The 64892-nt window shown below is 47.9% G+C and overlaps 1 protein-coding gene and 2 non-coding genes across 3 annotated transcripts; all 3 read right to left on the minus strand.

Annotated features, from left to right (window-relative positions):
* Positions 1-20796: 20796 nt before the first annotated feature.
* LOC119349672 (galactoside 2-alpha-L-fucosyltransferase-like) lies at positions 20797-23365 on the minus strand. The gene is made up of 2 exons (XM_037617756.1): positions 23044-23365; positions 20797-22427 (listed from the first exon to the last, which is right to left on the minus strand). Exons 1-2 carry the CDS (start codon positions 23243-23245, stop codon positions 20944-20946), a joined length of 1686 nt encoding a protein of 561 aa, XP_037473653.1. The 5' UTR covers positions 23246-23365; the 3' UTR covers positions 20797-20943.
* Positions 23366-61249: 37884 nt separating this feature from the next.
* On the minus strand, positions 61250-61320 carry TRNAG-GCC. Its single transcript has one exon. It is a non-coding gene; the product is annotated as a tRNA-Gly (tRNA).
* A 1567-nt stretch (positions 61321-62887) lies between these two features.
* Positions 62888-63007, minus strand: LOC119351493. The gene has a single exon (XR_005169981.1). It is a non-coding gene; the product is annotated as a U5 spliceosomal RNA (small nuclear RNA).
* Between the last annotated feature and the right edge of the window lie 1885 nt (positions 63008-64892).

The raw sequence follows: 64892 nt of genomic DNA on the forward strand, positions 1-64892 counted from the left end.
AGCTGCCCCAAGCCCCCTGGGCCGCCGCGACCAACCCTTGGATGGGGGTGGTCCATGGGTACATGATGCCCGTGCCGCGGGCCCCCGTCCCGGCTGGGATTCTCGGCCCCCGCCCCGGTTCGCATCAGGCGCTCCTTGCCGCCCCGGGCGGCTACCGCGTCGCGGCTCCTCCGTACGCCGCGCCTGGCGGCTACGCCGCTCCGGGTGGCTATGCTACCCCGGGTGGCTACGCCGCCCCTCCAGCCGCGGCCGTCGCACTCCCTCCGGCCCCATGGGACCCGGCCGGCCCTCCTTGAGGCGCTCCACTCTGCCCCTACACCCAACGCGTACACCAGAGGCGGCGACTAGTATATGGATTCCGAGGCTACCACCCACATGACTTCCAACCCCGGTAACCTTAACTCCGTATTTCCAGTTTGCACCGCATGTCGTATTACTGTTGGGGACGGGTCTTCCCTCCCTATTACTCATGTCGGTCATGCCTCTTTTCCGTATAACTCTACACCTATTCATATGTCTAATGTCTTAGTTTCACCTGAGTTAGTCACTAATCTTTGTTCCGTTCATTCTCTTACATGTGAAAATCCTATAACTGTTGAATTTGATGAAGTGGGTTTTTCTGTTAAGGACGCTCGTACCCAGATGGTGCTCCACCGATGTGACAGCCTGGATGGTCTCTACCCGGTGAACTCCACCGCCACTTCCACATCCGCTCCGGTCGCTCTCTCCGCCACGGTGTACCTTTGGCATGCTCGGCTGGGACATCCGAACCCATCCACTCTTCGTCATATTCTTAGGACTTTTTCATTCACGTGTAATAAAACCGATGATCATACTTGTCATGCTTGTCGTCTTGGCAAGCACGTCCTTCCTCCGTTTAGCACGTCCTCATCGCTGGCGTCGTTGAAGGAAATATGCCCTAGAGGCAATAATAAAGTTATTATTTATTTCCTCATATCATGATAAATGTTTATTATTCATGCTAGAATTGTATTAACCGGGAACATGATACATGTGTGAATACATAGACAAACATATAGTCACTAGTATGCCTCTACTTGACTAGCTCATTAATCAAAGATGGTTATGTTTCCTAACCATAGACATGTGTTGTCATTTGATTAATGGGATCACATCATTAGGAGAATGATGTGATTGACATGACCCATTCCGTTAGCCTAGCACTTGATCGTTTAGTATATTGCTATTGCTTTCTTCATGACTTATACATGTTCCTGTAACTATGAGAATTATGCAACTCCCGTTTACCGGAGGAACACTTTGGGTACTACCAAACGTCACAACGTAACTGGGTGATTATAAAGGAGTACTACAGGTGTCTCCGAAGGTACATGTTGAGCTGGCGTATTTCGAGATTAGGTTTTGTCACTCCGATTGTCGGAGAGGTATCTCTGGGCCCTCTCGGTAATGCACATCATTATAAGCCTTGCAAGCAAAGTGACCAAATGAGTTGGTTACGGGATGATGCATTACGGAACGAGTAAAGAGACTTGCCGGTAACGAGATTGAACTAGGTATTTGATACCGACGATCAAATCTCGGGCAAGTAACATACCGATGACAAAGGGAACAACGTATGTTGTTATGCGGTTTGACCGATAAAGATCTTCGTAGAATATGTAGGAACCAATATGGGCATCCAGGTTCCGCTATTGGTTATTGACCGAGAATAGTTCTAGGTCATGTCTACATAGTTCTCGAACCCGTAGGGTCCGCACGCTTAACGTTACGATGACAGTTTTATTATGAGTTTATAAGTTTTGATGTACCGAAGTTTGTTCGGAGTCCCGGATGTGATCACGGACGTAACAAGGAGTCTCGAAATGGTCGAGACATAAAGACGATATATTGGAAGCCTATATTTGGACATCGGAATCGTTCCGGGTGAAATCGGCATTTTACCGGAGTACCGGGAGGTTAACGGAACCCCCCGGGTGGTTATTGGGCCTACATGGGCCTCGAGGGAGAAGAGGGAAGGAGGCAGGAGGGGGCCGCGCGCCCCTCCCCTTCCTAGTCCGAATAGGACAAGGGAAGGGGGGCGGCGCCCCCCCTTTCCTTCCCCTCTTCCTCCTCTTTCCCCCCTTCTCCTATTCAACTAGGAAAGAAGGGAGTCCTACTCCCGGTGGGAGTAGGACTCCCCCCTTGGCGCGCCCTCCTTGGCCGGCCGCCTCCTCCCCCCTGGCTCCTTTATATACGGGGGCAGGGGGCACCCCATAGACACACAAGTTGATCTACGGATCGTTCCTTAGCCGTGTGCGGTGCCCCCTCCACCATATTCCACCTCGGTCATATCATCGCGGAGTATAGGCGAAGCCCTGCACCGGTAGAGCATCATCATCGTCACCACGCCATCGTGCTCACGGAACTCATCCCCAAAGCTTTGCTGGATCGGAGCCCGGGGATCGTCATCGAGCTGAACGTGTGCTGAACTCGGAGGTGCCGTACGTTCGGTACTTGGATCGGTCGGATCGTGAAGACGTACGACTACATCAACCGCGTTATCATAACGCTTCCGCTTACGGTCTACGAGGGTACGTGGACAATACTCTCCCCTCTCGTAGCTATGCCATCACCATGATCTTGCGTGTGCGTAGGAAAATTTTGAAATTACTACGTTCCCCAACAGTGGCATCCGAGCCAGGTTTTATGCGTAGATGTCATATGCACGAGTAGAACACAAGTGAGTTGTGGGAGATACAAGTCATACTGCTTACCAGCATGTCATATTTGGTTCGGCGGTATTGTGAGATGAAGCGGCCCGAACCGACATTACACGTACGCTTACGCGAGACTGGTTTCACCGTTACGAGCACTCGTTGTCGGTGTCAAAACCGGCGGATCTCGGGTAGGGGGTCCCGAACTGTGCGTCTAGGCGGATGGTAACGGGAGACGAGGGACATGATGTTTTTACCCAGGTTCGGGCCCTCTTGATGGAGGTAAAACCCTACGTCCTATTTGATTAATATTGATGATGTGGGTTACAAGAGTAGATCTACCACGAGATCAAGGAGGCTAAACCCTAGAAGCTAGCCTATGGTATGATTGTTCTTCGTCCTATGGACTAAAGCCATCCGGTTTATATAGACACCGGAGAGGGCTAGGGTTACACAGAGTCGGTTACAATGGTAGGAGATCTACATATCCGTATCGCCAAGCTTGCCTTCCACGCCAAGGAAAGTCCCATCCGGACACGGGACGAAGTCTTCAATCTGGTATCTTCATAGTCTTGGAGTCCGGCCGATGATGGTAGTTCGGCTATCCGGACACCCCCTAGTCCGGAACTCCCTCAGTAGCCCCTGAACCAGGCTTCAATGACGACGAGTCCGGCGCGCATATTGTCTTCGGCATTGCAAGGCGGGTTCCTCCTCCGAATAATTTATAGAAGATTGTGAACACCAGGATAGTGTCCGGCTCTGCAAAATAATTTCCACATACCATCGTAGAGAGAATAATATTCACACAAGTTCAATCTGCTAACGTATTCCGTGGCGTGACATCACACCACAACCAAGCCTTTATTTGAAACGTTTTTATTTACCACTTCAGCACGTTTAGCGAAGCGGTTTCCTTGGCACGTCCTGTCGAAGCAGAGATCGTGTTTCCCTTATTCCGGGATTCCCATCAATACGGACGTGGGTAACCCAACCGCGCCCGTTGCCACGCCCCCTCCATCGAAGGCGGGTTCCAAACGGTCACGGGGACGGCTCTTGGTATTCTTCCTCTTTATAATGAGACCAAGGCCCGTTCTTTTTATTCAATCCTCTATCGAATCCGCCCCTCTCCCTGAGTTCCAACACCCAGGGCTCCGAATTCAGGTACCTTCCATCCTCGACAATGTCCGGTCCTGATCTACGAGGCCGGTGGATGCCCTCCTCCGTCACGGAGGAGGACGAGCTAAAGCTGAGAGATGCCAGGTATTTAACCTACGAGATTTCGCATAGGCTGCCTGCCCGAGGGCAAGTTATCCCAACTCTTGAGCCTGGCGAGATCATCGTGTTCATGTCTCACTTCCGTCGGGGTTTAGGCTTCCCGATGGATCCCTTCATGAGGGGGCTCATGTTTTACTATGGGCTGGAATTCCACGACCTGGCTCCGGAGTCCATCCTCCATATCTCATCATTCATTGTCGTTTGTGAAGCCTTCCTCCGCACTACCCCTCACTTCGGCTTATGGCTCAAAACCTTCAACGTGGAGCCAAAGATGATTGAGGGGCGTCAGGCAGAGTGCGGCGGGGCGGTTATAAGCAAGAGGGCCGAAGCTCCATGGCCCAAGGGCTTTTTCCAAGAGGAGCTCGGCTTGTGGCAACAGGAGTGGTTTTATATCACCGCTCCCCGGGGCAGCAGGCAGAAGCCGCCGCCCGTCTTTCGCTCGGGCCCTCCACAGCAGCTGACGTCATGGGTCAATAAGGGGCGTGACTGGGGGCCGCCCAAAGACGTCCCCCTGTTGCAGGAGCGGATTTGAGTCCTCCAAGAAAGGGAGATCAATCTGGTCGCAGTGGTGCAGGTCATGTGGATCCGGCGCCTACTGCCCTGCAAACGTCGCCCCCTCTGCCTGTGGGAATTTAATCCGGAGGGGCCGCGAGCTCTTCAACACTTCATGGGTTTGACTCCCATGGAGATGTATAAACTGTTCTTCGGATCGCAAGAGACGCATCCGGAATTGACCAAGGACGTTGGCCTAAGCTGCAATCGCCCGGATACTCAAGTAAGTAGCCCTGTGTGCGGACACACCATTCATTTATTTATCGTGAGCTTGCCTTTTAACCAGCTATCCCTGGACAGGAGTGGATAGTGCAAGCAAAACTGATACGGTGTCCGGCCCCCCTCCCCGAGACCACGCAGGATCCCGTGTTAATCAAAATGTTGGAGGTTGCACCTTCAAATGAGGGCGAAGGGGGGCACGGGGAAACTGTCACCTCTGCCAAGGAGGCATTTAGTAAGGGAGGAATCGAGAGTCCCACCTTCCAGGGGGAGAAGCGAACGCTTCCGAAGACCCGGAGGCCAAGGCCTCAAAGCGGGGAAAGAAATCTGTACCGGAAGGTCCTGCGCTAGAAAGCGCCCGGCCGTACTGTCTCCTCGGAGGAATCAGCCCTCTAACGAGCCGTAAGTAAAAAGGGGGATTTTATAATTATTAGACACCCCTGCTTAATGTCTAAAGGTAACCGAAGTTTTTACCTTGTAGTTCGGATCTCAGCCCATCTCAGCACAGCTCATCTTCGGGAGACCTTCGTCCGGAGATGATGGAGAGCGAAATGCCTCCATCTGCCGCCCCATCGCACGGGGCGGACGACCCTGAGGTGTCGTCGCGGAGGGTCTCCCCGAGTCCGGCGGGGCCGGAGAGTTCGGCACCCATTGGAGTACGGCCGGTGGAGCTGCAGGATTTGCTTAAGAGGGCGTCCATCTCAGAAGATCACCGCACATTAATGGGTAATGTGATTGAGAGGATCTCGTCCGTCGAAAGCGGGTTGTATGAGGCCATCGGAAGTTTACTGATGGGATTTGAGGTACGCAAGAAATGACATACCTGTTGACAGTTTTGCACATGAAGTGCGCCCTATATAGTAGCCCCTGAGACTTGGTATGCTGTCGAAAACGGCAGCGTGCCTAGGATCATAATCTCAGTTATTAACTGTCGCCTTTCCTATGCAGGTGGCGGAACGTTCGGTGGCCAGCCAGACGGATGGATTCGCCGAGCTGAAGAAGCAACTCGATGCTGCAGATGCGGACATCTCGCTGGTCAATAAACGACTTGATGAGTCACAAGGTATGTGATTGCGCCGCGGTCGCTTAGTAAGGGAGCTGATGCCCATTCCTTACAAGTTGTATGCTTGATGCAGATGGTGCTGCTATTGTGGAAGACCAGAACTTGCTCGGGCCAAGGAGCAAGCCAGAAAAAGCGAGGCGACTGCCTTGAAGGCAACGGAAGAGCTAGAAGCCGAGAAGGCTGCTCACTGCCGAAGCAGGGAGGAGATGGCCGGAATGGCCATGAAATTAAAAGTTGCTACCGACCGCCTGGAGGTTCTTGAAGGAGAACGCCGAGGAGCAAGAGGACCTGAAGAAGGCCGATGCTGAAGCCAAGGATGCCCGTAGTGCGATGCGGGCTATGAAGGAGGAACCGCGTCAGGTCGGAGACATTGTGGCTGGAAAGCCCTTTATGCTGCGTAGGAAGTTCACGGATCCGAAGTATGCTCAGCTGGGCCGATTGTACGGTGCGGAGGATCCTTATCTGGACTTGGCGGCGAGTGCGGCTGACACAGTCGTGCAATTTCGAAGCCAGGAGGATCATGAAATGGAAGAGCTTTTCTGGTCTCAATTCCATAGTCCGGAGCGTCCACTTCCGTTGAGTGATCGGCTGGTTGAGTGGGTTGAGCTGAATAGATTATCTGGACTGGCCATGACGGATGTGGTAACTCATCTGTGGCCGAAAAGGCCCAAGCCGAACAGTTATTTTGGCTTGTTGCAGCAATTCCTTGGGGCAGTGCCGCATATTAAGGCGATGAAGCGGTCGGCATGCATAGAAGGTGCGCGGATGGCTCTCGCCCGTGGTAAAACATACTGGGCGAAGATGGATGCCACCGGTGTTGCATCCCGGGGTTCGGACAAAAGCCGATTCCCCACCAATCATTACTTTGAGGAAGTCCTGCAGGGCGCTCGTATAATAGAGTCGCAGTGCTCGAAAGATGTTATGTTTGAATGACATGTATGATTTCTAAGATCATGTTTATAATGCAATGACTTTTTATACTTGTGTGTTCAAGTATTGAACTATCTCATGTGCGGTCGTATATGTATGTATAATCTGAAAGATGGCAGTCTTTGGCTTCAGCCCCCACGCACATGGTGCGGAGGTCTTTGCAAAAAGAAAAACGCTTTTTCACACTTAATCCAACGTCTTGGTCCTTTTAAGGAGGTGATAGCATAGCAAACTAGGCAACCGGACTATAATGCTTTATCACTTTCACCTAGCCATAGGAGCTCGAATGTGGGGCTACTATATAGCCCCTGATGGCACCGCGCTTCTCCGAACTTGGGGCGCATATGTGCCTGACCGGGAAGCGGTCCTTCGTCAAAGCGGAGGAATTCTAAACATTCCAATGGTCGATTGAGTGGTTGACCAGTTTCTCGCTATATCATGACAGTCAGTTTTCGGCTTTCTCTACTGAGGTGCTCTCCCGGCCGAACCGGGGCACAATCGCAGTAGTTCTCCTGGTGCCGCGTTAGCCGATGATACGGAACGTAAGGCAGCAAAACACAGGAGCCGGACAAACCCAACATTCGACCAAAGACAAGCTTCGGAGCTGATGCATATAAGGCCTAACTCGAGACGCCGAACACTCCCTGAGGTGTTCGGTCTTTATGATATCGGGCAGAATAAAGCCCTAAGCCCCTAGTGTCCAGGTACAGGCGGGAACTTCTGACGCGGCCGATGCCAAAACGCCAGCCTCCTCCTCGGCTCTGGTAGGAAACCGGGGGATGTGTATCAACAAGAGACAGTGAGAAAGGTTTACGCAGGGTCTTAATCTGAAAAGAATCCTTGCAACGGGTCCCTACTGCACGTCTGCGCCTATGTCTTCGTTGTGCTGTATCCTGGACGGGTGTAGCACGTGCTTCATCTGTAAAAGAGAAGGACTTAGTTTCTAAGAAATATCGTGCAAAAAGTGTATCAAGATAAAGTATAATTTGGAAGATGAACAAAGTTGAGCTTTATTGGCTTTCATCATTTATGCGCGTGGCCCCTTAAAATAAAGGGGTATGAGGCTGGGAAGCCCCTTGCCGGACTCGTCTAACCATGTTCGAGGTCTAAATGACCTGTTTTTAGGGGCTTTTTTTAGGGGCTTTGACCTGCAAGGTCGGAATAATGTGTGGCTGTCTAGGCAACCGCACATTCTCCATGGTCGAGAGACACTTGGAGTTTTAAGAATATGCCACGTGGACCGGGCATTTTTAAGTGTAAGAGACGCGTAATGTGGTATTGCATTAAAGCGCGCGAAAGCTGCACGCCCCAGTAGTGCTTAAGGGCTACTGCTAAACGGGGCGATGGAGGGTGAGCTTCGCGACGGAGGTTGTCGGATGAACCGAACACGACCCCTAGTGGTACAGAGCCAGTAAAATTGGCTAAAAAGGCCTGGCGTCACTCCTTTGAAGGAAGTGCTACTATAGCAAATTTTGGTGGGTTCTATCCCAAGTCTGCGGACGGTGTCCTGGTATAGCAGGGGCCGCGCTGCGCACGTGAAGTGAGTTCACTGTTTTGACTTCTAATGGGAAAGTCTTTTGGTTTCCGGAGTGCTGCTTTTGGGTTTCGTCACTGTCACTTGGTGTGTCGAGCCCTTTGTGTTCGGCGTTAAGTCGGCCGGACTGCTTGAAGACCCAACAATCTCTGTGGGTATGGTTTGCAGGCTTCCCGGAGGTACCATGTATTTGACACAGTCTATCCAGAATCTTGTTGAGGTTGGATAACTCGTCACTATTATCCTTTAAGGGCAGTGTTTTGTTGTTCGGCCGAGAGCTTTTGAATCCAGCATTGACCGCCGTACTATTTGGGCCATTCTCCTTGTTCCGGCGCTGATCTTTTTTGCGTCGTGATTTCCCATTTCCATCCCTGATTTCGGATGTACTCGGGTCGCTGGTGCTGCATCTAGCCAACCAGCTATCTTCCCCCGCACAAAAGCGGGTCATGAGACTTGTTAGTGCGGCCATTGTTCTTGGTTTTTCCTGGCCTAGGTGTCTGGCGAGCCATTCGTCTCGGACGTTGTGTTTGAAGGCTGCTAAGGCTTCAGCGTCCGGACAATCGACTATTTGGTTCTTTTTAGTGAGGAACCTGTTCCAGAATTTGCGTGCTGATTCTCCGGGCTGTTGAGTTATGTGACTTAAATCATCTGCATCCGGAGGCCGGACATAAGTCCCCTGAAAATTTGCTCGAAACGCATCCTCAAGCTCTTCCCAACTCCCAATCATATTTTCTGGGAGGCTTTTAAGCCAATGCCGGGCCGTCCCTTTGAGCTCGAGGGAAGGTATTTTATGGCATGGAGATCCTCTCCTCTTGCCATGTGTATGTGTAGGATATAATCCTCAATCCAGACTCCGGGGTCTGTTGTTTCGTCGTATGCCTCTATGTTTATGGGTTTAAATCCCGCTGGAAATCCATGATCCAGTACCTCGTCGGTAAAACATAGTGGGTGTGCGGCGCCCCTGTATTTGGGTGTGCCGTTGTCTTCAAATGCTCGGCTGGTTGTGTTACTTCCTGAAGTCTTCTTTTTTGGCCCATAGATAGACCTGGCCGGGTTATCCTTTTTCTGAAGATCTTTATGCTGATCATGTGCCGGCTTGTGTGTGGCGCCCCGTGTTGCTCTTGGCCTGTCATCTGGTCGTCTATCCGGCCAGGCGGCCCCTTTCTTTTTTGACTGCGGGGGCACGAAGGCCTCCTCGTCAAATTCGGGCAACAGCTTGCGCTTCGGGTAGCTCTTTGTCTGGTGACTAATGCCATATTTATCTGCGGTGTTGAGTACTTTGCTCCATCTCATTCTGAGTGTGTCTTCCACTGTTTTGAGCTTCCGCTTTTGCTTCTTCAAACTTCTTGCAGTGGCGACGAGCCTGTTATGGAGATTCCTATGCTCTGGTGATGTGAGATCATCTTCGCCGATGATGGGTTGCTTGTCCGGTTCATGTCCGGCTGGCTGCTTGTTGACATGTGCGTCATCCACTGCTTCGCCCTGCTCTAGGGCCGGGTCCATATGGGTATCGTTTTTGTCGATGCCGGTCTTCGGGCGGCGCTTGCGTCGCCGCTTTGTTTGTCTGTTGGGGGAGTTGTCCCTCGCCACGTCCCGTTTTTCCTCATTGTCGCTTCCTTGGTGTGTCCACCATGCATACGTTGTGGGATGGGGTGGCTTTCCTGCGCCCGTTAGGCGCTGGTTCTTGGTCGTCCCCGACATCGTCGTCCATACCGTTGATGTCCTCGGAGTCGTAGTCTAGCCTATCAGTTAAATCGTCGACAACGGCTACCAAGTGGGTGGTGGGTGGGCTTTGAATTTTTTCGTCGTCCGCATCCCAGCCGTCCTGACCACAATCTGGCCAGGTCTCTCCTGATAACGAGAGGTATTTTAGCGAACTCAAGATGTCGCCGAAAGGTGAGTGTTGAGAGACGTCCGCTGCGGTGAACTCCATGATCGGCGCCCAGTCGGATTCGATCGGGGCGGGCGCGGGAGGTTTGGAGTCCGGCGAGGAGTCCGGCACCTTGGAGTCACGAGCTTTATGAGGGACGAAGTCAGTGTTCGGCTCTATCGCCGTAGAGGTTGCAGCCCCCGAGGCAGTGTCTAGGCATCCATCCTCAATCCGCGGAGCTGGCTCCAAATTGAAGATCGGAGTGGTTTCGAGTGCAACCTCCAGGGTACTGTCCGGCGGCAGAGCTAAATCATGCCCGACGTGACAGTGCGGCACGCTCGGCTGTGGCTCGAATCCGTCGAAGATCAAGTCCCCGCGGATGTCAGCCGTGAAGTCCAAACTTCCAAATCTGACCTGACGGCCCGGGGCATAACTTTCGACCTGCTCTAGATGGCCAAGCGAATTGGCCCGCAGTGCAAAGCCGCCGAATATGAAGATCTGTCCGGGGAGGAAGGTCTCACCCTGGACTGCATCGTGGTTGCTGATCGAAGAAGCCATCGAGCCTGTTAGACCTTGTAATTTGTGTACATTTGTAACCTTTTCTTGTAGAGCAATAAAATTACTGTGGGGTCTATACCCTACAGTTTCAGGTCAAAAAAAAAGAAGCCATCGAGCCTATCGGTGACGACACAGAGGAACTCTCAATGAGAGCACCAATGTCGGTGTCAAAACCGGCAGATCTCGGGTAGGGGGTCCCGAACTGTGCGTCTAGGCGGATGGTAACAGGAGACGAGGGACACGATGTTTTTACCCAGGTTCGGGCCCTCTTGATGGAGGTAAACCCTACGTCCTGCTTGATTAATATTGATGATGTGGGTTACAAGAGTAGATCTACCACGAGATCAAGGAGGCTAAACCCTAGAAGCTAGCCTATGGTATGATTGTTCTTCATCCTATGGACTAAAGCCATCCGGTTTATATAGACACCGGAGAGGGCTAGGGTTACACAGAGTCGGTTACAATGGTAGGAGATCTACATATCCGTATCACCAAGCTTGCCTTCCACGCCAAGGAAAGTCCCATCCGGACATGGGACGAAGTCTTCAATCTGGTATCTTCATAGTCTTGGAGTCCGGCCGATGATGGTAGTTCGGCTATCCGGACACCCCCTAGTCCGGGACTCCCTCACTCGTGCTTAAAGGTGGCTGGTGGGTGTCTGTCTCTCTCACTTTAGCTGAATCGAGTGTGGCTACGCCCGGTCCTTGCGAAGGTTAAAAAAACACCAACTTGACGAACTATCGTTGTGGTTTTTATGCGTAGGTAAGAATGGTTCTTGCTAAAGCCCGTAGCAGCCACGTAAAATTTGCAACAACAAAGTAGAGGACGTCTAACTTGTTTTTTCAGGGCATGTTGTGATGTGATATGGTCAAGACGTGATGCTATATTTTATTGTATGAGATGATCATGTTTTGTAACCGAAGTTATCGGCAACTGGCAGGAGCCATATGGTTGTCGCTTTATTGTATGAAATGCACACGCCCTGTAATTGCTTTACTTTATCTCTAAGCGGTAGCGATAGTCGTAGAAGCAATAGATGGCGTAACGACAACGATGCTACGATGGAGATCAAGGTGTCGCGCCGGTGACAATGGTGATCACGACGGTGCTTCGAAGATGGAGATCACAAGCACAAGATGATGATGGCCATATCATATCACTTATATTGATTGCATGTGATGTTTATCCTTTATGCATCTTATCTTGCTTTGATTGACGGTAGCATTTTAAGATGATCTCTCACTAATTATCAAGAAGTGTTCTCCCTGAGTATGCACCATTGCGAAAGTTCTTCGTGCTGAGACACCACGTGATGATCGGGTGTGATAGGCTCTACGTTCAAATACAACGGGTGCAAAACAGTTGCACACGCGGAATACTCAGGTTAAACTTGACGAGTCTAGCATATACAGATATGGCCTCGGAACACGGAGACCGAAAGGTCGAGCGTGAATCATATAGTAGATATGATCGACATATTGATGTTCACCGTTGAAACTACTCCATCTCACGTGATGATCGGACATGGTGTAGTTGATATGGATCACGTAATCACTTAGAGGATTAGAGGGATGTCTTTCTAAGTGGGAGTTCTTAAGTAATATGATTAATTGAACTTTAATTTATCATGAACTTAGTCCTGGTAGTATTTTGCAAATTATGTTGTAGATCAATAGCTTGCGTTGTTGCTTTCATATGTTTATTTTGATATGTTCCTAGAGAAAATTGTGTTGAAAGATGTTAGTAGCAATGATACGGATTGGATCCGTGATATGAGGTTTATCCTCATTGCTGCACAGAAGAATTATGTCCTTGATGCACCGCTAGGTGACAAACCTATTGCAGGAGCAGATGTAGACGTTATGAACGTTTGGTTAGCTCAATATGATGACTACTTGATAGTTTAGTGCACCATGCTTAATGGCTTAGAATCGGGACTTCAAAAACGTTTTGAACGTCATGGACCATATGAGATGTTCCAGGAGTTGAAGTTAATATTTCCAGCAAATACCCGAGTTGAGAGATATGAAGTCTCCAACAAGTTCTATAGCTAAAAGATGGAAGAGAATTGCTCAACTAGTGAGCATGTGCTCAGATTGTCTGGGTACTTCAATCGCTTGAATCAAGTGGGAGTTAATCTTCCAGATAAGATAGTGATTGACAGAATTCTCTAGTCACCATCACTAAGTTACTAGAACTTCGTGATGAACTATAATATGCAAGGGATGACGAAAACAATTCCCGAGCTCTTCGTGATGTTGAAATCGACGAAGGTAGAAATCAAGAAAGAGCATCAAGTGTTGATGATTGACAAGACCACTAGTTTCAAGAAAAGGGCAAAGGGAAAGAAAGGAAAACTTCAAGTAGAATGGCAAACAAGTTGTCACTCCCGTGAAGAAGACCAAAGCTGGACCAAAGCCTGAAACTGAGTGCTTACACTGCAAAGGAAATGGTCACTGGAAACGGAAATACCCTGAATATTTGGTGGATAAGAAGGATGGCAAAGTGAACAAGGGTATATTTGATATACAAGTTATTGATGTGTACCTTACTAGTGTTTATAGTAGCCCTTGAGTATTTGATACTTGTTCGGTTGCTAAATATTAGTAACTCAAAACAGGAGTTACGGAATAAACAGAGACTAGTTGAGGGTAAAGTGATGATGTGTGTTGGAAATAGTTCCAAGATTGATATGATCATCATCACACTCTCCCTACACTTTCGAGATTTGTGTAGAACCTAAATAAATTTTATTTGGCGTTTGCGTTGAGCATGAATATGATTTGATCATGTTTATTGCAATACGGTTATTCATTTAAAATCAGAGAATAATTGTTGTTCTGTTTACATGAATAAAACCTTAAATGGTCATACACCCAATGAAAATAGTTTGTTGGATCTCGATCGTAGTGATACACATATTCATAATATTGATGCCAAAAGATGCAAAGTTAATAATGATAGTGCAACTTATTTGTGGCACTGCCGTTTGGGTCATATCGGTGTAAAGCGCATGAAGAAACTCCATAAAGATGGATTCTCGAAATCACTTGGTTATGAATCATTTGATGCTTGCGAACCGTGCCTTTTGGACAAGATGACTAAAACTCCGTTCTTCGGAACAATGAAACGAGCTACTGACTTGTTGGAAATAATACATACCGATGTATGTGATCCAATGAGTGTTGATGTTCGTGGCAAGTATCGTTATTTTCTGACCTTCACAAGATGATTTGAGCAGATATGGGTATATCTACTTGACGAAACATAAGTCTGAAATAATTGAAAGGTTCAAAGAATTTTAGAGTGAAGTGGATAAATCATCGTAACAAGAAAATAAAGTTTATACGATCTGATCGCGGAGACGAATATTTGAGTTACGAGTTTGGTCTTCAATTAAAACAATATGGAATAGTTTCATAGCTCACGCCACCTGGAACACCACAATGTTATGGTGTGTCCGAACGTCGTAACCACACTTTATTGGATATGGTGCGATCTATGATGTCTCTTACTGATTTACCGCTATCATTTTGGGGTTATGCTTTAGAGACGGCCGCATTCACGTTAAATAGGGCACCATCAAAATCCGTTGAGACGACGCCTTATGAACTGTGGTTTGGCAAGAAACCAAAGTTGTCGTTTCTTAAAGTTTGGGGCTGCGATGCTTATGTGAAGAAACTTCAACCAGATAAGCTCGAACCCAAATCGGAGAAATGCGTCTTCATAGGATACCCAAAAGAGACTATTGGGTACACCTTCTATCACAGATCTGAGGGCAAGATTTTCGTTGCTAAAATCAGATCCTTTCTAGAGAAGGAGTTTCTCTCGAAAGAAGTGAGTGGGAGGAAAGTAGAACTTGATGAGATAACTGTATCTACTCCCTTATTGGAAAGTAGTTCATCACAAGAACCGGTTCCTGTGACAACTACACCAATTAGTGAGGAAGCTAATGATATTGATCATGAAACTTCAGATCAAGTGTCTACTGAACCTCGTAGGTCTACCAGAGTAAGATCCGCACCAGAGTGGTACGGTAATCCAATTCTGGAAGTCATGTTGCTTGACCATGATGAACCTACGAACTATGAGGAAGCGATGATGAGCCCAGATTCCGCAAAATGGCTAGAGGCCATGAAATCTGAGATGGGATCCATGTATGAAAACAAAGTATGGACTTTGGTTGACTTGCCCGATGATCGGCAAGCAATTGAGAATAAATGGATCTTTAAGAAGAAGACTGACGCTGATGGTAATGTAACTGTCTATGAAGCTCGACTTGTTGCGAAAGGTTTTCGACAAGTTCAAGGAGTTGACTACGATGAGACTTTCTCACCCGTAGCGATGCTTAAGTCTGTCCGAATCATGTTAGCTATTGCTGCATTTCATGATTATGAAATTTGGCAAATGGATGTCAAAACTGCATTCTTGAATGGATTTCTGAAAGAAGAGTTATATATGATGCAGCCAGAAGGTTTTGTTAATCCAAAAGGTGCTAACAAAGTGTGCAAGCTCCAGCGTTCCATTTATGGACTGGTGCAAGCATCTCGGAGTTGGAATAAACGCTTTGATAGTGTGATCAAAGCATATGGTTTTATACAGACTTTTGGAGAAGCCTGTATTTACAAGAAAGTGAGTGGGAGCTCTGTAGCATTTCTGATATTATATGTAGATGACATATTATTAATTGGAAATGATATAGAATTTCTGGATAGCATAAAGGGATACTTGAATAAGAGTTTTTCAAAGCAAGACCTCGGTGAAGCTGCTTACACATTGAGCATCAATATCTATATAGATAGATCAAGACGCTTGATAAGATTTTTCAATGAGTACATACCTTAATAAATTTTTGAAATAGTTCAAAATGGAACAGTCAAAGAAAGAGTTCTTGCCTGTGTTGCAAAGGTATGAAATTGAGCAAGACTCAAGACCCGACCACGGCAGAAAATAGAAAGAGAATGAAAGTCATTCCCTATGCTTCAGTCATAGGTTCTATAAAAGTATGCCATGCTATGGACCAGACCTATTGTATACTCTGCCCTGGTTTGGCAAGGGAGTACAATAGTAATCTAGGAGTAGATCACTGGACAGCGGTCAGGAATATCCTTGGTGAGAACTAAGGAGATGTTTCTCGATTATGGAGGTGATAAAAGAGTTCGTTGTAAAAGTTACATCGGTGCAAACTTTTACACTAATCTAGACGACTCTAAGTCTCAATCTGGATACATATTGAAAGTGGGAGCAATTAAGCTAGAGTAGCTCCATGCAGAGCATTGAAGACATAGAATATTTGCAAAATACATACGGCTCTAAATGTGACAGACCCGTTGATTAAGCTTCTCTCACGAGCAAAACATGATCACACCTTAGTACTCTCTGGGTGTTAATCACATAGCGATGTGAACTAGATTATTGACTCTAGTAAACCCTTTGGGTGTTGATCACATGACGATGTGAACTATGGGTGTTAATCATATACAGATATGAATATTGGTGTTAAATCACATGATGATGTGAACTAGATTATTGACTCTAGTGCAAGTGGGAGACTGAAGGAAATATGCCCTAGAGGCAATAATAAAGTTATTATTTATTTGCTCATATCATGATAAATGTTTATTATTCATGCTAGAATTGTATTAACCGGGAACATGATACATGTGTGAATACATAGACAAACATATAGTCACTAGTATGCCTCTACTTAACTAGCTCATTAATCAAAGATGGTTATGTTTCCTAACCATAGACATGTGTTGTCATTTGATTAATGGGATCACATCATTAGGAGAATGATGTGATTGACATGACCCATTCCGTTAGCCTAGCACTTTATCGTTTAGTATATTGCTATTGCTTTCTTCATGACTTATACATGTTCCTGTAACTATGAGAATTATGCAACTCCCGTTTACCGGAGGAACACTTTGGGTACTACCAAACGTCACAACGTAACTGGGTGATTATAAAGGAGTACTACAGGTGTCTCCGAAGGTACATGTTGAGTTGGCGTATTTCGAGATTAGGTTTTGTCACTCTGATTATCGGAGAGGTATCTCTGGGCCCTCTCGGTAATGCACATCATCATAAGCCTTGCAAACAATGTGACCAAATGAGTTGGTTACGGGATGATGCATTACGGAACGAGTAAAGAGACTTGCCGGTAACGAGATTGAACTAGGTATTGGATACCAACGATCAAATCTCGGGCAAGTAACATACCGATGACAAAGGGAACAACGTATGTTGTTATGCGATTTGACCGATAAAGATCTTCGTAGAATATGTAGGAACCAATATGGGCATCCAGGTTCCGCTATTGGTTATTGACCCAGAATAGTTCTAGGTCATGTCTACATAGTTCTCGAACCCGTAGGGTCCGCACGCTTAACGTTACGATGACAGTTTTATTATGAGTTTATAAGTTTTGATGTACCGAAGTTTTTTCGGAGTCCCGGATGTGATCACGGACGTAATGAGGAGTCTCGAAATGGTCGATACATAAAGATCGATATATTGGAAGCCTATATTTGGACATCGGAATCGTTCCGGGTGAAATCGGCATTTTACCGGAGTACCGGGAGGTTACCGGAACCCCCCGGGGGGTTATTGGGCCTACATGGGCCTCGAGGGAGAAGAGGGAAGAAGGCAGGAGGGGGTCGCACGCCCCTCCCCTTCCTAGTCTGAATAGGACAAGGGAAGGGGGGCGGCGCCCCCCCTTTCCTTCCCCTCTTCCTCCTCTTTCCCCCCTTCTCCTATTCCAACTAGGAAAGAAGGGAGTCCTACTCCCGGTGGGAGTAGGACTCCCCCCTTGGCGCGCCCTCCTTGGCCGACCGCCTCCTCCCCCCTGGCTCCTTTATATACGGGGGCGGGGGGCACCCCATAGACACACAAGTTGATCTACGGATCGTTCCTTAGCCGTGTGCGGTGCCCCCCTCCACCATATTCCACCTCGATCATATCGTCGCGGAGTTTAGGCGAAGCCCTGCGCCGGTAGAGCATCATCATCGTCACCACGCCGTCGTGCTGACGGAACTCATCCCCGAAGCTTTGCTGGATCGGAGCCCGGGGATCGTCATCGAGCTGAACGTGTGCTGAACTCGGAGGTGCCGTACGTTCGGTACTTGGATCGGTCGGATCGTGAAGACGTACGACTACATCAACCGCGTTGTCATAACGCTTCCGCTTACGGTCTACGAGGGTAAATGGACAATACTCTCCCCTCTCGTAGCTATGCCATCACCATGATCTTGCGTGTGCGTAGGAAAATTTTGAAATTACTACATTCCCCAACAGTCGTATCCATTTGAGTTGATTCATAGTGATTTGTGGACATCTCCTGTTGCCAGTAATACGGGTTTTTTATACTATCTTGTCATACTTGATGATTTTTCGCACTATGTGTGGACCTTCCCGTTGCGGAGAAAATCCGATGCACTCTCCGTTTTTACCACCTTTTACTCCTATGTCGCTACGCAGTTTGGGCGTCCCATCCATGACTTGCAGACTGACAACGGGAAGGAGTTCGACAATGTCGGGGTTCGCACCCTCCTCACCACACACGACACGATTCTTCGTCTCACTTGCCCATATACCTCGCAACAAAATGGTCGCACCGAACGGATCCTTCGCACACTCAATGACTGTGTGCGCACCCTTCTTTTCCACGCCAATGTCCCGCCCCAGTTTTGGCCGGATGCTCTCTCCACCGCTCTCTTCTCATCAACGTCCGTCCAACTCGTGCTCGTGGAAACTATGCACCACATCATCTCCTCTTCGGTATCCCGCCCTCATATGATGATCTTCGTGTTTTTGGGTGTCTTTGTTATCCTAGCATCGCCTCCACCACTCCTCAAAAACTTGCACCTCGCTCTGTGGCATGCATTTTTCTCGAATACCCACCAAACACCAAAGGCTATCGGCTATGATCCGGTCTCCCACCGAGTCTTCACTTCACGGCACGTTTACTTTGACGAGAGGTCTTTTCCTTTTCACCAGGTACCGCCACCGGCTGAATCGTCATCATCACCCGCGCCTCCTGGCGCCTCTCGAGGAGGCCGCTCCCTCGCGCTTGGGCCCCCTCCCGGCTTCGGGCCCCATGCAGCATGCAGGCCCCCTCCTTGCTTTGGCGGCCCGGCTGCGCCTGGGCCGCGCTCTGGGTCCGCGGCGTCGGACCCGGACCTCTCGCCGGCGGCCACGGCACCCCCGACTCCCGTTCAGTCCGCAGCCCGGTCAGCGAACACATCTCCTGCGTCTGACCCGGGCTCCTCGACGGTTTCCGCCGGCCCGGCTGCTTCCTCGCCGGCGGCCATGGCGCCACCAACTCCCGTTGAGTCCGTAGCCCGGGCAGCGAGCGCTTCTCCAGCGCCCGACCCCGGCTCCTCGACGGCCTCCTCGCCGGCTTCGTTGCCGGCTCCGCCGACCCCACCGGCCCCGTCGGCCGCCCCGGAAACCCGCATGGTCAAGCGTGCTCGCGCCGGTATTCACCGGCCCAACAACAATTATCCTACGGACGAGTACCTTCTTGCTACCTCGACGTCTGCGCCATCACCTCTCCCGTCGTCCGCTCGAGCCGCCCTTCGCGGCCCGCATTGGCTCGTGGCGATGTAGGAGGAGTTCGACGCGCTAGTGCGCAACCGCACTTGGCAGCTTGTCCCGCGGCTACCCCATGCCAACGTCATCTCTGGCAAGTGGGTATTCCGGCATAAGACTCGTCCTGACGGGTCTCTCGAGCGCTATAAGGCTCGGTGGGTGGTCCGCGGATTTCGGCAACGCGCCGGAGTCGACTTCACCGACACGTTCGCCCCGATTGTCAAACTGGGCACGATTCGCGCCGTCCTTTAGCTCGTGGTCTCTCGCGCCTAGCCGGTGCATCAGATGGATGTGTCGAATGCATTCTTGCATGGCCATCTTTCGGAGCAGGTGTTCTGCCAGCAGCCAACCGGCTTCATCGACGCGGCTCAGCCTGATCATGTGTGCCTGCTTTCCCGCTCTTTGTACGGGTTGAAGCAGGCCCCTCGCGCCTGGTACCAGCAGACCGCCGGCTTCCTGCAGCAGCTTGGATTCCGAGCTACTCGCTCCGACGCCTCGCTGTTTGTCTTCCACTAGGCTCCAGCAACCGCTTACCTGCTCCTCTACGTCGATGACATCATCCTGACGGCTTCCTCGCTCGAGCTACTTCGCCAGCATACTGCTCGCCTCAATGCTGAGTTCGCCATTAAGGAGCTCGGCCCGTTGCACTACTTCCTCGGCATTGAGGTGGTATGACGCGCCGATGGGTTCTTCCTCCATCAGCAGCAGTATGCACAGGACCTTCTTGAGCGGGCGGGCATGCTTAACTGCAAGCATGTCCCCACGCCTATCGACACGAAGGCCAAGGTCTCTGCGCTCGACGGCTCCCCCGCACCAGATGCAGCGTTCTACCGCTCCATCGTCGGCGCTCTCCAGTACTTGACACTCACTCGGCCTGACCTGCAGTACGCCTTTCAGCAGGTGTGTCTCCACATGCACGCCCCTCGCGATACTCACTGGAACCTGGTGAAGCGGATTCTTCGGTACATCCGCAGCACCACGGCTCTGGGTCTCACATTGACGGCCTCGTCCCTGACTGACCTGGTCGCCTACAGTGACGCCGATTGGGCTGGCTGCCCGGACAAGCGACGCTCAACTTCAGGCTACTGCACCTGGGGCCCTCGCTCATATCGTGGTCGTCTAAACGACAACCTACGGTATCCCGCTCCAGTGCCGAGGCCGAGTATCGTGCTGTGGCAAATGCCGTTGCCGAGTGCTCGTGGCTTCGCCAGCTTCTTCAGGAGTTGCTCCTTGATGTCCAGAAGGCCACCATTGTCTACCGCGACAATGTCTCTGTAGTCTACCTCTCCGTCAACCCCGTTCATCATCGTTGCACGAAGCATATTGAGCTCGACATTCACTTCGTGCGAGAGCAGGTGGCTCTTGGGCGTGTCCGCGTTCTTCATGTTCCCACTGCTCAGCAGTTTGCCGATGTCATGACAAAGGGGTTACCGACGCCTACATTTGAGGAGTTCCGGTCAAGTCTATGTGTCATTGGTGACGCATCGACTGCGGGGGGTGTTGAACATATCTGTGCATGTATCTGTTAGGATAATCTCCTACCGGCCCCACCTCTAGTTTCCTTATATAGATGAGGCTGAGGGCTGCCCTTGTATCCATATGTACGTGCACCGTGCACCCGATCAATACATCGAGAGTTGCATTGCCTTTCACACCTACACGTTACCACTGGCTAGCTGCTTTGGTTGGCAATCTTGATCCCCCAGCTCACGTCCTCACAGTGCCGCACGTACGGCACCACCTTCCCCACATCCACGTCCCTCCTCGCCGTGCAGTCATAGTAGGACGGTGAGTGGAAGCACGGCTCGACGGACATAGCTCGCACACACGGTGGTTCCGGCACCACCTTTGTGTCGGCCGTGTCGGACTCGGACCACATGGGTGTGCTGGGCATGATCCACGGCCGTATCCCGCCGAGCCCCTGCGCGACATACCCGAACGTCGAGAAGCCGGTGGTGACGAGCACGTCGCAGGTGCTGAGCAGGTACATCTCGCTCAGCGCCCTCCTGTCGTGGGACGTGTCCCCCCGCTTCTGCCGCCCCTCGTGGCTCGGTTGGTGCACGCCGCCGGCGACCCTGCCACCGCCATACTCCTCCCTGATCCTCTCGTAGTACCACGAGCTCAGAGAAGTGACCAGGACAGCCTGGTCGGATGCGTTGATATTAGACGACGACGTGATCTCCGGGAGAAGCTTCTCCCTGCGGACGCACGAGAGGACCTGGTCCAGTACGTGTTGTAGCGGCGTCTGCTTCTTCCGGAACACCCGGATCTGTATGCCGACGCGCTGGCCAGCGCCCGCGAGGTTGGCGCTGTAGTAACTAGTGACTGCGCGCCAGACGTAGTTAACCGGGTGGAACAGGTACCGTCCGAGGTGGTAGAACGCCATGTCCTTCTCCGGGAACATCCTGCCGAACTCATCCTGGAATGACGGGACGAGTAAGAGCCCCGGGACGAGGTAGCTGTCCGTCTTCATCAGCAACCACGGCGCGCCGTGGAGGAGTCGCTGATGCTCGTCGCAGTAGAAGAGCTTGTCGTGGAAGTCGTAGCCGCCCTCGAGGTGCAGGTAGACGAACGGTGGCCGGCGATCACCGCTGTCCGACCACGACGCGTTCCCGTTGGCACCCACGGAGATGACGTTGGCTTTTAGCATGTTGCCGAGGCTCTCTTTGGAGCCGCTGCCGTAGTCCCTGAGGTGCCCTAGAGGGAAACTCCATCCAGAGGGTAGCAGCCATGTTGTCCCAGGGAAGGGCTCGCAGAAGAGGGCGTCGACGTCATGCTTGTACTGGTGGACGAGGAGGACACGGTCCGTGAGCACGGCGTAGAGGAAGGCCGAAGCCGTGGCGAGCATTCGATTGCCGAGGCCGCGGTAGCTAATGGAAACGAGGTAGCGGCAGTCCGTGGCGGCAGCGCCCTTACCGGACTTGAGCTGCCAGACCGCCGCTCTATACGGGGCTGTGCCAGGGCCGCACCGCTTCTGTAGGGCTTCATGCCTCCGGAGCTTGCCAAGTAAGTAGGGGGATGGTTTATGTGATGCGTTCTTCTTCTTCTCGTGGTAGCTGGCGAACTCGTACCGGCTCCGACACAACCGCTTGCTGAATTCTGCGGTGAGCAGGCCGTCGAGGAGCTGGTCGGCGGTGAGGTCGGATGGAGGTGCATCTAGAGATAAAGAGACATTTCATTAGCAAATCCGTGATCGAAATTTCAACATTTTATTACCACCACATGGCATAGGTGTTGCTCTACATCAGCTTTTGCTTTAATCCCTCCGATCAGAAATATTTGTCGAAGAGATGAATAAAATTAATATATCTAGAATTAAAATATTTCTAGATATACTTTCATTTCTTCGACAAGTATTTTCGGACAGAGAAAGTATGATTTTAATATATTCCCTGATAGGAGAAATTAGACTGTCCAGCCTGTTTTCTAGTTTGGGTGATAGAGAATATGGTGGACGTAGGAGTACATGCTTAATTAATTAGCTACCGAGTCTCCACTGTCCAGTGGCACATGGTAATTTGTGACTTTGGTGTGCGTCCACTACTGTCACTATAATGGAATGGTATAGGCACTCGACGAACGGAAGAGGAAAAGAAGAAATTCAGCAACTCGATGGATCTCCAATCATGGCGCTCATATTTTACGTAGTACTCCCGCCATTTCTAAATATATGTCTTTTCAGAGATAAAATATGAACTACATATAAAAGAAAATAAATAAATCTACACTCCCACAGAAATCTGTGAAAAGACTTGGGAATCGAAGGGAGTACCTTGCACGAATGACCAGGGCGAGTCGGCGGAGAAGACGACAACTGTGAGCACCGTCGCGGCCAGGACGCAGACCGCTGGCACGAAGCTCTTGGGGCGGCCTGGAAGCCGCCGCCGCGTCTTCACGGTCTTCAGGTCGGCCTGCGATGAGGACGACGACGGCGTGTCCCTTGCGGCGTCGCTGCTGCTTCTCTCGACGTCCATACTCGCTTCTGGCCTTGGTCGCCTTGCGGACTTGCGTGGATAGAATTATGAAGGGAGGGAAACAAATGTGCGGGAGCTCCACCGCGGCTGTGTGCATATTTGTGGCAAGAGGTGCAGCTGACCAGTCAATCACAAGACCTACTGGGTTTTGGACTAGGTAGGTCAATGATTCCAATCGGGCAGCCGATCGCGACCATGAGATCATGGGCAACCAGGCATGTGCGATACGGTGCCTTCGTGGGCATGCATGGACGACTTCGCCTGCGTTATCCTATTCCATCCCATCCGTGTTGTCATCCACACGTCTCCCGAGCTCCTTTTTTGACTTTTTTTTCAGGAAACAAATTGTCAAAAATGAGTCCGGGAGTTTATTACAGATGATCTTAGTATATTTTACAAGGTGCGCCAGGGCCGGTGTGAGCTACTCTCTAGTTGTGGCTCAGTCACATGAACTAAGGTTTCTCGGAAATTAGATAGGATTCGAATTCGGAGATGAGTTCCTCCCAACCACCCACACATCTATCTACACCGGCCTCAGCCGCCCAATTACTAGCCAATAGAAAAGAGGTAACGGCTACAAGTAGTAGCAGTACACCTGGTTAACGCGCCAGTGTGGGCTTGCAAGCCACTGGGGAAGTTTCTTGGGCCGTGTCGACTTGCAGTGGTGGAGCAAGCAAATATGCATTAGGGAGGTCAAGTGCTACTAAAACTGGCTGGGGAGGGCCAAACTGGTTGGGGAGGACTTTTCCCAGTCAGGCCCCGTGGCAGCAACGAAGGAGGAGGGGAGAAGGGCCGGGGGAGCTGCCGGTGGCGGATTAGGTTTTCCCCCTGGTCGCCATGTGGGGGCGATGCGGGAGGAGCTAGGGAAGGGGGGGGGTCTCCATAGGATTTTAGTGCTGAAGCATATTTTGTTTTGGGTCGCGATAACTGCCACACGTGTGGCACAATGGACACTCGCCCACACAGGCCTGTGTGGCATATCCAGCAGGCAGCCCACACAACCCTGTGTGGGCGCACATCAAAACTACGCACACGTGTGGCAGGAGAACCCCATGCACCGAACGATTCGTGCGGTAGGAGGGATCGCCAGAACAAATGTTCTCGTACTAGAAGCCCCCACGACCGAGCGGCCTCCAGGTCCCGTTTCCCTGTAAAATGAAAAAGCCCAGTAAGAAAACAAAAGAAAAGGCCCAGATTTTTTGGCGTTGACAAAAAAGCCCAGTTTTTTGCTATGCTACGAAAAAATGCAATCAACCTTATAAAGCGAGAAATTGCCATGTGTAAACACTTTTTTTGCGATAACCAAACAGGAAAAAAAAAGCCATGGCAATTTCATGACGAAAAAAATGTTTATTAAAAATGCCATTAGTGATTATATTGGCATGAATATAAAGGTTAGAAATTGCCATGGCAAATATGGTAATTTTGTCAATGAAGATGAGTATATAAAGCAGCTTGAGTAGTAAAGTCTTGTGCTATGAATGCATAAGGAGGTAAAGAGTACATATGTTGAGCTACTAAGGAAGTAATAACCCCTAAAGAAGCTAGAGCAAGACCTAACTGAAAATGAATCGAATTGTTGATTGTGTCATAAAGGCCCTTATGCCCATGCCCTAATCGACCCCCCGGAGGAGTATGCGCTTCTAAAAGATCTTTAATACTGTGCCCAATTCCGAAGTTAGTTCGATACATGTGACCGGCAATGAGAAAAATAAATGAGAGGATAGGGATAGAGGAAGAGGGAAAATTGAAATGAAATAAATAAAGAATAAAGCCAAAAAAATAAGTCGAAGATAGAAGAGCCCATATTCCAAATGAAGAAATGGAAACTCGAAAAGGATCCTTCTGATTCTCAAAGAATGAGGGGCAAGGGGATTGATAAAAGTAAATTAAAAATTGCCATGAAAAATTGAAAAGAAAAAAATTTGTAGCAAAAAATATAGGTAAAAGATGTTGCCAGGGCGTTGTAGGTAAAAAAACATCTAGAGTATGATTTGTCATGATCGATAAAAAACTACGTTCAAAAGATGTCATGGCGAAAGAACATCTAGATTAACCATGGCAACAAAACCCTTGTAATACATATGACAAAAGGCACGAAAAACAAAAGTTGCCATCATGGCAACACATGCTTTAGTTGGCCACTACAAAACATCTATAAAACTTAACATAAGTACATATGATTTTAGTTGCCATGTTCATATGTTTAATGAACAATTGGATCACAAAAAAGGGTAGACAAATTGTCATGGCAGATTCATATCAGGTATTCGCCATGGCATTTCAATAGAAAATGCCATGTTTTAATGGTGGATACAATTCTTTTGCCATGGCCCAATCCAAAACAGAATGCATTTGCTATAAGAACATGGAAACGATCATACACGTCTCTCAATATCTATAATTACAATGTAATAATGCGTAGAAGCAATGAGAAAAAGAGTTAAAGATTTTGTCATGGCAAAAATTTGAACAATTTGCCATGGCAAAAAAATAATGTACTTGCCATGAGCTAACTTAAGTGTTGGTCATGAAAACAAATAACATATTTGCCATGACATAAGAGTGAACAATTTGCCATGGGAGAATTGGAAAAAGTTTGCCATGATTGTGAAATAATATAAAAGAAGATCATGGGAGAATTTGAAAAGGTTTAACGTTGACAAAAATAATACAAAGAAAATGATCAAAAAATTGCCATGGCAAATGCATATTCAAATTTGCTGTGTTATTTTTATAAAAGATTCTAACTTTTTGAGTAATTAAATTGCCATGAATGTCAAACAACACAAAAGAAATTTAAGATGTCATGGCAAATGCATATAAAAATTTGCCGTGGAATTTTTGTCAAAATTGCCATGCTTATATATATAATTTTTTTTGCCATGATTGTGAAATAACATAAAAAAAGTGATCAAAAATTGCCATGGCAAAAGTATTTTCAAATTTTCCATGGTATTTTATCAAAACTTGACCTTTTTCTGTTATTAAATCGCCATGTATGTGAAACAACACGAAAAAGAAAATCAAAATTGCCATGGCAATATGCATATCATAATTTGCCGTGGTCTTTTTTATCAAATTTTCCATACTAATATAAAAATTTGCCAAGAATGTGAAATAATACGAAAATGAGTAATAATTGCCATGGCAAAAGCATGATCAAATTTGCCATGGTATTTTACCAAACTTGCCATATTTTGCGTGTAATTAAATTGCCATGCTTCGTAAAAAAGAAAGAGTTGCCATGCTCCAGGGAAAAAAATTGCCATGTAGTATGGCAAATCTATTCCATTTAACTGAAATTTGCCATGCTTCATAAAAAAAAGAATCGTCATGCTCTAGGGGAAAGAATTGCCATGTAGCATGGCAAATCTATTCCATTTAACAGAAATCTTGGTTTTTGGAAACAAAATTTCTATTGCCGAAGGAAAAAATGCCATGTAGTATGGCAAATCTATTCCATTTAACTGAAATTTGCCATGCTTCGTAAAAAAATGAATTGCCATGCTCTAGGGGGAAGAATTGCCATGTAGCATCCAAAAAATCTATTCCGTTTAATTGAAATTTGCCATGGTTTTTGAAAACAAAATTTTCGTTGTCCAAGGGAAAAAATTGCCATGTAGTATGGCAAATCTATTCCATTTAACTGAAATTTGCCATGCTTCATAAAAAAAAGAATCGCCATGCTCTAGGGAAAAGAATTGCCATGTAGCATGGCAAATCTATTCCATTTAACTGAAATCTTGGTTTTGAAAAGAAAAATCCATTGCCGAAGGAAAAAAATTGCCGTGTAGTATGGCAAATCTATTCCATTTAACTGAAATTTGCCATGCTTCATAAAAAACGAATTGCCATGCTCTAGGGGGAAGAATTTCCATGTAGCATCCAAAATACAAAAATGCTAGACCTACGAACAGATGTTACGTAACCTACGTAATTTGCTAAAGCGCTAATCAAACTGACCCCCCCCCCCTGATTTCCAGGGTGGGCAAGTGCCCCTAACTAATGCCGAATTAGTAACTGCCAACTCAACAATTACGTAGGATACGTAAATCTCCCTACATAGGTGTAGCATTGCTCTCCAAAAAATCTATTCCGTTTAACTGAAATTTGCCATGGTTTTTGAAAACAAAATTTCCGTTGTCCAAGGGAAAAAATTGCCATGTAGTATTGCAAATCTATTCCATTTAACTAAAATTTGTCATGCTTCATAAAAAAAAGAATTGCCATGCTCTAGGGGAAAGAATTGCATTTTGGTCATGGTAAACTAGTTCAGATACTGTCATGGGGTTGTATAGTTAATTTGCCCATGGAGTACAAATTAAATTTACCATGGGCTGCGAAATTAAAATGTCCATGTCAAGAAAGCTAATTAGCACACCCAAACATAATCAGCTAACTAAAAAGTTAAAATGAAATCAAAAGAGTTTTTTGACTAGTTTACCATGACCAGAATGCACTGGACTAGTTCTGAACTAGTTTGCCATGAACTCTGTGTACTAATGCATTAAAGTTGGGTTATCTTAGCATCATATTGAATAACTTGAAGTGAGAAAAATATAAAAATGTATAAGTTTGGTTCCATTCAGCATCACATCACAAAAAAGTGCAGAAAAAAGGAGAAATCATCCATGGGTGAACCTGATGAACTGCTACTGCTAGTTGCTGATGAAGCAAATGCGGCAAAAAAAGGGGGCACGAGATTAGGAGCCTCACAGTGCAGAAGAGGATGGATGAATCCCCGATGAGCGTGCTCGTGCTGACGCCGGGCTTGGCTGGCGAGCCTCTGTCTCTCTCCTGAACGCCACCCCTTCTCGCATCGCGTTGTTGACCTTCAGCCTGATTCCGGTCAGATTCGCCGCATGCATGACCGGCAGCCCACTGTTGCAACCGCCGGCTGCTGAGCTACTCTGCTCCGATACGCCTCAGAAGGGTGGAATGCTCCACCATCCATGGCGCCGCCACTGCTACCCGAGACATCCCTAACCGAAGGTCACCATCAGGACCACGGCATCTTCTCCGCCGCCGCCACCACAGCCGACGACATGGATCCGCGGTTGACGAAGTAGCGGCTGCTCCCAGCGACCACCTCCCCTGGCCGACAGTGCAGCTGCTGCTCCCACCGCCCCCGGAGGCGGATATGGTCGCGACACATCGATTCAGACCACATCGCGTCTCCGGCCTCCAGGCCCGAGCTCCTACTGGGAGAGGAGCTCTCGAACGACGCCCTCATCCTCACGCCTCGCCCCTCTATCCGCTCCCCCCCTACATGGAGCCGCCGAGGCCGCCGTTGGCGAGCTGCTTCACCTACGCTGCTGCCCCTTCTCCCATCGCCGGGATCTCTCTCTCTCTCTCTCTCGTTCAATGCTCTCACTCTCTCCATCGGGTCAACGGAAAGATAAGGAAAGGGGGGAAGTGAGCCAGCGAGGAGAGGATAGCGTTCGGGCGAAGTAGTCACAGCCCACACGACCGCTGCGGCTGACGTGGCAGTGCGCCTTGCTCTAAGATTGATGCAGCCCATCTAACGGCAGAGAGAGCGTTTGGGCGAAGTAGTCACAGCCCACACGTGTAGGCGTTAACATTTCCGTTTGTTTTTGCTATCTCAATATAAGCCATACCTAGTGAAAACAACCATAAATTAGCAATGCTTGCCACAAACATGGCGGGTGCATCATATTGTGATCTACAAACCCATTTCATAGAAGTTGATTAGCTATGTTGTTTTACACCCTGTTCAAGAATTTATCCGATTAACCAGTTAACTTGCCGATTAATCTCTACTCGTAGGGTCACCGAGTAGCCTATAAACCAATAAATCGTCCGATTAATTGATTAAATGACCGATTAACTTGCCGATTAGCCGATCAATCCCTTACTCACCAGCCAACCGAGCAGCTACCAGTTAACGATTTCCTCAACAATGGTTTTACATGCTAAACAAAAAGATTGCTACCCAGCAATGGATGGCTGTTTTGACTCACCAACATTTAGATCTGTACTTTTTTGGCACTTGGAAGCAAAAACAAAATTACAGTCCAGAAGCATCTTTATAGCATTATTGATGCTACAAAACTAAGAAACACTAATGTGCTAACTAAGAAACGCTAATGTGCTATCGTGGAAACATATCTAAACCTAGATGGAAGCAACCAGATTTTGAAATCAAGTCGAACACTCGTATTACCACCAATATTGGGAATTTTGAATCCTATCAGATTATTGTGATATGCACAAAAAATTAACCAAAATTTGTAGATGACACAACGCTCCATTACACATCAGATATAACATAGATACACTCAACAAAATTCATCGAAGCAAACATTACATCTAAAAGTAACACAAAAAAAAAAACAATTGATTAAAACTGAATCAAAGAAGAGATCAACCCTAGTTCGGGTGAGTACAAACCAGGGGGTGACGCCTGTGATGCGCGTGCAGCTTCTTTGCCATCTCAAAATGGTGCACCAGTGCGGGAGGGGGATGGTGATTGGTAGGGTCTGGTGGGTGACCGAGGCGGCGATGGGGGTTACTAGTCCGGTGAAAAGAGCAATGCTTGGTGCAATCAGGACTGGGTGCAATAGACAGGGGCGGGACGCAGCAGCGACGCTGGAGCAGTTGTAACCGTGGCGGAGCTAATGGGGCGGAGCAAGGTGGTGTCGGACGTAGCCGTTGTGGCGAGCTCGGCGAGCTCAGGGATGGGCTCACCTGTGCGTTGGGAGGCGGGCTGGGGTGGGCTAGGTGGGTCGGGAGGCAAGATTTACTCACGACGGACGGAGCAACAAGCGAGATTCCAATGAGTTACTAGGAAAGGATTAAGTCGTGCAGTTAATTGACAGATAGAAAACGTGTTTCTTTTTCTTTTAGCGAGAGGCACGGCCTGCCTCTCGCGCAAGCAAATCCGTGGCTCAACGAGAAGTAATTTCGTGCCTCTAGCGGAAGGAGGAAAAAAACATGTTTTTTTTCCAAGAGGCATGGTTGTGCCTCTTGCGGAAGTAAATTCGTGCCTCTCATGCTAAGAAAAAAGAAAATGCGTTTATATACTTCCTCCACTCCTAAATATAAGTCTTTTTTAAGATTTCATTATGGACTACATACAAAGCAACCTGAGTGAATCTACATTCTAAAATTCATCTATATCGTGGGGAAAAAATCCATCTGTGTACATCTGTATGTACTTCAAATTATTATTTTTGCGAGGAGTATGTACTTCAAATTAAAATTTCTAAAAGAACTTATATTTAGTAACGGAGTACATATTCCCGGTGTTTGATCTATGACGGATGCGTATACACGAGGATCTGAATTCTTCATGTGTCCAGGCAGTCCCTTTTCCGGTGTTCCAGCTCCTGAGCACCTGGGTGGCGGGAGCCCTGTCGGGGCGGATCGAGCTGCCTTCTCCGAAGGAGATTTTTTTTGAGCGAAATTTGTACCCTTTACTAAGCATTCAAAGTCATGGGGATACGGATAATATCGGGCAAAGTTGCAAGCCACACATGGCGCCCGGGAGGAAGAGATGCAGCAGCCTTAGCTAAAGAATGAGCCTCTCCATTGTGTCTCCTATTCTCGTGGATAAACTTAACATCACGAAAAGCATTCCTCTAATGCTTGATGTCTTGCAAGATTGGAAAGAACCTGCATGGGTAGTCGTCCGCAGTCCTTGTCACCACTTCTAGACGGTCTTAAGCCACACATATGGACTGGACGTGTAGATCTGTAGCGAGTGCTAGCGCCTCGCTGCAAGCCTGGGCCTCGAGAATGGCCGGGTCTAGGAGGATGTCAAAGATGATAGCAGAAGCCCCTAGGTAGTTACCATGTTTATCTCGAGAAACCACTGCAGACGCGCCCTTGTCCCCAACCTTGGAGAAACCCCCATCCGCATTTATCTTGGTGTCATGGGACTCCGGTGGTAGCCATGCAGGCTACGCTGACTGCCCCGCAGTTTCTCCGGAAATTGCATGCAGGCCCCTAGGCGTTACATGCATGCCCCTGGATGTTGCATTCAGGTCCTTGGATTGTGCATGCAACTCTTTGGTGCGCGCCCTCCTCTCTGGAATCTGATCAAGTTCCGCCATAAACTTGTTTACGAACACATGAGTACTGAGGGGGCTCTGGAACTGGTTGTCGTGAATAGCTCGGCGTCTTGCCCACCAGATAGCCCATATCGTTACGAGCACACGCGCAGGAACCACCGTGGGTAAGGTATCCACCAGCCAAAACATCCAAAACTTAGCATTGTCCATCCGGTTAGAGATGATAGTTTCAGTGAGATCTTCATCGGCGAGGGCCCAAACACAGCACGCCATATGGCAGTCAAAAAGGGAGTGGCGCCAAGTATCCACAGCCGCATGGCATATTGAACATTCAGCAGAGTCGGCCATGCTTCTATGCTTTCGAACAGCCCCTGTGGGTATGGAGGATTTGGCTAGTCTCCAAGCAAAAACTCGCACCTTTGAAGGAACCGCTGATCCCCATAGTTTGGCCCATGAACGGCTGCCGGCCTTGCCATTGGAATGACCGTCATTGTGCTCAAGCCAATCCGTACGCTGCTGCTTTGTCGAGGCGAGTAGCCTATATGCTGAACGCATTTTGAAAATCCCCTTCCATTCGTAATGCCACGACCAAAAATCCTCCTGAATCTTGCTGCTTAGAGGGATATTGAAGATTGCCTCCATGTCCATTGGATACAAATGCTCCTGAAACATTGCGCGGTTCCATGTGAGAGTGACAGGGTTTATGAGCTCTGAAACCTGTTCTGGAGGGTTCCGAGATTTTGGGCAAACCGGCCGGAGCTTGAAGTCACGGGGGATCCAGTTGCCACGCCAAATATTGGTGCCTTCTCCCGACCCGATACGCTTCACAAGACCGAGTTTGAGTGCATCCCGCCCTTCAACTATGGAGCGCCATACTTGGGATGGATTCTTGCCCACTTCTGCCTTGAGGATTGAAGAGACAGATAGTATACTGCTTTAAGTATTCGAGCACTGAGAGAGTCAGGCTGAGACAGGAGTCGCCAGGCTTGCCAGGCCTGTAGCGTCAAGATGAAGAGTTTGATATCGCGAAAGCCCATACCTCCCATGCATTTTGGTTGTGACATGACTTCACAAGAGACCCAGGTGTCGGTGTCAAAACCGGCGGATCTCGGGTAGGGGGTCCCGATCTGTGCGTCTAAGGCTAATGGTAACAGGAGGCAAGGGACACAATGTTTACCCAGGTTCGGGCCCTCTCGATGGAGGTAAAACCCTACTTCCTGCTTGATTGATATTGATGATATGAGTGTTACAAGAGTTGATCTACCACGAGATCGTAGAGGCTAAACCCTAGAAGTTAGCCTATGATGATTATGATTATGTCCCTAAAGACTAAACTCTCTGGTTTATATAGACACCGGAGAGGGCTAGGGTTTACATGGAGTCGGTTACAAAGAAGGAAATATAATATCCAGATCGCCAAGCTTGTCTTCCACGCAAAGGAGAGTCCCATCCGGACACAGGACGAAGTTTTGAGTCTTGTATCTTCACGGTCCAACAGTCCGGCCAAAGTATATAGTCTGGCTGTCCGGATACCCCCTAATCCAAGACTCCCTCAGTAGCCCCTGAACCAGGCTTCAATGACGATGAGTCCGGAACGCAGTTTGTCTTCGGCATTGCAAAGCGGGTTCCATCTCCGAATACTCCAAAGTAATTATCGAACACTTAAACCGTGTCCGGATCTGCAGGATGATCTTCACATACCACCGTAGAGAGAATGATATTTCACAAATTTAGTCTGCTAACAACTTTAGACAACGTGACACGGCACTACGGCCGGGTCTTTATTCGAACCGTTTTCCCACAACCAGCCATAGCGCATATTGCGAGGCGATTTCCTCGGCACGTCTTGTCAAAGCAGAGATCATGTCCCCTTATCACGAGATTCCCATCAATACAGGTATGGGTAACCCAACCGCGCCATCAATCGTGGATCTTGGGAAATAAGCGACCCTCAACGGGCAAGTGGGGAGGCGTATCGCTTTCGTCGCCTCTATAAAGGGATAATGATTCCCCATTTTCACCCACGCCTTCTTCCTCCTTTGCTTATCCATTCTTGCCTTCGAGCTCCAGCGCCCTAGTCCATGCCTTCTCCGCACAGCCAAACATGTCCGGAGCAGGAGGCAAGTGGGTGGCCTCCACCATGAAGGAGGACCATATTGCAAAGCTCCGGGCGGCCGGATACTTGGCCGCAGACATCTCGCACCGGCTACCGGACGCAGGGCAGATTCCAACTCCGGAACCCCACTTCGTCCGTGGAATAGGATTTCCACTTCATCCCTTCGTCCGTGGGCTCATGTTCTACTACGGGCTAGATTTCCATGATCTAGCCCCAAATTTCGTCCTCAACATCTCGGCGTTTATCGTCGTGTGTGAGGCCTTCCTCCGCATCAAGCCTCACTTCGGCTTGTGGCTATGAATCTTCTAGGTGAAGCCGAAGATCGTGAACGGCCAGCAAGCGGAGTGCGGAGGCGCCATGGTGCGCAAGATGCCCAACGTCACCTGGCTTGACGGCTCCTTCGCGGAGACCGTGAAAGGGTGGCAATCGGGGTGGTTCTACATCACCGAGCCGCGTGACGCCAACTGGGTGGTGGCCCCCGAATTCTGATCCGGAATTCCCATGCGGCTCACCTCCTGGGAAAAGAAGGGTCTGGCCTGGGGCGTGCCTGCGGAGCTGAACGGATTTCAGAACTGCATCAAGAATATGAAGGACAAGAAAATCAAGCTTATCAACGTGGTCCAGGTCATGCTTGTCCGCCGGATTCTTCCGTGCCAAAGACGGGCATTTAATCTGTGGGAGTTTGTCCCGGCCAAACAACAGACACTTCGAGAGCTCTACGGCATGAGACTCAAGGACGCATGGAAGGTGCTGTTCAAGGGCTCCGAAACACCTCCTCCCACGTCCGAGGACCGCGGACTCCACGCCGCGCGCCCCCCCTGTCCGGTGAGTTTTCTAACTGACGGTGTCCTGGACTAGGGGGTACTCACCACGTCGTCTCCCGATCAGGTGGATTGGGCCGAGGATCCCCATGACCGTATACTCATGGGCCAGTCCGGATAGTTGCCGCATACAAGGAAGATTCCACAAGACTTGGCGATCAAGACAAGGACTCCTCTCCCACCGGCGTATTCGGCTAGGACTCATGTTATCCTAGGCCTCTGGTGCATTATATAAACCGAGGCCAGGCTAGTCGATAGAGATAGACAACAACAATCATACCATAGGCTAGCTTCTAGGGTTTAGCCTCCTTGATCTCGTGGTAGATCTACTCTTGTAATACCCACATCATCAATATTAATCAAGCAGGACGTAGGGTTTTACCTCCATCAAGAGGGCCCGAACCTGGGTAAAACATCGTGTCCATTGTCTCCTGTTTCCATTGATCCTAAGACACACTGTTTGGGACCCCCTACCCGAGATCCGCCGGTTTTGACACCGACATTGTTGCTTTCATTGAGAGTTCCGCTGTGTGATCGGTGAAAGGATCAATGGCTCGACTGCAGGTCAACTGCGACGTCGGCTTCTTTGTCACCAGCTCGACTGGTCACCTTGGCTTGACCGAGGACTGCGCCCTACCTCCGATCGTCATGTTCGGATGAAGGCCTTCATTAAACACGAACTCCGATCTCTATCAAGATCCTGGAGGAGTCATCCATGGAGCTCGGGGGCTCAACGTCAACATTGCCCTCAGGCAACCGTGCTGTTTTTCTGGACAGCAAACTTATATCCGCCGCCACCGCCTCCTCGAGTGTCGCTTAAACGATTACTTCGGTGGAATTATGCAGAATTAAGTCTACAACAACCCTGCAAAAATTTCGTCGAGTTCCGATGGAGGAATCTCCGGCAGTCTCTGATATACCGGAGCCCTGTTGAATCTGGACGAGAATCCAGACGAGTTTAGGGCGTGGTATCCAGCATCTAGCTCGGATGTCCTTTGGAAGATCCAACCGTTGATTTGCTGCGGAATTACCATATATACCACCTGCCCAAACTTCAGCTCGATCCGACCGTCCAAACTCTGGGAAACTTCGGATTAGTGCATCACTTTTTGGATCTACTTTCTGCGCGAGAACGAATCTGACCCGAATTCATCTTCTTTATGAACGGGATCTCGGACATCCTTTTTGAAGGAAGTTTTCGTATGGGGTGTTGTGTTCTATTCTCAAACACATCCCAGTAGTATTAAATGTATTCTTGCAATACGAACTTCACTGTCGCGCCGGTGTCAAACCAGCCCGACAACATCACTCCACGGCGGCCAACCTGCGTTAGACACGTCGTTGCTTTGTTGAGCCGAGCTCAATTTCTTCGGATCATCATCTCGGCCAGCCGAACAATAGTTCGGCATCGCGAAGGATAAATCATCACCAACATCGTCGCCCCACAGATTACACGGAGCGGGCACACCTGCATCGCCACACGGTCACTTCATCAAGCCGGCATCGACCACGTCACGACCTGCATCGCTGGACCGGGGGCTTCATCATCTCTTCATCAACCTACTCCGGAGACTTCGGCGTCGCTGGCCGACCAGCTCCGTCACGTTAGCTGGACCGAGGGCTTTGCCTCGGCGAGCCAACCTTTGCCAGCATCGCCATGCTGTTGCTTTATCGCCCATCAGGCGATAGGTGTGCGAATCGAGTCCCAAATTTGGGAATCACCTTTCTTCGGATTGCTACAACAAATAAGCTAGGTGCTATTAATCCTAGTTTTTTTTGCTTGTTAGGGTTCATTTTTCCCAATAAATTATTACTCTGGTTTGTCCGTCATATGTACCCAGGTCTATCAAATAGTGGCCGCATTAACGACGGTCGCATGGTGGTTCGGTCAATTTCTGTACATAGTCCGGCAAACGCCGCATCCGGAACTTGAACCGACCTGTGAATTCAGGCCTTGCCATGCCTTTACCGCATCACGCCGCCGCCCTGCATCAACATAGACTTCGGCGCCAGGCCATATTTCTTTTATTACTCACTTTGCATAAATTATTTGTTATGCAACGAATTTTTATTATTATTATTACTATTATCTCCGGTTTGCACTATTTTCTGTGCATAGGAAAATGATCCAGCCGGACTATATCCTTTGGCGTCATCTCGGCTGGACGGGGGGCTTCGTCAACACTTCATTACCCCATGCCGGGGATTTCTGCATCACCCTGCCGTCCTGCATTGACCGTGCTATGTCACCACTTCGGAGTGCCGAGCTCTTTGCTCCGCCACCTCGGGATCGGCTCGGGGATAGAACCTTGTCCCGCGTCAAGCTCGGACCGCGTCATCAATACCGAACACATTAACCAGCTAAGTTGTCTTCATGCTCAAAGTTTTAAATTTTTAACTTGTGTTCTTCTTGACCAAGCATTATACTTTTTCGGAAAAAAGTTGCTTGTAAAAATTTCCTTGTCCAAACTTTTTTTGTGACGCGCAAATTCAAATACCCCGTTTACTTGGCGGCTTCCTTCATGAAGCTTTTTCCTCTTGCATATGATTATACTTGTACAGCTTTGTTCCTTGTTCGTGTATTACGCCACAATATGCACCATATTGACTTAAGCGATTTGCAAGCTGGGTTGCCTGGCTCCTGTGCTTACCCCTACGTTCCTGATTGTTCGGCTAGGGCGTAATGGGAGCACCTCTGCGATTGTCACGATCGGGTCAACCGAGCCGGACCTCAGACTGGGTGAAGCCGTAAGCTAGCGTTATTATTGTTTTCAATCATGGTCGGCACACAACGGAACTCATGAGTACAAAAAAATCTATTGCACAAGTCTCATAATAACAATGAGCACCGAAGAAAGGTATCGGTGGGGGTACTATTTTCTTCGAAGATGCTTCTTACTCTTTGCAGTAATATAGCATAAGTTCCCTGAGCGCGCTTGTTCTGTTACAGCCTTATGGCCTGATTGCCTGGTTATTGGAAACACCGTCGATATTCTTGACAGACGGAGTACATAACACTTTTCGGTCCTTGACCGAAGAGGGAGAAGCCGACGGTCGGTTAAGACGCGATTAAAGTTCGGTTGAACATAGATATGATATAAGTACTTCGGTACATGCAATCATTCTTTTACCCAAGTCACTTGGGGGCTCTTAAATTTATATGAGCCGTTTTATGATAAGTGTTTTTCTTCTTAGTCGTTGCAAAGTTTTTATTATTATTTATCACTCCTTTGACACAAGTGTGCGGTCACTAGCCGGGGAGCCTAATTTGTCTCTCAAAGAAGCCGTAGGCTGACCCGCTTGAAGTTTTGAGATAGGATGTGTCATGTTAAAGCACGGCAGAAGCACCTTTTTTTTCTAAAGTCCAATTTTTGGATTGGCACCGAACACTTGATCTAGTTCGGACATTAACCTTTTGAATAAGTTTTTTGGCTTTTCAAGCCCATGGCACTTTTAAACTATTTGTGTGTTTTTAGCACAAGTCTCGTAGTGCAACGCCGGACACCTTTAGAGATTCGGCAAAAACATTCTCGGATATTGCTATATATGCATCGGTTTCGAATTGTGTCTTCGGTCAATAGTTGGGTTGCCCGACTCCTGCGCTTGCCTCCTATGTTCCGCTTTGTTCGGCTAGGTGTGCAAAGGGAGAACCACTGCGATTGTGCTTCCAGCTCACATGGTTAAGCACCTCAGTGGAGAAAGCCGAAAACTGACTGTCACAATAAGCGTAAATTGGTCGGCGATCCGATGACGGCGTTAAACGACGGGCCATTCATAACAATGCCCGAAGTCTTTATGGCTTGACCTCGACTGTCGCCGAATGCTACCGGGGGCTATTAACTGGCCTCCCAAACTAAATCCTCGATATTTTGCTCTTACATTGGAGCTGAGGTTTCATGATCATGCTTAGCATGACAACCCAAAGAAAGGAACCGATAGTGGGACTATTTTCTTTGGAAGACATTTTTTCTGTTAAACCGTAATATAACATGTCTCTCCGCGTACCTTTGTTTATAAAACCGTATGGCCAGATTGCCTTGTTTGTTGTAAATCTTTGCCCTCATAAAGGCTTTATAAAGTAGGACAAACACTCCTTGGCTATTGGCCGAGGAGGTGGAAGCCGATGGTCGGCCAACAAAGTTTTGTACAATGCGGATCCGAGCATTAATGACGTAAAGTACTTGGATACATAGAGTCATTACACATAATTTGTGATTTTACTATGGATATCGATACTTAATTCGGCCTCCCGTGCCCGCATTAAGGCTCGGGGGCTACTGGGCTTCGGGCTTATTATTTACAAATATTAAAGGGGCACATCAATCCCCTGATCTGGTGTCGCCACCCGACCAATGTCTCGGGGGCTACTGCATTGCCTATCCAATGCAGAAAATTTTAAGTGCAATACAGTTTCCGAGGAGATTTTGATCCTCAGGTTGGTCGGCCGCACCCAACCTAAGTCTCGAGGACTGAGCACGCCGCTTTTTGTGTCCCGAAGTATTCTGCCGAGCTAGGACTTGATTCTTAGACCGATTTTGCAAGTCAACTTGAGTCTCAGCAGCTACGGGGATCAGCGGTCTTATGTCATCCTTTATGGGCATCTCGGGTTTTAGACCGATACCCACCTTGAGGGCTACTGGCTATGTATCTCGGCAGAGAATAAATTGCACCAGTCAAAAAATATTGACAAAAATCGACCCACATTCGGGGTGGTGCACCACCTTGGAAGAAGTCCGGCACAAAGCTCGGACGCTAGTGGCTGGCCCCATAGAGGCCATTTCCGGCATTAAGCTTGGCTAAACTCCTTCAAACTTCTTTGAACCAAGGTGATTTACGACACCTCAGATACAGTCCGGCGTTGGAGCTCGGATACATAGTCCGGTGTTGGAGCTCGGATACCGTCCGGCGTTGGAGCTCGGATACATAGTTCGGCGATAGAGCTGGGAAGCAGTCTGGCGTTGGTGCTCGGCTGCAAAAGATACCTCGAATGCAGTCCGGCGTTAGAGCTCGGACGCAAGAGGACACTGCCTCCTGGGAATAACTTCAAACCCGAGGCATGGCATAAAAATAACAAGGCATTGATAAAGGCCGGAAACTTAAAGGGGCTCCTCGGATACCCGACGTGTGAACTCGTCGAATGCATTTTGGCGATCCTCAAGATAGAAGATGAGAAGATTTGTTGAACCAGTTTTCAAGACCGACAACCGAAGATGAAGAACAGTTCGAAAGAATCGAGGAGCGTCCCTAACTTGAAGACCGGTTCAGGGGGCTACTGACGGTGTCCTGGACTAGGGGGTACTCACCACGTAGTCTCCTGATCAGGTGGATTGGGCCGAGGATCCCCATGGCCGTATACTCATGGGCCAGTCCGGACAGTTGCCGCATACAAGGAAGATTCCACAAGACTTGGTGATCAAGACAAGGACTCCTCCCCCACCGGCGTATTCGGCTAGGACTCATGTTATCCTAGGCCTCTGGTGCATTATATAAACCGAGGCCAGGCTAGTCGATAGAGATAGACAACAACAATCATACCATAGGCTAGCTTCTAGGGTTTAGCCTCCTTGATCTCGTGGTAGATCTACTCTTGTAATACCCACATCATCAATATTAATCAAGCAGGACGTAGGGTTTTACCTCCATCAAGAGGGCCCGAACCTGGGTAAAACATCGTGTCCCTTGCCTCCTGTTACCATTGATCCTAAGACGCACTGTTTGGGACCCCCTACCCGAGATCCGCTGGTTTTGACACCGACACTAACCATTACCATATGTAGTTTTTGTTGGGGAACGTAGGAGAAATTCAAAATTTTCCTACGAATCACCAAGATCTATCTATGGAGATACTAGCAACGAGAGAGAGGGGAGTGCATCTACATACCCTTGTAGATCGCTAAGTGGAAGCGTACTCGTCGTGATCCAAATCACCGGAGATCCTAGTGCCGAACGGATGACACCTCCGCGTTCAACACACTTACAGCCCGGTGACGTCTCCCATGCCTTGATCCAGCAAGGAGAGACGGAGAGGTTGAGGAAGACTCCGTCCAGCAGCAGCACAACAGCGTGGTGGTGATGGAGGAGCGTGGCAATCCAGCAGGGCTTCGCCAAGCACTGCGAGAGACGAGGAGAAAGAGAGGTAGGGCTGCGCCAGGGAGAGGTGAAACTCTTATGTATGGCAGCCCCAAAACCTCAAGTATATATAGGGGAGAGGGAGGGGGCTGCGGCCCCTCTAGGGTTCCCACCCAAGGGGTGCGGCAGCCCCTAGATCCCATCTAGGGTGCGGCCAGGGGGGGAGAGGGGGAAATTTGCCCCCCAAGTAAGGTGGAGGCGCCCCCTTCCCAAACCCTAGGCGCCTTGGGCCCTGGTGGGGGGGGGCGCACCAGCCCACATGGGGCTGGTCCCCTCCCACACCTTGCCCATGCAGCCCTCTGGGGCCGGTGGCCCCACTTGGTGGACCCCCGGGACCCTCCCGGTGGTCCCGGTACGTTACCGATAGCACCCGAAACTTTTTCGGCGACCAAAACAGGACTTCCCATATATAAATCTTTACCTCCGGACCATTCCGGAACTCCTCGTGACGTCCGGGATCTCATCCGGGACTCCGAACAACATTCGGTAACCACGTATATCTATTCCCTATAACCCTAGCGTCATCGAACCTTAAGTGTGTAGACCCTACGGGTTCGGGAACCATGCAGACATGACCAAGACGTTCTCCGTTCAATAACCAACAGCGGGATCTGGATGCCCATGTTGGCTCCCACATGTTCCACGATGATCTCATCGGATGAACCACGATGTCGAGGATTTAATCAATCCCGTATACAATTCCCTTTGTCTAGCGGTATTGTACTTGCCCGAGATTCGATCGTCGGTATGCCGATACCTTGTTCAATCTCGTTACCGGCAAGTCTCTTTACTCGTCCCGTAACACATCATCCCGTGATGAACCCCTTGGTCACATTGTGCACATTATGATGATGTCCTACCGAGTGGGCCCAGAGATACCTCTCCGTCACACGGAGTGACAAATCTCAGTCTCGATTTGTGCCAACCCAATAGACACTTTCGGAGATACCCGTAGTGCACCTTTATAGCCACCCAGTTATGTTGTGACGTTTGGTACACCCAAAGCATTCCTACGGTATCCGGGAGTTGCACAATCTCATGGTCTAAGGAAATGATACTTGACATTAGAAAAGCTTTAGCATACGAACTACGCGATCTTTGTGCTAGGCTTAGGATTGGGTCTTGTCCATCACATCATTCTCCTAATGATGTGATCCCGTTATCAACGACATCCAATGTCCATGGTCAGGAAACCGTAACCATCTATTGATCAACGAGCTAGTCAATTAGAGACTTACTAGGGACATCGTGTTGTCTATGTACCCACACATGTATCCGAGTTTCCTATCAATACAATTATAGCATGGATAATAAACGATTATCATGAACAAGGAAATATAATAATAATAACTAATTTATTATTTCCTCTAGGGCATATTTCCAACTGTTTTCCCAGCATACTCATGGGAGGATCTCAAGTCATCGTGTGTACTTAATCAGGAGTACATAGAGATGGCGGAGCGGATCGGCTGTCCGGCTCCATTGCCAGAAGGTCCGATGACCACTCTCCTGACGGAGATGCTAGTCCCGGCGCCCTATAAGGTGCCAGAGAAGAATGCTGAAAAGAAGGCCCCGGGGACCAGGAAGGGTCTCCGGTGCAAGGCCGTACAGGACGCCTCGTCCGAAGACGACGAGGCACACTCCTCCAATGAAGGGGAGGAGGAGAAGGAGAAAGAGAGGGCCGCCCCATTCGGGGAGGCCGAAGGAAAGGTCCCCGGCGCAAGGTCGTCATAGGCTCGTCGTCCAAGGACGACGAGGTGGATTCCCGGCGCAAGGTCGTCATAGGCTCGCCGTCCAAGGACGACGAGGTGGATTCCTCCCGCGGAGGCGGGGAGGATCATGAAGAAATGCCACCTCCCCGCAGTGGGGAGGAGAAGAAAAGGAAAGCCGCCCCGGAGGGGGAGGCTAGGACACCCAAGAAGGGAAAGGTGTCCCTTCCGGATTATTCCACCACGACCGCCTATAGTGAGGAGGAGTGGCTGCCCAGGGGGATGCCCCTAGTAAGATCGTAAGTATCCGTACTTCCATTGTACTTTAGTGGGACTTTGCTTCATAGCCTGTTATAACGCCGAACATGCATATGCAGTACGGCCAGGGCCCATCCCTAGGTATCTTCTTCGAATGGATCTTTGAGCGATTTGGCAATGAATTCGCTCCCAACGGCCACTTCCCCTCGGCCTGCAGATGACACAGAGGTGTTGTCCCAAAGGCTCCCTGAGCAAGGGGAGGTGACTCTAGAGACACCCCAAGGCAAAATTCTAGACGCCGGGCACACGGGGCGCCAGATCCCCGTGGATTGTGCCAACGGGAGCCACAGCAAGTCGGGCTCCCAGCCGGACACTATACCGGAACCTCCAAAGGTTTCGGATTTGGGCAGGCAGCCCCTCGCTAAGGAGGGCGGGCCGTCTGTGCCAATGACTTCCGTTATGCCAGAGGCGTCAGATAGTTTGCTGGAAGCGCTTCGCGGCGCTTTCATGGATGAAGAGCACCGTACTCTTATGAGTGCGGTGATTCAGAAGGTTCTGTCCGCCAAGAGCGGACTAACCGAAGCCTGCACCAGCCTCCTAACAGGCTTTGAGGTAAGTAATCAAAAATGTGTGAAATTATCACCCGATAGGTAGTAGCCCCTGATACTCTGTTTGGTGTTCAGAACGAAAAGCCAAACGGAGGGTCAATTATAATCCGCAGGAGTTTAATAGTAGGTGTGCATGTGAATAAGTAGGCAGTGCTGGTTGCCGCTGCTGCCCGCACGGCCGAGGTTGCCAGACTCGAATGGGACCTGGAGCAGGCCCAGGGAGAGCTTGGCCTCACGAAGAGGCAGCTCGAAGTGAATAAAGGTGAGTGATACCCCATTCATATATCATAAAGAATAGACAAAATTGGTGATTCTAACGACAAAGCGTCGTGACTTTGCAATAGGGGCCACAACCAAAGTGGCGTCCGTGAAGAAAGCGTTGTTCGAGGCCGAAGACAAGGCGGCCATGGAGCGTATTGAGCGCGAAAAGCAGAATGCTAGGGTGGGAGAGGTACAGCAAGAGCTCTAGGAGCTCGGCAAAAAGTTCGAGTCCTTGGAGCCTGACCTCAAGACGAAGGAGTCTGAGCTTGTGAAGGCCCTTGCGAGTATGAAAGACGCCAAAGCCGAAGCCGAAAAGGCCCAGCAGGAAATCCAGGCGGCCAAGAAGATAGCGGCGGGTAAGACATTCTTTATGCAAATCAAGCATGTGGAGGAGACGTTTCTTTTACTTACCCGGACTCGGAGCTCTCCAGGGGCATTCGCAGATCTGCCATGCATCGTATCTGATGCTGCGGAGTTCTACCGTGCCGAGGAGGGGAGCTCGACGGAGAAGCTGTTCTGGTCCCAGTATGCTGGAGCCGAACACTCGACGCCTCTGAGTGACGAGTTAAAGCAACTGGTTGAACTCCACAAGGCGGCCGAAGTGGCTATGAAGGATTTCATAGTCCGGATGTGGCCTGGTGAGCCCTTGCCCGCCAGCTACTTCAGCCTGGTAAAGCGGATGGTGAATGCCTGTCCGCGGCTGGAAGTGATCAAGCGGTCCGTTTGCATTGAGGGTGCCTGCCGAGCCTTTGCCCGTGCGAAAGTGCATTGGGGCAAGCTAGATGCGGAGAAGCTGGTGAAGGATGGACCGCCGGAGGGCAAGGCGCATCGCTATCCCGAGAAATATTATGATGGCGTTATGAAAGGCGCTCGCCTCGTGGCCGATGAATATACAAAGGACACTATCTTGGAGTGAATGTACTTCTGTCATTTTTGTAATATGAAGACGAAGTTACTTGCGCTATATAGCGCTTTTTGATTTAAAATATTACCTTCTGTGCGGCTATTTATAAAATTCTGAAAGTAGGCTAGTCGTCGGCTTCCGCCCCCATATAACTAGTATCGGGGTGTTCGTGGAAAAAAATCCAGACACTCTTTATCCAAATTTTTGGTCCCTGAAGGAGGTGTTTGGTGCAGCGAACAAGGCAATCAGACTATGCGGCTTTATAACTTTCACTTAGCCATAGAAGTCTACAATTTTAAATTTTGGCGAAGCCCCTAGAATTCGGAAAGCCGAATTGGGGCGCTATATACGCCTAAATCGGATGAGGCCGATTCATCGCCTAATGCGGAAAAAATCTATAAGGATTTTAAGACCTCTCGAACAGTGACCAGCTCTCGCCGCATCATGCCGGTCAGTTTTCGGCTTTCTCTACTGAGGTGCTCATCCGGAAGAACCGGGACACAATCGCAGTAGTTCTCCCTACACTACCTTAGCCGATATAACGGAACGTAAGGTACCAAAATAAGGGAGCCGGGAAAACCCAACTATTGACCCAAGACATGATTCGGAGCTAATGCATATAATGCTATAAGTTCGGGGTGCCGAACTATTGAAAGTGCTCGGACTTGTCTTGCCGTATTACCGGGCGCCATAAGAAGCCCCTGGCAAACTAAACGTACCAAAGTGTACAGATGCAATAGTAAATAAACATTTATAGAAAAAAAATGTGCAGATAGGAATAATAAGCTAACGCTGTATATTATCTCCCATTGATGAATAATATGACTAAGCGTATGTACAATGAATGCATAAAGCAGAAGTAAATAGGACTATTTGACATGTCCTATCCAAGGGCGGGCCACATGTAGGTATATAAAACAGGTATAACGATCGTGAATAGATTCCACCCGGGTATTCCCTTTGTGCGCAACGCATTTAGCCTCCTTGGATTTCTCTCCTGTGAAAGTCCGATTATCCGGCTCTTCTGAAGAGGCTGCCCCGAAGCAGGGTCCTGAAAGATAGAGAGGGTTATTAAAGTATGTTGCAGCTGAGCCGCATTGTTGCGCCTCCGCCTATGCCCATGGTATTTTGAGTGCGTAATTGTGTACGCGCGGCACGAGTGCTGCCTTAATGGGGCTGGGGCGGAGGCCGGATTGCTAGTCGCGCTCTTGGCGTGCCTGGCGATCCTGTTGCGGGGTACTTCGGACTCGCTTGACGGTGCTCGGAGTTGCTGTTGCCGGATTGGTGGCTTGCCGGAGAAAGCTACTTTGTACTTCTGCCGCGAGGGATGCAGTATGTTCTTCTGTATGGAGACAGCGGTCCATGGTTCCGTTGACTGTTATGACCCCGCGAGGTCCTGGCATCTTGAGCTTGAGATATGCATAGTGTGGCACCGCATTGAATCGAGCGAATGCGGTTCGTCCAAGCAGTGCGTGATAACCACTGCGGAAAGGGACGATATCGAAGATTAACTCTTTGCTTCGGAAGTTATCCGGAGATCCGAAGACCACTTCCAATGTTATAGAGCCCGTGCAATGGGCCTCTACTCCTAGGATTACACCTTTGAAGGTGGTTTTGGTGGGTTTGATCCTCGAAGGGTCGATGCCAATTTTGCGCAGTGTATCCTGATAAAGTAGGTTCAGGCTGCTGCCGCCATCCATAAGGACTCGCGTAAGGTGGAGTCCATCGATGATTGGGTCTAGGACCAATGCGGCTGAACTGCCGTGACGGATGCTGGCAGGGTGATCCCTACGATCAAAGGTGATCGGACAGGCTGACCATGGGTTAAATTTTGGGGCGACTGGCTCCATCGCATAGACGTCCCGTAGTGCTCGCTTCCGTTCCTGTTTGGGGATGTGGGTGGCGTAGATCATATTGACCGTTTTCACATGTGGAGGAAAATTCTTCTGTCCCCCCGTGTTCGGACGCCGGGGCTCTTCGTCATCGTCGCTGTGCAGCCCCTTGTCCTTGTTCTCGGCATTTATCTTGCTGGCCTGCTTGAACACCCAGCAGTCTCTACTAGTGTGATTTGCTGGCTTATCTGGGGTGCCATGAATTTGGCATGAGCGATCAAGTATGCGGTCCAGACTGGACGGTCCCTGATTGTTTCTTTTGAACGACTTTTTCCACTGACCGGATTTTGAGCCACTGAATCCAGCGTTGACTGTCGTGTCTTCAGTACTGTCGCCATTGTTCCGACGCTTATATCTGTTGCACCGTGGCTTGCCGTTATTATCGCGGACGTCTGAAGTGCCGGAGTTTACTGGCATGGTGCTGCTACGAGCCAACCAGCTGTCCTCGCCTGCGCAAAAGCGTGTCATGAGTGTCATGAGGGCCGCCATGGATTTTCGTTTTTCCTGGCCGAGGTGCCAGGCGAGCCACTCGTCACGGATATTATGCTTAAAGGCTGCCAGGGCTTCGGCATCCGGACAGTCGACAATTTGGTTCTTTTTAGTTAGGAGCCGAGTCCAGAATTTTCTGGCTGACTCTCGGGGTTGTTGGGTAATGTGGCTCAAGTCATCAGCATTTGGTGGTCGCATGTATGTGCCCTGGAAGTTGTCGAGGAAAGCGTCCTCTAGGTTTTCCCAACTGCCAACGGAATTTGCCGGCAGGCTATTTAGCCAGTGCCGGGCTGGTCCTTTGAGCTTAAGGGGAAGATACTTTATGGCGTGTAGATCATCACCACGGGCCATGTGAATGTGGAGAAGGAAATCTTCGATCCATACTGCGGGGTCTCTTGTGCCATCGTATGATTCAATGTGTACGGGTTTAAACTCTTCTGGAAATTCATGATCCATCACTTCGTCAGTGAAGCAGAGGGGGTGTGCGGCGCCTCTATGCCGGGCTATGTCGGGACGCAGTCCGACTAAGTCTGGTCGGTTGTGTTCGGCCCGGCCGGATTTATTGTTAGTGTATCCGGCATGACGGTCATGGTCATGTGCCGTGGCGCGCCCCCGTGATCCGTAGATCGATCTTGGTTGTCCTGCGTTGTTTTCCAATATATCTCGCAGGTCCTGCGTATTACCCTGGGCCATAGTGAACTGGCGTGGGGGTTCGGGCTAGTATTCGGACTGATATGTCGTTTTATCCCGGTCATGAGGTGGCCGGTCAACTGTGTGGCGCTCGAGTCCATATTCCTCGGCTGCCAGGACTTCTGTCCATCTGTCTGTGAGCAGGTCGTGATCAGCTTGGAGCTGCTACTGCTTCTTTTTAGGCTCCTCGCAGTGGCCATAAGCCGGCGCTTGAAGCGCTCCTGCTCTACGGGGTCCTCAAGCATGCCGAACTCGTCGTCGCTGAGGCTAATCTCGTCTTCGGAGGGGGGCATGTAGTTGTCCTCCTCCGGATATCCGTCCGTCGCCTGTTCGTCTGGGCTGACCTGCCCGTCTTCCTGTTCGGCCTGCTCGAAAGCAGGCTAGTCGGGGTTGTATTCATCTTTGGCACCATCCGGATTGTTTTTGTCTCCAGTGTCGGTACTGTTGTGGCGGGGCTTGGAACGGCACCGACGACGCCCATGCTTTGCTTTCTTCCCTGAGGGGTTATCCTCCATTGCCTCATCGACATTGGTTTCCTTTGGAGTGTCCACCATATATATGGCTTGAAAATTAAGATCAAGATGACACGTTTCATGGTTATCATTATTCTTTAAAGCATACGTGTCATCACAATAATCATCATAGATAGGAGGCATGCTTTCATCATAGTAAATTTGCTCATCAAAGCTTGGGGGACAAAAAATATCATCTCCATCAAACATAGCTTCCCCAAGCTTGTGGCTTTGCATATCATTAGCATCATGGATATTCAAGGAATTCATACTAACAACATTGCAATCATGCTCATCATTCACATATTTTATGCCAAGAATTCTATGTAATTCTTCTTCTAGTACTTGAGCATAATTTTCCTTTCCATCATACTCACGAAAGATATTAAAAAGGTGAAGCGTATGAGACCAACTTAACTCAATTTTTTTGTAGTTTTCTTTTATAAAATAAACTAGTGCTAAAACAAGAAACAAAAAGATTCAATTGCAAGATCTAAAGATATACCTTCAAGCACTCACCTTGCCAGAAAAGAGCTTAGTGACGAAGTGTGAGTACCCTATACCTAGCCTCCCCGACAATGGCGCCAGAAAAGAGCTTGATGTCTACTACACAACCTTCTTCTTGTAGACATTGTTGGGCCTGCAAGTGCACATGTTTGTAGGACAGTAGCAAATTTCCCTCAAGTGGATGACCTAAGGTTTATCAATCCGTAGGAGGCGTAAGGTGAAGATGGTCTCTCTCAAACAACCCTGCAACCAAATAACAAAGAGTCTCTTGTGTCGCCAACACATCCAATACAATGGTAAATTGTATAGGTGCACTAGTTCGGCAAAGAGATGAAGATACAAGTGCAAAATAGATAGTAGATATAGGTTTTTGTAATCCGAAATAATAAAAACAGCAAGGTAGCGGGCGGTAAAAGTGAGCGTAAACGGTATTGCAATGATAGGAAACAAGGCCTAGGGTTCATACTTTCACTAGTGCAAGTTCTCTCAACAAAAGTAACATAGATAGATCATATAACAAACCCTCAACATGCAACAAAGAGTCACTCCAAAGCCACTAATAGCGGAGAACAAACGTAGAGATTATGGTAGGGTACGAAACCACCTCAAAGTTATCCTTTCTATTCTATCTATTCAAGAGTTCGTAGTAAAATAACATAAAGCTATTCTTTCTGCTCAATCCATCATAGAGTTAATACTAGAATAACACCTTAAGACACAAATCAACCAAAACCCTAATGTCACCTAGATACTCCATTGTCACCTCAAGTATCCATGGGCATGATTATACGATATGCATCACACAATCTCAGATTCATCCAACCAACATAAAAGTACTTCAAAGAGTGCCCCAAAGCTACTACCGAAGAGTCAAGAACGTGTGCCAACCCCTATGTATAGGTTCCCAATGTCACGAAACCCGCAAGTTGATCACCAAAACATACATCAAGTGGATCGCAAGACATACATCAAGTGTTCTCATAAAAGACTCAATCCGATAAGATAACTTCAAAGGGGAAACTCAATTCATCACAAGAGAGTAGAGGGGGAGAAACATCATAAGATCCAACTACAATAGCAAAGCTCGGGATACATCAAGATTGTGCCATAGAGGGAACCTCGTGAGCACCTCCCTTGGCTCCTGACGTGGGGTCCAAGTCCATCTAGTAGCTTTCCTTCCAAAAATAACTTATCCAGTTGATTTCGTTCCGTTTTGACTCCGTTTGATATTCCTTTTCCTCGAAACACTGAAATAGGCATAAAAAAACAAATCTGGGCTGGGCCTCCGGTTAATAGGTTAGTCCCAAAAATAATATAAAAGTGGATATTAAAGCCCAATATTGCCTAAAACAGTAGGTAAAGTAGCATGGAGCAATCAAAAATTATAGATACGTTGGAGACGTATCAAGCATCCCCAAGCTTAATTCCTGCTCGTCCTCGAGTAGGTAAATGATAAAAAAGAATTTTTGATGCGGAGTGATACTTTGGCATAATTTCAATGTAAATCTTCTTAATTGTGATATGAATATTCAGATCCAAAAGATTCAAGACAAAAGTTCATATTGACACAATAATAATAATACTTCAAGCATACTAATCAAAGCAATCATGTCTTCTCAAAATAACATGGCAAAAGAAAGTTCATCCATACAAAATCATATAGTTAGGCTATGCTTCATTTTCGTCACACAAAGATGTTCCCAACTTCTATACCCCTGATGACAAGCCAAGCAATTGTTTCATACTTAAATAATCTCAAACTTTTTCAACCTTCACGCAATACATGAGCGCGAGCCATGGATATAGCACTATGGGTGGAATAGAATATGATGATGGGGATTATGTGGAGAAGACAAAAAAGGAGAAAGTCTCATATTGATGAGGATAATCAATGGGCTATGGCGATGCCCATCAATTGATGTCAACATGAGGAGTAGGGATTGCCATGCAACGAATGCACTAGAGCTATGGATGCTCAACAAAATAAAACTAGTGGGTGTGCATCCAACTTGCTTGCTCATGAAGACCTAGGGCATTTGAGGAAGCCCATCGTAGGAATATACAAGCCAAGTTCTATAATGAAAAATTCCCACTAATATAAAAAGGACAACTTATGAGACTCACTACATGAAGAACAAGGTGCTACTTTGAAGCACAATATATGAGACTCACTACATGAAGAACAAGGTGCTACTTTGAAGCACAAGTGTGGAAAAGGAGATAGTAGCATTGCCCTTTTTTTGCCTTTCTTTTTTTATTTTTAGCCTTTCTCTTTTTCTGTTTTTTTATTTTTTTTTATTTGGGCAATGCTCTAATAATGATGATCATCACACTTCTATTGATTACAACGCAAGGATTACAACTCGAAACTTAGAACAAGATATGACTCTATATGAATGCCTCCGGTGGTGTACCGGGATGGTGCAATGAATCAAGAGTGACATGTATGAAAAATAATGCATGGTGGCTTTGCCACAAATACGATGTCAACTACATGATCATGCAATGGCAATATGACAAAAGTAATGTATGTCATGATGATGATGATGGAAGTTGCATGGCAATATATCTCGGAATGGCTATGGAAATGCCATAATAGGTAGGTATGGTGGCTGTTTTGAGGAAGATATAAGGAGGTTTATGTGTGATAGAGCGTATCGTATCACAGGGTTTGGATGCACCGGCGAAGTTTGCGCCAACTCTCAAGGTGAGAAAGGGCAATGCACGGTACCGAAGAGGCTAGCAAAGGTGGAAAGGTGAGAGTGCGTATAATCCATGGACTCAACATTAGTCAAAAGAACTCATATACTTATTGCAAAAATTTAGAAGTCATCAAAAATTCAAGTACTAGGCGCATGCTCCTAGGGGGGTAGATTGGTAGGAAAAGACCATCGCTCGTCCCCGACTGCCACTCATAAGGATGCACAAGCCAGGTATCATGTTTCAAATTTGTTACACAACTTTAACCATACGTGCATGCTACGGGACTTGCAGACTTCAACACAAGTATTTCTCAAATTCATAATCACCCAACTAGCACGACTTTGATATTATCACCTCCATATCTCAAAACAATTATCAAGCATCAAACTTATCTTAGTATTCAATTCACTCAAAAGAAAGTTTCACATATCTTGAATACCAAGTATATTAACATTAAGCAAATTACCATGATATTAACGACTCTCAACATAATCTATGTGAAGCATGAGAGATCAAAATAGTTTCTTTAAAACAAATCCACCACTGTGCTCTAAAAGATCTAAGTGAAGTACTAGAGCAAAAACTATCAAGCTCAAAAGATATAAGTGAAGCACATAGAGTATTCTAGCAAATTCCAATTGGTGTAAGGCTCTCTCTCATTAAAGAATTTCAGATCTTGATACTTATTCAAACAGCAAGCAAAGCTAAAGAAAACTACATTGCAAGGATAGCACAACTCATGTGAATAAGCAAAAACTTAGGCTCAACCGATACTAACCGATAGTTGTTGAAGAAGAAAGGTGGGATGCCTACCGGGGCATTCCCAAGCTTAGATGATTGAGACTTCTTGAAATATTATCTTGGGTTGCCTTGGGCATCCCCAAGCTTGAGCTTTTGTGTCTCCTTAATTCCTCTCATATCATGGTTTTTCTATTTCTTATCAAAAGCTTCATTCACAACAAACTCAACAAGAACTCGTGTGGTAGGTTAGTATAAACCAATGCAAAACCTTATCATCTTCTACTGTAACAAATCACTAAAATTATTATTCAACATTGAATACTAAATGCCTCTGAATATTTAATACTCCTATTCTCAAATAGAATCATTAAACAAGCAAACATATGCAAACAATGCAACCATAACAGCAATCTGCCAAAACAGTACAGTCTGTAAAGAATGCAAGAGTATCAATACTTCCCTGACTCCAAAAATTATAAACTAAAGTTCCCACTGTAATAAATTTATCAGGGCTTAATATGAAAAATATTCAATGTTATACCATTCTCTGAATTTTCTAGGGAATTTTTGCAACAGCGGTAAACTTTCTGTTTTCAAACAGCAACATGTATACTAGCAAAATAAGCATGGAAAATGCTATCCTTGACTTTTTTATTGAAAATAAAGGTGCAAAACATTTATTCTAACTAACAGCAAGCAAAAACTAACAAAATAAAATGATGCTCCAAGCAAAACACATATCATGTGGCGAATAAAAATATAGCTCCAAGTAAAGTTACCGATGAACGAAGACGAAAGAGGGGAAGCCTTCCGGGGCATCCCCAAGCTTAGGCTCTTGGTTGTCCTTGAATATTACCTTGGGGTGACTTGGGCATCACCAAGCTTAGGGTCTTGCCACTCCTTATTCCATAGTCCATCGAATCCTTACCCAAAACTTGAAAACTTCAACCACACAAAACTCAAAACAAACCTCGTAAGCTCCGTTAGTATAATAAAACCACCACTTAGGTACTGTAATGAACTCATTCTAAATTCATATTGGTGTAATATATACTGTATTCTAACATATCTATGGTTCATTCCAATTAATACTAGCCATAGATGCATCAAAATAAGCAAACAACACAATGAAAACAGAATCTGTCAAAAACAGAACAGTCTGTAGTAATCTGTATCAAACGTATACTTCTGGAACCCCAAAAATTATTAAATAAATTGCTGGACCTGAGCAATTTGACTATTAATCATATGCAAAAAGAATCAACCTAAAAGCACTCTCCAGTAAACAATGACAGCTAATCTCGTTAGCGCTAAAGTTTCTGTTTTCTACAGCAAGATCATATAAACTTCACCCAAGTCTTCCCAAAGGTTCTACTTGGCACTTTATTCAAACAAAAGCTACAAAACATGATTACTACAGTAGCAAAATCATGTGGACACACAAAAATAGTAAGGGTAAATATTGGGTTGTCTCCCAACAAGCTCTTTTCTTTAATGCCTTTCTAGCTAGGCATGATGATGACAATGATGCTCACATAAAAGATAAGAATTGAAACATAACGGGAGCATCATGAAGCATACGACTAGCACATTTAAGTCTAACCCACTTCATATGCATAGGGATTTTGTGAGCAAACAACTTATGGGAACAATAATCAACTAGCATAGGATGGCACAACAAGCATAACTTCAAGATTTTAAGCACATAGAGAGGAAACTTGACATTATTGCAATTCCTACAAGCATATGTTCCTCTCTCATAATAATTTTCAGTAGCATCATGAATGAATTCAACAACATAACCAGCACCTAAAGCATTCTTTTCATGATCTACAAGCATAGAATTTTTAATACTCTCCACATAAGCAAAATTCTTCTCATGAATAGTAGTGGGAGCAAACTCAACAAAATAACTATCATGTGATTGAAAATTAAGATCAAGATGACACGTTTAATGGTTATCATTATTCTTTAAAGCATATGTGTCATCACAATAATCATCATAGATAGGAGGCATGCTTTCATCATAGTAAATTTTCTCATCAAAGCTTGGGGGACAAAAAATATCATCTCCATCAAACATAGCTTCCCCTAGCTTGTGGCTTTGCATATCATTAGCATCATGGATATTCAAGGAATTCATACTAACAATATTGCAATCATGCTCATCATTCACATATTTTATGCCAAGAATTCTATGTAATTCTTCTTCTAGTACTTCAGCACAATTTTCCTTTCCATCATACTCATGAAAGATATTAAAAAGGTGAAGCGTATGAGACCAACTTAACTCCATTTTTTGTAGTTTTCTTTTATAAAATAAACTAGTGCTAAAACAAGAAACAAAAAGATTCGATTGCAATATCTAAAGATATACCTTCAAGCACTCACCTTGCTAGAAAAGAGCTTAGTGACGGAGTGTGAGTACCCTTTACCTAGCCTCCCCGGCAATGGCACCAGAAAAGAGCTTGATGTCTACTACACAACCTTCTTCTTGTAGACGTTGTTGGGCCTGCAAGTGCACAGGTTTGTAGGACAGTAGCAAATTTCCCTCAAGTGGATGACCTAAGGTTTATCAATCCGTAGGAGGCGTAAGGTGAAGATGGTCTCTCTCAAACAACCCTGCAACCAAATAAAAAAGAGTCTCTTGTGTCCCCAACACACCCAATGCAATGGTAAATTGTATAGGTGCACTAGTTCGGCGAAGAGATGAAGATACAAGTGCAAAATAGATAGTAGATATAGGTTTTTTAAATCTGAATTAATAAAAACAGCAAGGTAGCGAGCGGTAAAAGTGAGCGTAAACAGTATTGCAATGATAGGAAACAAGGCCTAGGGTTCATACTTTCACTAGTGCAAGTTCTCTCAACAATAATAAGATAGATAGATCATATAACAAGCCCTCAACATGCAACAAAGAGTCACTCCAAAGCCACTAATAGCGGAGAACAAACGTAGAGATTATGGTAGGGTACAAAACCATCTCAAAGTTATCCTTTCTGTTCTATCTATTCAAGAGTTCGTAGTAAAATAACATAAAGCTATTCTTTCCGCTCAATCCATCATAGAGTTCATACTAGAATAACACCTTAAGACACAAATCAACCAAAACCCTAATGTCACCTAGATACTCCATTGTCACCTCAAGTATCCGTGGGCATGATTATACGATATGCATTACACAGTCTCAGATTCATCCAACCAACATAAAAGTACTTCAAAGAGTGCCCCAAAGCTACTACCGGAGAGTCAAGAACGTGTGCCAACCCCTATGCATAGGTTCCCAATGTCACAAAACCCGCAAGTTGATCACCAACACATACATCAAGTTGATCGCAAGACATACATCAAGTGTTCTCATAAAAGACTCAATCCGATAAGATAACTTCAAAGGGGAAACTCAATTCATCAAAAGAGAGTAGATGGGGAGAAACATCATAAGATCCAACTACAATAGCAAAGCTCGGGATACATCAAGATCGTGCCATAGAGGGAACACGAGAGAGAGAGAGATCAAACACATAGCTACTGGTACATACCCTCAGCCCCGAGGGTGAACTACTCCCTCCTCGTCATGGATAGCGTCGGGATGATGAAGATGGCCACCGGTGATGGGATCCCCCTCCGGCAGGGTGCCGGAACAGGGTCCTGATTGGTTTTTGGTGGCTCTGGAGGCTTGCAGCGGCGGAACTCCCGATCTAGGTTATGTTCTGGAAGCTTTTGGGTACGTAGGTATATATGGGTGCAGGAAGTAGAGCTACGGGGGTCCCACGAGGCAGGGGGCGCGCCCAGGGGGGGCGCCCCCCACCCTCGTGAGCACCTCCCTTGGCTCCTGACGTGGGGGGTCCAAGTCCATCTGGTATCTTTCCTTCCAAAAATAACTTCTCCAGTTGATTTCGTTCCGTTTTGACTCCGTCTGATATTCCTTTTCCTCGAAACACTAAAATAGGCATAAAACAACAAATTTGGGCTGGGCCTCCGGTTAATAGGTTAGTCCCAAAAATAATATAAAAGTGGATATTAAAGCCCAATATTGCCTAAAACAGTAGGTAAAGTAGCATGGAGCAATCAAAAATTATAGATACGTTGGATACGTATCAAGGATCAAGTCTCTGCGGATATCGGTCGTGTAGTTCAAGTTTCCGAACCTCACGTGGTGGCCACGGGCGTAGCTGTCGATACGCTCCAGATGCTCAAGCGAATTGGCCCGCAGTGCGAAGCCGCCGAACACGAAGATCTGTCCGGGGAGAAAAGTCTCACCCTGGACCAGATTGTTGTTGATGATTGAATTAGCCATCAAGCCTTGCACTGACGGCATAGAGGAACTCTCAATGAAAGCACCAATGTCGGTGTCAAAACCGGCGGATCTCGGGTAGGGGGTCCCGATCTGTGCGTCTAAGGCTAATGGTAACAGGAGGCAAGGGACATAATGTTTACCCAGGTTCGGGCCCTCTCGATGGAGGTAAAACCCTACTTCCTGCTTGATTGATATTGATGATATGAGTGTTACAAGAGTTGATCTACCACGAGATCGTAGAGGCTAAACCCTAGAAGCTAGCCTACGATGATTATGATTCTATCCCTAAGGACTAAACTCTCCGGTTTATATAGACACCGGAGAGGGCTAGGGCTTACATGGAGTCGGTTACAAAGAAGGAAATATAATATCCGGATCGCCAAGCTTGTCTTCCACGCAAAGGAGAGTCCCATCCGGACACGGGACGAAGTCTTGAGTCTTGTATTTTCACGGTCCAATAGTCCGGCCAAAGTATATAGTCCGGCTGTCTGGATACCCCCCTAATCCAGGACTCCCTCACCAGGCATTCTTCCTCTCTCCTTTCTTTGTTCCCCACCAAAATTTCCTCGACAAGCCATTGATATGCTGGCATAGGCCCTGTGGCAATTTGAAACAGGCCATGGAGTATGTAGGAATTGCTTGAGCAACTGATTTAATTAGCACTTCCTTGCCACCGACGGATGGGGCCTTCTCCATCCATCCTTGCACATGCTTCCAGATTCGATCCTTTAGGTATTTGAAAGATCCTTCCTTAGCTCTCCCCACATCAGCTGGAAGGCCGAGATATCTATCTGAGAGTTTTTCATTTTGGACCTCTAGGATCTGCTTGACTTCTTGTTTCAGAGAATCCGTACAGCCCTTGCTGAAAAACATGGATGACTTCTCCTTATTGATGTGTTGGCCAGAGGCATCACAATAGCGTTGCAGCAAAGAAACCACCCTAGTCGCCATCTCAGATGTAGCATTAAAAAATAAGAGGCTATCATCGGCAAAGAGTAATTGATTTACCTCGGGAGCGTCATCTGCCACCTTGATACCCCGCACACTTTCATTTGGAACATCCGATTTCAGCAAACAAGAGAGACCCTCAGCTGCGAGTAAAAAGAGATAAGGAGATATTCGGTCACCTTGTCAAGTCCTCGGGATGGGTTGAACTCCTCTTGCTTTGCACCATTGAAGACAACAGAGAAAGAGACTGAAGCAACACTTCTCATAACAATCTCTGTGAATCGCAGACTAATGCACCCGTTCGAGATAGTTCCACTCGATTCTATTGTACGCTTTCATCATATCAAGCTTCAAAGCACAAAATCTGTTGCCCTTTAACTTCCTTGTTTTCATATAGTGAAGACATTCATACGTAGAGATGAAGTTATCCGTGATGAGATGTCCCGGTACAAATGATGATTGTTCCTCAGAGAGGATGTCGGGGAGAATGAGCTTGATCCAATTAGCCAAAACCTTGGATGCAATCTTGTAGATCACACTACAGAGACTGATCGGTCTAAACTATCCTAAATTTTTTGAACTTGCAATCTTGGGAATTAAAACAATGGACGTTTGGTTTATCTCCTCGGGGAATCCTCTCCCTTCAAAACACGAAACACCATATCAGTTAACTCATCACCGCACAACTCCCAGTGCCTCTGAAAAAAGTGTCCAGGAAAGCCATCGGGCCCCGGAGCCTTGGTAGGAAACATTTGGAATAAAGTTGCTTTTACTTCGTTGTTGGTATACTGAGCATTAAGCATATTATTCATGGCAGCGTCCACCCTAGGTGGTATATGAGATAAAACTTCCTCAATCCCAATTGTATTTTCGGAGGCATAAAGGTTACCATAAAAGCTTGTAGCCATGCTCGCCATCTCTTGTTGGGCCGTACACACTGTGACATCTGCTCGTTATAAATCAATGATACGGTTTCTTGCTTTTCTTGCACTAGACTTTTGGTGGAAAAATTGGGTGTTGCTATCCTCCTCCGCAAGCCACTGTATGCGCGCCCATTGGCGCCACATAATTTCCTCTCATAAGCACAGCTCGGCCATATGGGCTTTGACCCGCTCCTCTTCCGGTGACGGACTCACATGGTCAGGTAGCGCGCGCAGTTCCGCAAGGTGCAGACGTAGCGACCGCAGCTCCAACCTGACTGCCCCAAAAGTATTTCGTCCCCACTTTTGCAATCTCCCGGCCATAGTGGCCAATTTATCAGACAGCGCCGCAATAGTTTGGGCCTTGCCAGTAGAGTTCCAAGCTTCCACGACCATGTCACCAAATCTTGGATCGCGTTCCCACATACACTCATACCGAAACTGCTTCTGCTTTGCTCTTACACTCGTATCTATGAGATCCGTTTCCAAAAGTATAGGGCAGTGGTCGGATTTTGCCGCAGTTAGATGTTCCACCATAGCGAAGGGGAAAAGTGTAGACCAGTCGGCCGAACCCAGAGCTCTATCCAACTGGACCCTGCAGAAATGTCCCCCTGCTACTTTCTTCTCCCAAGTCCAGTCCAGACCACGGTATCCCAAATCAGCGAGCCCACATACATCAACTGCTTCTCTGAACGCTTCAATCTGTGCGCTATCCCGCTCATTAGGGCCAAGTTGCTCCTCGGGCCGCAAAATCTCGTTGAAGTCTCCAATGCACAGCCATGGAAGAGTGCTCTCCCCCCTCAACCTTTTCATTGTGTTCCAAGTTTTGTAACGGAGAGATCTAGTTGCTTCCCCGTAAAAACATGAAAGGCACCATTGTTTCTTCCCTGTTTCAAGCACCCATGCATCCACATGATACTCCGAAAAGTATTTTATTGCAACATCCACCGATTTTTTCTAGAAGATACAAATACCTCCACTTCGACCACTACTGCCAACACCAAAACTGAAATCAAAACGTAAAAAAATGAAGACCTTCAACACGACTTTTTTGTAACTGAGTTTCAACTAAACAGAGGACAGTAGGCGAACTAAGCTCCACGAGGTCGCGGAGTTCTCGATCTGTCACGAGGTTGCCTATCCCACGACAATTCCAGCTTAGGATTTTCATTGGGCCTGGCGGTGCTCCGAGGAGGAGCTCGCCAATAAAGCCATCTTCTCATTTCCTTGCTTCACCGGTGACCCTGCCTTCTTGTTGCATCCCTCGAGGAGACATATGTTGGAGGTGGCGGCGGGGTTGCCACGGCAGCCGTAGCAACAGTGACAATTGCTTTGTTCCTCTCCATCCCTTCAACAGCAGCCGAACTGCCGGTCAAGGCTAGATTCAGATTTCTGCGGGCTATATGTTCAGCATGAACCTGCTCCCTTGCCTCCCCAGTCTTCAGGGGTCTGGTTACTTCTTCCTTCTCCGAAGACTTATCGAGGCCAGCGTCTTGAGATGAGCGCTTACGCTGTGGAGAGCGCTGACAGGGGGGGGCTTGGGCGCCACGGCCTGCCCTACCTCTATCTCTTCCCCCCGAACAACCTCCGCGAGTAGCCCAGCTGCCGTGCTGCTCTGGTGCAATTTCCCTTCTTTGTGCCAGCATCCAACCACCCCACTGCTTGTGTTTCTCCTCCCAAACACCATCGCCACACTCCTCGTGGTTATGGCCCATGAACCCACATACCTAGCAAAAGTAAGGGATCTTCTCATACTTTACCGGGAGCAGCAGTCTTCCCTCTCCCACAACATTCAGAGGTGTAACCCGTGTTAGAGGTTTGCTTACAAGAACCCTAGCCCGCACCCTAACATAATCACCCTCATAAAACAGCCTAGGAGCAAGCTGAATTTCTTTCACCCGCCCGATGCGGCGGGTTAATTGATCAACTACCTCTGCCTTGCGATAGAATTCTATTATATTGGGACATATGTTCGAGGTGGCGGCGGTGTTGCCACGGCAGCCGTAGCAACAGTGACAATTGCTTTGTTCCTCTCCATCCCTTCAACAGCAGTGAACTGTCTATCAAGGCTAGATTCAGATTTCTTACAAAAGTAAGGGATCTTCTCATACTTCACCGGGAGCAGCAGTCTTCCCTCTCCCACAACATTCAGAGGTGTAACCTTGTGTTAGGGTTTTGCTTACAAGAACCCTAGCCCGCACCCTAACATAATCACCCGCATAAAACAGCCTAGGAGCAACCTGAATTTCTCTCACCCGCCTGATGCGACGGGTTAATTGATCAACTACCTCTGCCTTGCGATAGAATTCCATTATATTGTGAATTTGAGCCCACACGTATAATCCATCAAAATCAACGGACGTTGGTTCCTTCTTTCCATCATAATCCAAAATCAGCATCCCCATCCCCCTGAAAAGCCATGGACCTCCATGCACATCACAACCTTCTTCCAGTCCCCAAAGCAGAACATCTGGAAAATGAACAAGTTTTCTCCCACTTCCCTGTACGTCAGAACTTGTGCAAGCGCCCAGATTGACTTCATGCACTCAAACATCACCGATGAAGTGAAGGGGCGAGTCGTGTTCACCTTTCCAATCACCAGCCACCGAGCATCCGCTTCAAACTTCTTCACCTCTTCCTCCCCCACAATCACATCATCGAGTTCATCATCCTGAAGATCCAGGTGCTGCAGCATCTCTTCGAGATTCTTCCCTGTCCAACCCGCTGACGAGGATTCCGCCCAGTTTGCCATCTAGGGTTCCGAACTTGGACGGTGCAAGTGCGCCAGAGAACTGATCCGACTCCCCCCATGCGACCAAACAGGATGATCTAAGCGAGGGGTGCAGCCAGTGGTAGATGTGCCGATGAGATCTCTCGACGGCGATGAGATCGCCGCCAGAGCCGAAAACCCTAAACGAGAGGGTACACAGTATGTTGGCTTCGGCAGGAGATAATGCTGGACGTGGCGGCGTTCTACTCGGACATGGAGGCCCACGGGCGCCCCAAGAGGTTCACCCACGACCTGGGAGCGTGCACAGTACGTAGTAGTAGTACACTACTTAACCGCCGGCTGATGTTGTCCATGCGTACTGGTGCTGTAAACTTCATTTCTCAACCTGGTTGCATTGCAGTTCGAGTACGAGGACTGGCTGGCGGAGCGGTACGGGCGGGAGAGGATCGAGGAGCGGAGGAAGGTGATCCACGTCGCGGCGAGAGGCAGGGAGTGGCACCGGCCGGAGAGCTACCGGGACGACGACCACCTGCTGGACCAAGGGCACCGTGATCTCGCCATCATCCCCTGTTGACTCCATTGATGGAAGGTGCTTCGATATCACTTGCTGGATTGAGCTTCGTTTCCGCATACATAGCACACGTTGCATGTGTGATGAAGTGCAAAAGAAAGCAGAATTCATGTGACATACAGAAAGAAGACATTAACTAAGAAAAAGAAAAAGAAAAAAATTGCACCAGCCGGGAATCGAACCCGGGTCTGTACCGTGGCAGGGTACTATTCTACCACTAGACCACTGGTGCTCTGATGTGGGAAATCTTTGGAGGTAATAACAATTTCAGCCCTGGACCGTACTAACTTTAGTACAAAGTTGGGTCATCTATTTTGGAACGGAGGGAATTAGTTACAGAGGGAGTAATTAATTTATTAGTATAGGTAGACCATGTAAGAACTGACACATGCAGCATAGTTAGGCCAATCAAATACAAATGGGCTGATGACAAGTGAGATCTCATGACAAGTTGACAACTCAAAGCCTTTGACGGTTTCGGGTTAGTCCCCACATTAGCAGAATGAAGCTTGGACTTTCAGATATCCGAATCCAGCTAATGCCAGTACAAACTCTGTGATTTACTATCTAGCTGCGTTTCAGATCAAGCAAGTTCTCTGTGGTCTCAAGTCTTACCTAAAAGCTACCACATCCGTACCAAAATATAAGACTTTTTGCAGTTCATACTGTTAGAATAAACCTTGCAAGTTTAGTAGTTTCAGAAGTTTCAATTAGTTCGGTTAGTCTTGCTGCCATGGCAGCAATTTTCAGTAGCACTCTGTCTTCTCTGTCAGTTTCGACAGTTAGCAGGTCAAATAGATTAGCTTGAGTGTTTAACGGTTTAGACCGAGTCCAGCGCCCTACAGATTCGTTCGTGGGATGGCAAGAGCATTGTGGATCGTAGTGGCACAAAGTCAGGAGGCCACGAGCCCTGTTCGTTCTGAATAAATTCAATGTGAGAAAAAAAAAAGAAGAAAAGCTGCTGGAGTTTGGGCAGGCAAAAACCTGTGTCTTCTACCTCTGTTCAATTTTGTTCTTAGTCTTTGATTTCCAACACAAACACATGCGTTCCCTCCGTTCACTTTTATAAGACGTTTCAGACAGCTGACATTGAACTAAGTACTATACTGGAGCAGCAAAGTCAATCGACTGACGTGCTTTTCTTTTCTGGGTGTTGTCATTTGGATGTATGGTGAGCAAAAACTGCCTATTGCCAACTTGGTGCGTTGTTCAATTTCAGAGAAAGGTAGACTGAGCGCACAGGAGGAAAGAGAGTACAATTCAACTGGAACAGAATGGAAAATAAGAGAACAGTGAGCAGAGCAAAATCGTCTGTCTTGAATTTCCCGCATCATACTGCACAAGTTCATTCCTCTATGTGCTTTTACCTAAATTGTTGAGGACATCATCGAGAAAGTTGTTTGTTAGTCAAAATAATACTCTAAAAAAGGTAAATAGAAAAGAAAAGAAGATTATGTGAAAGCACAATACACATAAGAAACAAATAAACCAGCTGTCGTCGATCCATAATATACTTTCCAAAATAAGTGACTCGACTTGGGATGTTAGTACAATCACTTATTTTGAGACTGAGGGATGTTAGTACAAAGTCAAGTCACTTATTTTGGAACTGAGGGAGTATTACAAATCAACGAAAATGAAATAAGGGATTGAACCAACATTAGATACAAACAAATTCCGTGTTAATCATCAACAGTTCACATTATTGCAAGTAAGCTGCGAGATTATGTGTGACTAACTTGCAAGAACAAACAAATCATTCCAATGAAAGTCAAAAGAAATTGAATTTGATTTGTGGGACCATCCCCAAAAGAGGATGGACCCTTTAAAAATTATGGTATGCTGCTTATTATGGCGTGCACACTGTATTCTTTAGTAAAAGGCGAAAGAATAGTTCGCTTTGTGGTCACCACGCAGCTGCGTGTCTTTCACGGTCTGCCCTGGCTGCTCTCTTATAGTCTCGCTGGCCACCCATTCTCCTACGACTACCGATGTGGGACTAAAAAGAGCGCTGGTACACAGACTAAAAAGAGCGCTCCTGCAGTTGGAGTCGTTGCCTCCGCAATTGCCAGACTCAATACTGAATGGGCCTGGGCCTGGGCCTGATTCAACAACAGAGAGACTCGAGATTTCTTTGTTTTTTCTTGCTTCTCCCGGCCAGCACGTTGGTGGCCACCGATGGGAGTATGTTCACGTGGCGCACACACGTGGAGTACTACGAATACCCATCCCATGGAGGCCAATTGCCTGCTGTTATTCATATCTCGGTATTTTTTAAAAATAAAAAAATATCTTTGTACACTTTGCTGGTCAAGGCGGGAAAGAGGGAGGCAGCTCACATCACATCGTGTCACGTGTGGTGGCAGAAATGGACCTGTGGAGAGACGCACACAGAGACCTACCTCCTCTCGGTCACGTCGCTCACACAGTGCATGTATATGTATGCATGCAGTGTACTACTACTAGGAGTACATGCACATGCACACGGATGCCCCCTCTTGAGTCTTGACTCGTCGAGGGCCATGAAGAACAGTAGATAGACCATCCAATCCCCGTTCTCATCATCATCCTCGCACCCCTTCGCCACCTCATGGCTCGTCCATGATGATTGGAATTCCACCACTTGAAAACACATATTTCTTGTGAAAAAGCTTAGTGCTCAAGATGCAAGCTTATTTCTCCTTTATATACACGACACCATGTCTCTGAGACTCACCCTGACGGCCTCCGCCTCCACCGACCTCGTGTCCTACTCGGATGCCAACTGGGTTGGCTGCCTCGACACTCGATGCTCCACAACAGGCTACTTCGTCTACCTTGGGCCCTTGTTGGTCTCTTGGTCATCGAAGCGGCGGCCCACGGTCTCCCGCTTCAGCGTCGAGGCAGAGTTTCGCGTCGTGGCTAATGACGTGGCCGAGTGCTCTTGGCTCCATCAGCTGCTCCAGGAGTTGCTTTCTGATGTTTCCTCGGCCACCCCAACGTGACGGGCTTCAGTGGCGCGAAGACCCTCACCAAGCTTCGCGAGGCACTCCTGCTCCAGCTCGAGGTCCCTCGCCTTGCCGCTCGCCTCCGCGGCCCGCTCCAGGTCGCTCTTCTCGGACGCCTGGAGCTCGGTCTCCCTGGCCTGGATTTCTTTCTCAAAGGCGTCCAGCTCCGCCTTCCGGCGGAACAACTTCTCCTCTTTCTCCTTATGGTCACGAGCTTGGTCCGCCATGCTCCACTCATACTCAACCACCTTCAGGCGGACCTCGTCCTCACGGCTCTTTGCCGTCATGAGCTTCACCTGAACCTCCTCCAGCATCTCTTGGCGTTGGAGTGCCGCCACGTGCTCCCTTTCACTGCACTCCGCAGACACCTGGAGGAACTTGGCGCCCAGAAGCTCAAGGCGTCGACGCTCCAAGTTGATGGCCTCGACACCACGGTCGAACTTGGCTTGCATGGCGTCAATGGCTTGCTTCAAGATCTCCGCTGCGGTGCCCTCCGGCCGTAAGGCACCTCGGCGGCCATGGATTCGCACGGTCCAAGCATCCTTGTCCATAACTTCATCGAGAAAGCTCCCCACATTGAAGGGAGCGTTAAGATCGGGATCGACGCCAGCCTGACCCCCCGTCGGCGTGCTAGTGCCCGGTGCCGGCGGCGGACGGGGACGCCATCAGTCGCACCGGCAGAAGAGGCGCCGGCGGCCCGGGTTTTCACCTCGGGTGTCTCCACAATCTCCTCCTCCACATCGTCATCGACCATGATAGGGCAAGCATCGGTGCCACCCTCGTGGCGCGGGCCTGCACCCGTCGAGGGCGGCGCCAC

This window comes from Triticum dicoccoides, chromosome 1B, assembly GCF_002162155.2.
Source record: "Triticum dicoccoides isolate Atlit2015 ecotype Zavitan chromosome 1B, WEW_v2.0, whole genome shotgun sequence".
NCBI classification, from domain to species: Eukaryota; Viridiplantae; Streptophyta; class Magnoliopsida; order Poales; family Poaceae; genus Triticum; species Triticum dicoccoides.

What these genes read in the sequence shown, in the direction of transcription:
- LOC119349672 (XM_037617756.1), bottom strand. Translation starts at nt 23,245, where the DNA reads ATGGACGTCGAGAGAAGCAGCAGCGACGCCGCAAGGGACACGCCGTCG. An exon ending in GCCCTGGTCATTCGTGCAAG is followed by an intron (nt 22,428 to 23,043) that starts GTACTCCCTTCG and finishes CTTTATCTCTAG; the next exon opens with ATGCACCTCCATCCGACCTC.